The 72,089-nt window shown below is 36.8% G+C and overlaps 1 pseudogene; it reads left to right on the top strand.

The window, feature by feature from the left end:
- Window positions 1-1,245: 1,245 nt before the first annotated feature.
- LOC128598358 (U2 small nuclear ribonucleoprotein auxiliary factor 35 kDa subunit-related protein 2-like) lies at window positions 1,246-50,181 on the top strand (annotated as a pseudogene).
- The last annotated feature ends 21,908 nt before the right edge of the window (window positions 50,182-72,089 follow it).

Genomic DNA, 72,089 nt, shown 5'->3' on the forward strand with positions numbered 1-72,089 from the left:
CTGAAAAAGATGTTAAATGTGACGTTTCTCAAAGGAGGTCCAGAGAGCTTTGAATGTTCCATTAGGCAATAATGCAGACTTTAATTGTGTTCCACCCTTTTAGCCAAGGGAATGGGAATAATGAGACTTTTTGTGACTTTATCCAGTCCTGGACACCATGGCTTCAGCATAACCTAATACTGAAGCCCTTGGAGAGAAAAGATGCACCCTTGCATGAGATTGTGATCCTTGACATATTAGCCCTCATCAAATGCAAGCCTCAGACAGCTGATCATATTTCAGAAACATGACTTAAACAGGTAAGATGGAATTAGAACACCACCATGTCCAGATCCCAACTGACTCTGGGCTTTCCCTTTACATGAGTCCCATTCTTTCTAGTCAGTGTTCATGAATCCACCAACAAAAACAGTTTCTTGATTAAAGAGAAAACTTTTTTCTTAGATGTCAATGGCAAGAATCAACCAGTATATAAAAATTCAATGTACTCAGCCCTACTATGAAACTAAATTCTGGCTTTCATAGGAAAGCCATAACCCAGTTATAACCTAAGAATATGGGGAAGGGGAGAGAGGGAAAGGGGGAGAGAGGAGGTTGGGCAGAGGGAGGGTGATTGGTGGGATTACACCTGCGGTGCATCTTACAAGGGTACATGTGAAACTTAGTGAATGCAGAATATGATTGTCTTAACACAATAACTAAGAAAATGCCAGGAATGCTATGTTACCAGTGTGATGAAAATCGTCGAACTGTTTATAAAACCAGTGCATGGTGCCCCATGATCGCATTAATGTACACAGCTATGATCTAATACTAATAAAAAAAGATTAAAAAAATTAGAAATATTTACACTGCCTTTACTTAAAAGTTTTTATTGCACATTTTAGGAATAGAATGTCAAATTAAGGCCATATAGGAAATAGATGATTGGAATGTTCCGTATATTTTCAGTGTTTTATCATTTATCGAATTCATACAGTGAACATTTATCAAGGTCTAGTTCACACATTTAGGTTTAGCTTTATAACAACCCTATGAGAAAGAAGACAGCATTACCATCACTTTATTTTAAAAGGGAGCAGAAGTTGATGCTTAAGACATTTTTCCCTAGGTCCCATGGCCAGTGAATGGAAGAGATAGATAGGATTAGAACCCTATCTTCTGAAGCATGATTTACAGATCTTTACACAACTCTCACATACCAGCCAAAACTTTAGAGAGACCAGGATTTTTTTTTTTTTTTTAATGGCAGGATCATGCCAGGCAAACATTAAGAAATACAGCGCTCAGGCCGGCAAGATTGCAGCGCCCAAGGAGACAGTTTTTCCTGAGAAACCAGCAGCAAAATGTACAAGGCCGCGCTGAAGAAGGAGAAACGAAAGAGGCGTCGGCAGGAACTCGCTCGACTAAGAGACTCAGGGCTCTCGCAGAAGGAGGAGGAAGAGGATGCTTTTGCTGAAGAACAACAACTAGAAGAAGAGAAATGGTTGGCGAGAGAGGGGCAAGCGAAGATTGCACGAGGAGTGGCTGCAGAGGGAGCAGGAGGCGCAAGGAGAATTCAGAATAAAAAAAGAAAAGGAAGAGGCAGCTAGGAAACGGCAGGAAGAGCAAGAGAGAAAGTTAAAGGAAGAATGGGAAGAACAGCAGAGAAAAGGGAGAGAAGAGGCGCAGCAGAAACTGCAGGAGGAGAGAGAAAGCGAGCACGCTGGGCGGCAGACGCCGGGGCAGGCCGGAAGTGAGTTGCGAAGTGGCGCCGCCTGGCAAACCCAGAACCACGCGTGGGTTTAAACAGAGCGGAGGAGGGGCGAGCGGGTGGTCCCTTCCACCGTGAAACCGGAGCGTGCAGGTGTGGAGACTGGTGTTCACGTAAACATGATTTCCCGGCCTCGAGCCCCACCCTTCTCATTAAAAGCATGTTCACAACGTTTGGAATGGCGCAGCGCCAGAGGGACGACTACGAGGCCGGCCTGGAGGACAGCGACGAGGACACCCACCAGCGGTTCCTGGACTTCTACGACCACGTGCTGCCCGGGGGGAAAGTCGTTCGGTTCAAGGTCAGTGCAACTTGGAGGCTCACCTGCGGGGCCACGTGCGCGTCAGTACCAGTCAGAGGAGGAATGCCTGGCGGCCCTGTCTGAGTTCAGCGGACTGTGGGACCCGGCTGCGGCCTCGCTGCCAATTCTGCCCCGTCACCCGCTAGAAAAAGGCCATTTGTGGATTATTCGAAATACAACAGGGCCCAAGAGGAAGAGACTGCAACTTCCTCCATGTGTTCAGAAATCCCAACAATGAGTTCTGGGGAGCTGACAGAGACGTCTGCCTGTCTCCAGATAAGCTGGTTCCTCATTTGGTAAGAACGTGGGGAGGAGGGAGAGGGGAGCCCAGTCCAGACGAGTCCTGCGAGAGAAAGGGGGGGACCTGGGAGGAAAAGGAGGAGGTAGTCACAGGGGGAAAGAAATCTCACAAGCACACGTCAAAGGGTCGTGAAAGGCACAGTTCACAAAATAGAGGAAGGAAAAAGGACCACAGCTGGGGCCAGGGCAGCCAGGGCAGCCGGAGCAGGCGCAGGAGCAGGAGCCAGAGGAGCCGGAGCTCATGTAGGTCCAGGAGTCATGGTCCAAGGAGGTCAGGTACTAGAGACAGCACTACCCAGATTCCCAAACCCAGTAAATCTGTTTTGTTCCAAAAAAATAAAAGGGGGGGGGGCAGCGTCTGTGGCTCAAAGGAGTAGGGCGCTGGCCCCATTTGCTGGAGGTGGCGCGTTCAAACCCAGCCCTGGCCAAAAACTGCAAAATAATAATAATAATAATGATAAAATTAAGAAGGAGGAAAGGAAGGAGGGAGGAGCTCAGAACTGAGGCAAGGTCTAGTTATAAACTGGGTGATCATATTATTTGGAGACATAAGAAAGGTAGTATTAATAATCATGCCAAGATAAGAGACATTTACCAAGATTGTACCAGAGTGCAGGACACAAAGTCTCCCTAAGCCACATCCCTGTGAGTGAGGTGTCACAGGCCAGTCAGTATTGAGGACAGAATTCTCAAACTGGAGCTCAAAACTCTTTGTTAACAGCTCAAGTTGGTAGAGGTCAGTGAGGAATAAGTTATGAGGGGAGAAAAGGCCAGATATCAAGAAAGAATTGAACATTGTTATTGGAGATACCAAACAATGAGATGCAGAGTATAACAATAAAATTTATAAATTATAATAATGTGACTACCACTATTGAGTTTCTGCTAACGGTCTCAAAAATCCTGAATTTTCCCTGTCATCACCTTTCCCTTCCACATGAGGAAACTATTCAAATTTGTAAATGTTGAATTATTTACATTCTATGAGAGTAGATTTCAACCCCATTCAATCAGAATCTTATAAAATATCTTAGCCGTGGAGTAAAAGTACCAACACAAAACTCTTGAATTTGACTAGGCTCATGTCAATTTTTGCCATGTCAGTAGATTAAATTGAAGGAAATCCATCCGGCTTTTATTATAACTAATCATTGAGATTATTACTAGCTATTCCATATTTAACCATCTTTACTTTTCTTCTATATCAATGGTTCTCAAACCTTAATACTAAAATATTAACCTTCAGAATCTCAGGCACAACCCTCAAATATTCTGATTCCATAGACATGACAGGGACCCTGATAACCTTCTGAGACAGACTCTGCCTCATGTAATTATTAGCATCAATTTTTATTTACTCTGTTTCTTTTGTTAAAATTTTTTTATTTACAAAATTTATTCAGCAAATATTTAGTAAACATTTGCACCAATTGTAAAAAGAAAAAAAAAGAACATACAGAAAAAAAGAAATGTTGTTATTCATTGATAACCTCTATTAACTTCTTGATAAATGTGCTTCAAAATCTTTCGTTTGTAGATACATATGACTTTTTGAATATTCTACATTTCCAGTGTGTTTTATACGTCTTATCATTTGTATATTATTTTGGATGTTTTCCAGTTTTCTGTGTCAGCTCTTTATTTTTAAAAAACCTTCTCTTAGGCATCTCCAGTGGCTCACGGAGTAGGGTGTTGGCCTTATATACCATGAGTGGCAGGTTCAAACCTGGCCCCAGCCAAAAACTGCAAAAAATAAAATAAAAAAAAACTTCTCTTCTTGTTTTTTAAAATGGGATAATTTCTATTGATCTTTTTCAAGTTTATTTTGTTTATACTACTAGTGCTTAAATAGAAGGTATCTTATGCATTTCTTGGATTCAAGATTATATATTTATCTCTATAATTATTACCAAACAAACCACGGGATAAATTGTGTTGTTCAAGTCAGACAATTTAAACAGATTTCCTTACTGATATTTTTCTCTGATTGCTTTTGTAATCACTGAGAAATTTATACCAAATTATTCTTTTCAATCATGCATTTAGCAATTTCTCCTGGTATTTTTGTTCAGGAGAAATTCTAACTTGAGGCTACTATATTCAGGTGCTTACAAATTTTAAATTGGGATGTCTTACTGGTAAAACCAAAATTTGATCATTGGCCCTCTTTTATCTCTGCTAATGCTTTTTGTTTTTCATTCTGTTTTCTCTGATATTAACGGATAAATCAATTTTATTTTGGTTGAAGTTTTCACAGTATATTCGTTCCATTTCTTCAACATCAGCATTTCTTTATCTTTCTGTAATATGTGTGTCTCTGTCAAATAACACTATTAGCTTGAACCATGCAGAATTGAAATTCTTGTGGCCAGAAAATGATCAACTATTGACAGTTTCATATGGTTCAGCCTAATATTTGTTTAGGTGATACTTTTATCTCATTGAATCTCATGTTAATTCTGTGAATTAAACATGTATATGCTCATTTTACAAATGAGTTTATGTGTGTTGGAGCTGAAATTTTAATTATATTTATCGTATTCCAAAGTTTCTTCTCTCTAGTAGCATTTGGATATGCATACTTCATAAGACACTACATTTAAATCACATTTCCCCTTGAAGTATTTATAGTACTGCAACGTAGAGATTATGTCACTTATGACATGAAACACCAGGCACATTCTAACAGGTTGTTGAGGAAAGTTTAAAAAGAATTTACAAGAGCAATGTACAAGAGTGGACTGGGTGAAGAAAATCCAACAGGTGATGATTATTGATTCCAGGAGCTAGTCACAGTGGATATGGAGCTATTGTCATCTCTTATCTAAAGAGCAAAATATGGTGGTTTGATCTTGTCAGTCACCACCACAAGCCAAGTGAAGAAAATTCTTTTGAATTTGAAGTTATCTTCAAAAAAGTGGAAACTGCATCTGAGTTCCCCTTGGGCAAGAGGATTGGTGACCTGCCTTCTGTCCCAATTTTGGTTAAATAAAATACACCAAATTGGAGAAAGAGGGCAGTAAGAGAACTGTGCTGGAGCAGTCTTTACACTCAGCATTTGCCCAGATGGAAATTGCCACGATGATGCCCATGGTTGAGCTGGACATGCTTGATCTCTCATGAACAAGAGGACCACAGCAACAGAACATGTGGAATGTACCCTATAGTAGGAAATTAAGTATAACTCCCTGAAAATTCATACTTGCATCCCAGGAAAAACCAGCCTTGGAATGCAGATGTGAACATTTGCTCTGTCCCACATTTCTTTTCCCAGACAACAGTGTAAGAGAAAAGAAAATCCAGAAAGAAAAGGAACAGAATTAGAAAGGGAAAAGAAATGAAAATATTATCCACACACATACGTGGGCACTGCAAACTCCTTACTTAGACTTTAGGCAAGCACAAGATACAAAGAGAGGGCAGCGCCATAGGTCAGTAGGGCACCGGCCACATACACTGAGGTTGGCAGGTTCAAACTGATTAAACAACAACAACAACAACAACAACAAATAGCCAGGCATTGTAGTGGGCATCTGTAGTCCAACTACTTGGGAGACTGAGTCAAGAGAATCACATAAGCCCAAGAGTTGGAGGTTGCTGTGAGCTGTGACGACACAGCACTCTACCCAGGGCGACAGCTGGAGACCCTGTCTCAAAGAAAAAGAAAAAAAAAAAAAGAGATACAAAGAGAGGAAGCATGGCACATGTCTGAACTTCTGTCATTTTGAAATGGAATCTATTTTTTAATACCTCGAAGTTGAAGGAAAGTTATGGAAACAAAGATATTTTAGGAAGACTGGAAAGAGTGATTTAACAGAACATAGCTGAAGGTAGCAATTGAAGAAAGAAAAACATTTCCTGCTTACACCCCTCCAGGATGAACTATTTAATTAACCAGTTACCTATATAAACGTTGAGCACCATTATGTACATATATGACATTGGAACAACACGGAGATAACTGAAAATAACTTTCAGCCCTGTTAACCTTGCATCACCAATAAGCTTGGGTTAGAAAATTAATTATAAATCATCACTACAGTGAGAACCCATATTTTCCCATATATTGCAAAAATGTGTTTAAATAGAACTTACTATTCATCATCAAATACATATATAGTCATTTTTAATATAGAAATCTATTTTTATTTTACCTCCTTTGTAAATACCAAAGTCACAGAGCTGGGAATATAAATCTCAACTTCTTTCCAATTTCAATTTATGGCTTGTTTTCACATCTATATATATTTTGAGTGCACTTAAAAATAAGCATTTATTTTTCTGTTCTCCACATGATTAAATTCTTTTATCTTGTCCTTTTTTAGTCCTCTGGAAACTATGCAAAAGAACAGAAATATATCCACCAACTTCTGTATCAAGTCACTAAGAATAACCCAGCAAGCAAAGAACTCTTCTCTAAAGAAATAGCTCATCACCCCTGAAAGTAAAAGTATGTCTGTTTCTTCCCTTTACGGGTTGGATTGAACTGTTTTATCTTCATCACCTAATGATTATATATTCATTTCCTTTTTTTCCATAGAAGTTCAGCAGCAGTACTGTGAGAATCAAGTCTATGATTCTCAAGATAGAACTCCCCTATATATTTTTTCATCTTTCTGAAAGCATTAATAGTTGAATATCCACCTTCATATTTTTTTAGGGATAAATATTTTTCAAATTTTGTTTTTAAAAAATGAAAAAATAAATATTTCTATTTATTTTCTTCTTCTCACTCTTCTTCCCCCAGATGAATGAGTTTTCACCCTGCACTCTCATATTTCCAACTTTGTTTTTGGTCTCCTTGACTACAGTTGACCTAGTTGGGTACTGTTTTTTTGAAATCTTCCTTTTCCCCTTAAAACATAATATTCCTCCTTTCTAAGCTACAGTTTCTCTCATTGCCTCCCCTCCTTCTTGACCCATACTGTGAGCCCAACCAAAGCTTACTTTGATATTTTGTTTTCCCCTTTCTTTATATTCTCTGCATTCTATCCATTCTTCCAGTTTTAGCTATCACACTTAGGCTGGTAAGTCCCTAAATTTACAACTTTATTTCTTAACTTTTCATCCTTTCTCATCATTTATATCAGAGGGCATGTTTCTTTGGAGTCTGTGACATCCAAAATGTAAATAAGTCCTCAAGTCAGCCATGTGTCCCTTGTCCTTAATAAGCACCCTGGAACTGCCCATTATCAATCAGTCCCCACATGTTGACCCTGCCCTACCTCAGGCATTTGTATGTTCTTCATCTCCCTAAAATTCTGCTAAAATAGCTGTGCAGCCTCTAAGTCTTTAGCCTCAGAGCCATTTTATCTTGCACACACCTGCCAGGATTACTGTTTTTTTAAACACCCCTTTCAGCACAGCAGTGTCTTAGACTCACTTTCTCTTGCTCATGACTATCTCATCTGAATTTTAGAATCTGGCATCTAAGTCCCTTTATCAACAGGGTCCACAGTCCCCATATTTTCTAACCAAATATCTCATTACTCTTCAGCATGCCCTTGCTCTAGCTAAATCAGGTAACTCATCACTGCCCACATAGATCTTAATCATCTGCTTTATGTATTTTCCTGACAACCCCAAATTCCCTCTTTTGCCTTTTTTACTGGTTCATGTTTATTACCGACCATGCTTATTACTTCTATCATTGGCCATATAATAGGGGTGTCCACCCTGAGATGACAGAATTTCCTATACTTTCTATCTAGCTTATTTTTACAGTTTCCTTGAAGGTCTCAGTCACCAAAGATAGATTTTTATATTGCCAATACCATTATACTTACGTATCATTAGTCTTAAGTATGCTTTCAGCCTGAATGTAAACAGAGTGTGTATAACTTCAGATGAATGGAGGAACCCTTAAAATGCCTAATTTGTACATGAATTCAACATGCATTTATTGAGCATCTGCCACATGCTAGGAACTATGCCAGGAGCTAAGAATACAAAAAGATATTTAAAAACCCTCCCCAAATCAAAATAGACTTAATAGTTTAAAGACCCATATTAAAAATTATTTTCTCTCCTCTTTATTTTCCTGTGTTTCAATAATAAGGAAAACTTAAAAATAAAATAAAATAAATTAATATAAATTATTTTCTCATCAATAAGCAGACACAGTCATTTTTGAAGCTTAATTATTATTGGATTGTTTAAGTATAAACTGTTTATATCTAGGAGACATTATCCGACAGTTGAAAGAATTCATTCATTTAATGAACATTTACTAAGAACCTACTAGGTTCCAAATCCAGGAATGAATGAAGTCCACGATGAGGGAATTGGATTTTTTTTTTCTCACTATATCCTCTGTCAGAGGAAATACATTTTATGTTATGAAAAATGTTGACAAAGCATATAAGGACATTAAATGCTTGCTTTCAGAGGAACTAAAAATTACTCTGTGTAGTTAGTAATATTGTAATGAAAAAGACAAAAACTATCCTTATATTAATAGCAAGAATCTAAGTATCAATGGTTATCCTCAAACGCAGACCCAATCTCCACCCCCTGTAATATAGTTCTCTGGAAACACTTAAATGTGGTTTTCTTAACTTCTAAAAGAAAAAAAAAATGTAACTGCAAGCAAGAATACAGTATTTGTTTATGCAGATAAGCTGTTTACATAATTAAAATTTCAGCTAATTAACATGGAAAGAAATCCTCTAAGTACTAAAAGGGTTATTAAAAATAAACATATCACAATTTCTAAGCGCATCTTGTTACAAATTAATTACCCTGGTAAATTTATAAGGTCTTTTCTTCCTGGTTTCTTGGTCCAGATATATTGATATTTCTTATGTTATTCTATCATCTGCTTTGTCACATGGTCTTCTAGCAGCAACTAATGTGGAGAGCCAGGGACCTATGAATTGTACATCCCACCCCAAAGTCTTCACCCACCCCAAGTTCAATGATCTGCACAGCTCCAGCTGCAGCTAACTATTAGCATAGTGTCTTTTTTTTCTCATATGATATACGTAATGAATGGGTTCTTTTTTTTTCTTTTTGCAGTTTCTGGCCGGGGCTGGATTTGAACCCACCAGCTCCAGTATATGGGGCCAGTGTCCTACTCCTTTGAGTCACAGGCGCTGCCCAATGGTTCGTTTTTTTATCCTCAGCTACATATCAGGAAAACACTGATTATCAGCATTTGCCCAATGCACACTGTTAGAAAGTGATCTCATGTTGGAGAATCTCTTCTCGTTTATGACCTTGTCACTGAAATGGGTCTTTCTAAGGCAATCGCTGTGAAGTAAGGAGCAAACCACTACAGATGTTTCATAAACCATGTTCACAGAATATGTACTTCTAAAGTGTGGAGAGTTCAGCTGCCTGTTTGAAATTATGAACAAGACACAAAGTCATGGGTGGATCCAAATTTTGTTGGGTTTGAAGCTTACACAATTTTGGGAGATTCTTTACAAACATAAAAAGGCAAAGGCAAAATTAGCTACAAAAGTGGATATTTCTTTAGAACAAGAAAGAAAACAAGTCACCACAAAGTACTACAGATTTAGAACCTTTCTTTGGAGATGTCTTGGGCCATTTACCAGGAGTATCAACAGAAAACACTTCCTAAAGGCGTTCTGGCTTCTCCTCCACACAAAACTTGCAATAATTCCCAGAAATTCTCAGCACTCAGCAGGTGAAACACCCTGAAGCTTCAAGTTTTAAGCTGCATGGTGGATTTATTTCTGTATATAGGATAAAATAATCAAACAAAACCTAACACACGTTTAGAGACATCTTGTACCCATGTCTTGGCCTTCTTCTATTAAGCTTCTTGCCTTTTCTGGATTTCCTATGATAAGATCAGCATCCCATCACCCTTATCAAACAAGCCAATATTTAGGCTGCAGTGCATGGAGGCTAATGAGGTTATGTCTCTACAAAGCTGGCACCACTTTCTCTAACGCTTCACTGTGCAGAGGAAATGGCAAGACAGCTGTGTGGACCACGTTTTGGCCTCCCCTAGATTCCATCTATGCCTTCCTAATCAGCGTCCAAATGTTCCAATTCTCTGCCTTTTATTCTTCTTCTTTTTTTTTTTTGAGACCGAGTCTCACTATGTCATCCTCAGTAGAGTGCTGTGGTGTCGCAGCTCACAACAACTTCAAGAAAGGGATTAAGCAATTCTCTTGCCTCAGCATCCCAAGAATCTGGGACTACAGGCACCCACCACAACGCCAGGCTATTTTTTTGTTGCAGTTGTCATTGTTGTTTAGCTGCCCCAGGCTGGGTTCGAACCTGCCAGCCTTGCTGTACGTGGCTGGTGCTGTAACCACTGTGCTAGGGCTGCCTAGCTCAATTCTCTGCCTTTTTTATTGTCTTGAGGTTCTCCATGTTCACCATCAACACCACATACTGGGCCAAAGACCCACAGCACTAGGCAAACAGATCCTTCTGCTCCTGGGAGCCCCTGAGGTACAGCAGCTGAATGAGGCCAGCTGGACATATACAAGCCAAACAAAAAAGCATTTTGTAAAGATATTTCAGACAGGAAAGTAGAACAAAACAAATTTTTCTTGTGTCCTCTAACTAGAGAACCACAGGGCATCTTGTCAATTACCCGACTTTTACTTAACAGCACACTGCCTTTCTCTAGTATCTATAATTGTATAAAACTGTCTTAGACCAGGAGTTTATGTTCAGGTCATAAACAGAACATTTAAGCACACTTTCATTGGGAAATCTGTAACTGCAAGGACTGACAGATAGTTATTCTAGTCTCCTGTTAGGGATTATCCCATGAAGATAATGACTATAAATTTTCCTTTGATATGTCATGGCAGGCTTTAGGAACACTAACTAGAACAGATTCTGAAATTGAGAGTTTGGCTCCTCTGTGTCTGTTTCTAGCTCTGAGAAATGTATTGAAGTTCACATCAGACAACACTATCAAGTTCATTAAGGGACTTGTGGATATTTTACTTATGGCTTATTTAAAAGGTTGTTGAGCATTTTTTTCTCAAGTTAAATTACGGGTTGCCTCAATTTTATCACTTTTAAAGAAAATTTAAAGAAATAACCAGTGATCTTTGTTAAAAGTCAAACTGTAATGCTTGCAGCATTATTTAGGAAACTACGGAATGAGTAGAAAAAAAAAAAAAACAATGTTATTTTATCCAAATATATTGTTAACAGCTGAACTTTTTGTGAAATTGACCTCTTAAGAGGACAGTGTTCGCTTTGGTAGGTACATTCTTGTATATATTTTTTGCTGGACAATCTCTTCCCAGTGTGTGTTGGACAACAGGAATCTGTGCCTGATACTATACTTATTATTATTATTATGGTGCCACTTTGTGCATAAATCCCCTAAATACAAAACTGCATCATCCTTAGCAGTGCATGTAGGATATAAATATCTGAAAACTTCTGAACAAATATTATTACTGGATACCTTGTGATATTTTTTCCCAAGGTGAGCATTTGCACAGATACTAAAAGCACATTAATAAATCTTCCCTTTGAGAAAATATGCCAGTGTTTTTCCTTTTGAGAGCCATCCCGTAGATTAGCATCTTCAAAGTGTGATCCGAGGACTGACATGAAAGTCCTCCTCACTATTTTGAAAATGATTAAGTGAGTTATTAAGGCTTAATATTTGCCATTCATAAATCAAAATTTTCGTTAGAAAAGCTTTCTAAAAGCCTTTTAACGCAACATTCTGTTAAGAAGCACAACTCTGTGCTATGCTTGGCAACGTTGTACAAGTATTACTAGATGCATCCCTACAGATAATGGAGATTCTTAAAATTATCTAGTATAATATATACTATTATTAGTGTATGATCAGTATAGTTTTCAGTTAATTACAGCATTCACTTGCTGCTGTTCTTTTCTCTATAATTCTATAATTATTTTGCTTTTGCTTCATCATCAACTTATTATTATTTTCTCCCATAATTTGTATTAATGCAGGTTTTTCTAAGCATACAAAATGAGGCTCAACATCATCAGTAGTTAGCAGAGAAATCTGACAACATCAGTCGTTAGCAGAGAAATCTGAATTAAAATCAAAATAGGATGATATTTATTCCACTAATATGGCTAAAAATAAAAGGAAATAATGTGTTGGATTGGATGTAGAACACTTGGAAAATTTTTTTTAAATTTCAGCTTAATAAGGATACAAACAATTGGGTTACATTGTTAAAGTTCAAGTTGAGCCCTTCACTCAGGAGGAATGCCATATATCCCTACATTGCACCTGTTAGGTGAGATCCCACCAAACCTCCTGCCTCCTATTCCATCCTCCACCCACTTGAATTTAATTGTGTTTTGTATTAACCTTGGTGGAGTTGAAGAGCATTCCCTGTAGTAAAGTATCACAAGAATGCAAAAGCAAGTATCCAGTGCACTCAGTTCTAAATGAAACCAGTAGATGAACTACTGCATTCTCATACAAGAGAAAAACAGCGGGAAATTTTATCTGTTGCTGGTGAGAGTGTAAAATGGCACAACCACTTTGAAGAACTTTATGACAGCTTTTATATAGCTAAATGCATGCCAGCACTATGACTTAGCAACTGAACTACTTCAACAGAAGTGAGCATTTATGTTTACCAAAGGACACACACAAAAGTATTCATGGAAGCTGGGTTTATTCATAACGACCCAGAATTGGGAGCAATTTAAATGTCCTCCAACAAGAGAATGGATAGATATAATTGTGGTATATTTATATAGGAATGAACATTGGGATAAAAAACATACTAGGAATACCACACAGCCTTTACAAAGCAGTGAAAAATGAAAACTATAGTCAAACACAACAACATGGATAAATCTAACAGACTTGACCAGTAAACAAAGTCAAACACAAAATAATGTATGCCATATGATTTCATGTTGTAAAAAGTTTAAAATAGGAAAAATTAATCTATTTTGCTAGAGGACAGAATAGTAGTTACTTTGGTGGATATATGAACTGGTTGGGGGCCTTAGGAAACTGGGTACAGTGCATTGAAAATATTCTTTATTTTGATATGGATAGCGGATATACGCTGGGATGTGTCTGTATTTGTGTGTGTATATGTATACAAAAACTCATTGCATTTAATATTCATGCACTTAAGCGTATATAAGTTATACTTCACTTTAAAGAACATAAATACCAAAAAGATGGCTCCTGGGAAATTTTAAGAATCCATGTTTTATACCAAATGATTGCCAGAAAATGTCTTCTAGCTACTTGCTATTTAAAGTGTGTCCTAGACTAGCAGTATTGAAAACACTTGAGCTTTTGCTAGAAATTGGAGTCTTAATCCTCACTTCATGCACACTGAACAACAATCTGCATTTTAACAATTCCTAGGGGCTTCATGGGAACTTTAACTTAGTTCCTTCTAGTTAAGTTATCTGACTTCTGAGCAATTCCTACAAATCTTTTAGAACTCATTTCTCATTTCATTTTCTTTGGGAAGATTTCATCAGCTCTCAGACTTGATAGATTCATCATGTATACTGTGGACTCCTGTGAGTACCTACCACACTTCCCAAATTTTCATCACTGAGCTATTTTTCTCCATAGAGTATAAACTTATTGAAGGCAGAAACCCAAGTCTTAACTTGATTTCCGTTCACAGTACATAGCACACGATAAATGCTAAATCAATGATTGACTGAATAATGAAACATAAATAAAATAGTGACTGAAATTCTCAAAACTTACATGCAAGTAACACAATTAAATGAGCAGTAGCAACACTGTATTAGATAAGAATTTAAAATGTATTATTCAGGTAAATTTGGACTTACAATGTTCAAACTTCCACCTACCTCAAAATTTGGGAAACTGCCTAATTATAAATATATTCCCAAAGAGAAACACTTATAACATACCTTGCAATTATAAATGTGACCCCCCAAGAAGGAATATTTCTCATGTAGCTTTTATATTGTATCTAGATTTACAGGTTTCATACATTCTTACAAAATACTGTCAGGGCTTTATAATTTTAAAATGTGGTTTTGTGTTCAATTTTGGTAGTTTGAAGGTAAGAAGAAAATTTCCAGAAACCTAAAATTAAAAAGTTATTGTTCGACTTAAATATGGCACAAGTTACAGGGTCAAGAAGTTTGGTTTTTAAAACCAAACATTAATCAAATAATGTCTCGCTAAATTTATATATATATATATATTTACTTCCTACAGATACACGTATACACAAATGTGTATATATACACGCACATGTGTGCATGTGTATATGTGTGTATACAAAATCTGTGGCTATGATAAAGCTGAGTGTATTCTTACCATGTATAGAGAGAACAGAATCACAGGAGAGTTTTAGTAACATCTTAGGAGATAACAACATCAGGGTATTTGTTAGGAACTGGAATCTGGCTTAAGGTAGATATTTAGTACAGGAGCTTGATTGGAATTGGTATGAATCATTTTGATTTAGTATTGGTGGAGACAGCTAAATGAAGATTTTGAAGCATAAATTTCATAGAGTGGAAGGAAGTAAATAGTCATTTGATGCTATCTGTTGAACAGCTAATCAGTTTGATGTTCATTTAAATAGATTTTTCATTTTTTGTTGTTTTTGCGATGGTTATTGAAGTCTTCGTCATAAAAATCTTTCCCCACTCGAACATTGTGAAGAGATTTCCCCACACTTTCTTTAAGAATTTTCATTGTTTCATGTCTTAGATTTAAATCTTTTACCCATCTTGAGTCAATTTTTGTATGAGGTGAAAGGTGTGGTCCCAATTTCAGTCTTTTACATGTGATTAGCCAATTCTCCCAGCACTGTTTGTTGAATGGGAATTCTTTTTTTTTTTTTTAATTAATTAATTAATTAATTTTTTTTTATTGTTGGGGATTCGTTGAGGGTACAATAAGCCAGGTTACACTGATTGCAATTGTTAGGTAAAGTCCCTCTTGCAATCATGTCTTGCCCCCATAAAGTGTGACACACACCAAGGCCCCACCCCCCTCCCTCCTTCCCTCTTTCTGCTTCCCCCCCATAACCATAATTGTCATTAATTGTCCTCATATCAAAATTGAGTACATAGGATTCATGCTTCTCCATTCTTGTGATGCTTTACTAAGAATAATGTTTTCCACGTCCATCCAGGTTGCATGCTTTTGTTTGGTTTGTTAAAGATCAGATGTAGAGACTAGTTTCATTTCTTGGTTTTCTATTCTGTTCCATATGTCTATGTCTCTATTTTTGTGCCAATACCATGCTGTTTTGGCTACTATGGATGTGTAATATAGCCCTAAGTCTGGTATGGGGATGCCTCCAGCTTTGTTTTTAATTTTTAAGAATAGCCTTGGCTATACAGGTTTTTTCCCTGATTCCATACAAAACAAAGTGCTGTTTTTTCTAGTTCTTCAAAGTATGATGTTGTTATTTTAATGGGGATTGCATTTAATCTGTATATTGCTTTGGGTAGAATGTCTATCCTAACAATGCTGATTCTTCCCATCCAAGAGCACGGTATGTTCTTCCATTTGTTAATGTCTTGTGCTATTTCTTTTCTTAGGATTTTGTAATTCTAATCCAGAAACATAATTCCATAATTCAGAACCTTCATCTCTTTTGTTAGGTATATTACTAGTCTTTCATTTTCTTTGAAATTACGGTGATGGGAATTGTGTCCTTGACTTGCTTCTCAACTTGGCAGTTATTTGTGTATACAAAGGCTACTGCTTTGGAGACATTGATTTTATACCCTGAGATATTGCTGTGTTTCCTGAGAGTGATCAGGAGTTTTGTAGTGAGTCTCTGGGGTTTTCTAAGTATAAGATCAAGACTAAAGCAGCAGTTGCAAAAGTAACAAAAATTAACAAATAGGACTTATTAAGCTGAAAAGCTTATGCACAGCTAAGGACACAAGTAAAGCAAATTTAATTTAGAATTGGAAAAGATATTTGCATGGTATGAATTTGACAAAGGGTTGATAACTGGAATCTACAGAGAACTCAAATTAATCTACAAAAGAAGAACAAGCAACCTATCTATCACTGGGCAAGAGATATGAATAGAACCTTGTTGGAGGAACACAGACAAATGACTAACAAACATTTGAAAACATGCTTATCTTCCCTGATATTCAGAGACATGCAAATCAAAACCACTCTGAGGTATTACATAACCCCAGTAAGAATACCCACATCACAGAGTCTCAAAGCTGCAGATGCTGGTGTGGATGTGGAGAAAAGGGAACACTTTTACACTGCTGCTGGGACTGCAAACTAATACAATCTTTTTGGAAGGAAGTGTGGAGAATCTACAAAGAACTCAAACTAGATCTCCCATTTGATCCTGCAATCTCATTACTAGGTGTCAACCAGAAGAAACAAAATCATTTTATCACAAGGACATTTTCACTAGAATGTTTATTGCAACTCAATTTACATTTGCCAGAATGTGGAAAGAAGCTAAATGCCCACTAACCCAGGAATGGATAACAAACTGCAGTATATAAATACCATTAAATACTATTAAGCCCTAAAAAGATGGAGACTTTACATCTTTTGTATTAATCTGGATGAAGTTGGAACACATTCTTCTTAGTAAAGTATCACAAGATTGGAGAAGCAAGAATCCAATGTGCCCAATTCTAACATGAAGCCAGTAGATGATCTAATACATCCCCACATAAGAGAAAAACTCAAATCAATCCAAGGTGGGGGGCAGTGTGCTCCCACTTAATGGACACAATTTTAGGGTTATGGCACACCTCTTGGGAGTCAAACACAGTTATAAGAGGGACTTTACCTGACAAAGTAAATCTTTGACTTTACCTAAAGTTCAAAGATCTTTAACAGAAGTACCTCCTTCTGAAAACTGCTTCTAGAGCCATCCCAAGAATTCCTAGCTAGAAATCTCTGGTAAGGACCATCTTCTAGTAATTCAAGAATACTTTATAAGAGACATAAACCCGGGGATTAATACCACGGAGTTACACAACTGTTCTAGTAGTGAAAAGTATCCCACGAAGTTCTCCCCAGCACCAGGACTCAAATTTTAGCTTATTCCAGAGTTGTTCAGAAGAACATTGAGAAAAAGAGGCTCATACTTATTAATAACCAGGCTGCAGGTACATTGTGAATTACCTACAATATTTGTCCATGTCTATGGTTAGTAAATGGAGCTCAAAACTGCAGGTGATATTTCTGGATTTATGGATCAACTTGTTCCTAACTCATAGAAGAGGGGTCAATAAATCTCAGAAGAATTCACTCTTAAGGGTAATACCTTAGGCTTTAGAAGTTTGAGGGTTTCTAAGTGTTTTGCTAATTTGAGTTTTACAGTTCTGTTCATTTGTCTTCCCTTCCCGGAAATTGAAGGCAATGTTGGCAGTACAATTTTTGAGTAAGTGGCAGAGATTTTCAAAGCATTTTAATAACAGTCCCAGAAAAAAAAAATGGTATTCTTATCACTGAAGAGATAGATTGGAACTCCCTAGGAGTTCTCTATATTGGGAACACATAAGCCATTTTTAATTTGCTGTTAGTGCCTAGATCTCCAGGAAGAAAATACATCAAAAAATTCTGAGAACTATCATAAAGGCCAGGACATGTTACAACCAGAATGTATTAAGTGACCAATTATGATACTTTTATGAAATCTATTTGGAGATGTACAAGAGGGGTCATGAGGTTTCATCTTTGTCCATATCAACAAATTATGATAGTGACAGGTGAGATTTGACTCAGACACATCCTCAGCAATTTAGTTAAGTTGCCCCAACAGTGTTTATTAAACACAGTTGTCATGTTATTCTTGCTGTTGTGGATAACTTCCTGTTAAACTTTTGCCAAGTTTCCATTTGAGTTTCTCTGGTGCTATGAGGCAAATATCCTAAGATCTTCAAGCCAACCTCAGAAAAATGTACATCCATATTTCTCCCAGCACTCCTATTGTAGATCTGAGCCAATATATGTCTTTTTGTCAAAGCCTCTACAAAGATTTAGTCTCTTGTAGATCCGAGAATGCTAGAAGTTTCAGAATTCTGCTTCTCTGGTGTAATGATCAGCCAGGGCCTACTCTTTAGCCTCCATGTTACCCGATTTTGAAATAGCTCCTACTTTTAGAATTAGTTACCTTCGTAGAACACATTAGAACACTCAAAAGTTCTTTACTATGTTGACCTTTTTATTGGGGTTCCTTCTTGGATCAAAAACCTTCTTTGCCTACAAAGTATTACAAAGTTATGAAATCTATTGGTTTGCTGATTTCTATGAAGTTGAATCAGAACATGAGGGATTTGTCCAGATCTTTCATGTATAAACAGGTAGAAAAGATTATGATAATAGGTAGCCAAGGGTGGGAGATTATTAAAGAGTTAATCCTCACATAAATCTGCTCACATTTAGATACAGTAACTAAGGACCTAGCTAAGCTATAGAGTGGCACAGTGATTTCAGAAAAGTTGGAGATAACGTTGTCAGAAGTAGCAAACTCAGGGATCCTCTAAGTTGTTTCTTAGCTACTGATCTGGGAAACTTACAAACTGCTCATGGTCTATCCTGAGTAAGGGATTTACCTCCGTGAGTTGCCATGTCCTGGGACTGAATATTACTTTGACAAAAGTGGAATTCTTCTTTAGAAAGAAACTTTATGCCATTCTCAAGCTAACACAGAAAGTAGATACAATCTTAGAGCTCACCTTATCTATAGAATGAAACAAAAATCATTCATGTATGTATGAAGAGAGTAACCAGGAAATGTAATGTCTGTCATGTCCTGGCTGAGGACTTAAGAAAAGTTAGAAGGTGTTTCATTAAACCTCTGGAGAGTAATAGCCTAGCTAGCGTTCTGATTTTCTTAGGAAAAGGCAAACAAGTGTTGACTGTTTTCATCTCAAGAAAGAAAGTGAAAACACATTCACAACTGTCAAATATGTAGCCTCAGGAGGCAACGAAGACAAAACAGCATTGGGGGTTGTTACAAAGGGAAAACAGAGACTCTCTATTCTTTAATGAACCTGAGGTCTTCAATATCCCCTACTGACAGAGATTTTTGACTAAGAAGATGAATGTGGATATTGTAAGAACTGGTACAAAGTATGATGAGTCTTTTCTCTTTTAGACTTTTGACCTCTTTGAGATCTTTAATTTGGACTTGAACATACAAACGTGTACCCATAAGTCAATGTCTAAACTAGCTGTGACTTTGTTACTAATAAAGGAAACAGTCAAGTCCTCAGAGATTTCCAGGAAGAAAATGTAAGAAAAACATTTAATATGATAGTTTTATTTGCATGGTAAAATCGTCTCTATCTAGCAAGTGAGGATGTGTTGTGAAAGAACTGTCCAAGGTAACAGATATGAGCAGGGACTTGGGGAATGGCTGCAGGTTATTAGAGATACCATCCGCTGTGTAGTTTGTTGACTCTGACAGAGGGGCTGCACACCAGCAGTAGGGTTTAGAGTTGATATTTTAGTGCCCTGTATTAGTTCTCTATTGCTGTTGTTACCAATGCCACAGACTTAATGGCTTAAAACAGCACCTATTAATGCTCTAACAATTTTGTTTGTCTGAAACCCAAGCACAGTAACCCAGCTGATTATGTGCTTTCAGTCTTTTTTTTTTTTTTTTTTTGTAGAGACAGAGTCTCACTTTATGGCCCTCAGTAGAGTGCCGTGGCCTCACACAGCTCACAGCAACCTCCAACTCCTGGGCTTAAGCAATTCTCTTGCCTCAGCCTCCCGAGTAGCTGGGACTACAGGCGCCCGCCACAATGACCGGATATTTTTTGGTTGCAGTTTGGCCGGGGCCAGGTTTGAACCCGCCACCCTTGGTATATGGGGCTGGCGCCTTACTGACTGAGCCACAGGTGCCGCCCTGCTTTCAGTCTTACAAGGCAGAAATCAGGTGTTGATACGGCTGCATTTTTTTCTTTTTCTTTCTTTTCTTTTTTTTTTTTTTTGAAGGCTCAGGGGATACATTTGCTTCCAAGCTCATTCAAGTTGGTTTTAGAATTCAGTTTAACATTGTTGCAAGAGTGTGTTCCCTGTTTTTCTTGCTGGCTGTCAACTGGAGGTCATTCTCAAGCTTCCAGGAGCCACCAGCATTTCAGCATTTCTTGATTTCTCTCTTATTGCCCTTCCTCTTTCTTCAAAGCCAGAAAGGAAAACTGAGCCCTTCTTACCCTTAGAATTTCTGAACTCCTTTCTATTATCTCTCCTCTGCTTCCAGCCATACAGAGTTCTGCTTTTAAGAGTTTATGTAATTATATCAAGGCCACTCAGATAAGGCAGGATAATCTCCACATCCCAAGGTCCTGAAGGTCTTATAATCTGCAAAGTCCCTCTTTGCCATATGAGATAGCACATTTGTAGGTTTCATAGACCAAGGATGGACATCCCTGAGAAGTCATCATGCTACCTACCGTAGGCTTGTATTATGCGAAGAAATTTAAGGCTATCCTTTGATACATAAATAAATTTCTCCTTGTGAAAGTGAGGGTAAAGTTGGAAATTGAGTGACTGATTTCTACTCAGAGTCCCTTCATTAATCACTTGCTTCCTTTCCCCTTTAGTTTCTTAGCTAACGCCGGACAATTCTTTTTCCAATATTCGTTCTGTTTATCTGTTTAAACATCCTTGTCACAAAACTCCCTCCCACAATGTTTAATAACTGAGAGTGAAGCATCTATTTGTTTAATTATAAGGGCATTAATTTATTTTGAACTTATGACATTTTTAAAGATTTTTTTCAAAATATTCAGGCAAGTTTTTTCATTCATTTTTGCTCATTTATTATATACTTATTTCTATCTTAAGGCCATTTACAAAAAATGAAGAGAAAGCTTCAGTTTGAGTATCTACTCTTGAATTCTGAGTATGTAAGAGCCTATTTCTAAATTCTCCGAATTCATCCTTCTTTGCTTGTAGGACGGTATTAGAGTCCATTGATTTTCACTGGTAAGATTTTAGAGATAGCTTACAAAAGGTTTTGTCTACTATCTATAATTCCCTCTTCATCCCTCTGGTTTCCTATAAAAGTTGGGATCTTTTAAGGCCCCTGCCGGATCTTGCCATTCTGCTTTTCCATTCAACCATTTGCATCTGGTGTTTCCACTAATGTATGATTTAATCGGTATGTTTGTCTGTAAACTCTTCTATCCTTATATGGGTTTTGGAAAGTCTTTTACAATGACTGTCAGCTCACAGGAGGACCAAAGCTTAAAATCAACCTCAAGAAATTTTCCTATTTTGAGGGCCTTTAAATTCAATTACTTTTAAAAGTAAGGTGACTTCTGGCTGACCAGAAAGGAGAAAAGGCAGATTGGAGGGAGACAAAGGGTGAGAGGGAAATTGAAGAACAGAGAATGGAAGAAGAGAAGTAGCAGAATAAAGACTTTGCTGTATGTAGGTGATTCAGAGGGAACTAAGGTTTAAGCATTTTACAATTGTCTTTTGCTTGGCCAATTAATCGCATATGAATGAAATTTGGGGATCTAAATTTCTTTTGGATGGACTTTTATACCAATAAAAATGCAGACAATTTTTGAGATTTTGTTGATTTTTTTTGTTTTAAGATGCCTCTTAAATGGCCAAATTTGATGGTATTAAAATTTTCCTTTCCATGTACCTGCTGGCCATTTGCATGTCTTCATTGGAGAAATATCTACTCCGGGCCTTTGTCCATTTTTTAAATAGGGTTATGTGGGCATTTTTCTATTACATGGTAGTAATTCCTTATGTCTTTTGGATATTAGACCTTTTCAGACATTCTAGTGCCAAATATTTTCTCCCATTCTGTATGTTGCCTTTTCATTCTGTTGATTACCCTGAACAATATCATGAAGATTTTCCCCAATCTTTTGTGCAAGGAGTTTTATAGTTTCGAGTGTGACAGTGAAGTCTTTAATACATTTTAAGGTTAGCTTTGTATATGGTGGAAGATAAGAGTTCAATTTCATTCAATTCAATGTATATATCCAGTTTTCCCCCATGACATTTGTGGAAGAGACTGTTCTTTTCCCATTGTGTGTTCTTGGCACCCTTATCAAAGATCAGTGATATATGGGTTTATTTCTGGGCTGTATTCTGTTCCCTTGATGTATATGTCTGTTATCAATATTGTATTATACACTTAAAAGTTAAGTTAATCTCATGTTAAGTGTTGTTATAACAAAAAAATTCAACTTCGCAAGATTGCTATAAAATTCAAGCTGTAGTACAATAATATTTCTGCCATAAATATTATCTTGATTAAAAACTCCTCAAATCAGCTTTTGTAATTCTAAATTATCCTTTTAATTTATGAAGAAAATTATAGGAATTTGGGTGACAGCACAGATGCATGTGAGAAGCAGGGAGTAGGGGGAGTAGCGTGAGGTTTAGACAGAGGCGGACATGTAAGAGTGAGGCGATAGTTGGCTGTAAATACTGCTGTGTGTCTGGTGTCTGAGGGACGGATCATTTCCAATTAAAACCTAACACTTTAAAGGAAAGGAGGGAGAAATATGTACAAGAGCTCTCTTCCAGACCCACATAAAACAAGACTAAGGAAATTTCCCATGAGGTTTATTTTTTATTTATTTTTTTATTTATATTTATTTATTTTTATTAAACCATAGCTGTGTACATTAGTGTGATCGTGGGGCACCATACACTTGGTTCATAGATCGTTTGACACATTTTCATCACATTAGTTAACATAGCTTTTGTAGCATTTTCTTAGTTATTTTGCTAAGACCTTTACATTCCACATTTACGAGGATTCACATATCCCATGAGGTTTTAATAAATGACCTGATGATACCTGGAACACATTTTGTTAAAGGAAACCAAACAGCATACAAACCTTCTGAATTTCTTGCCCCTCAGAGCTACTTGAGGAATGGAAACATGGAACTTGCACCTGTACTCTCCCCCATGAGTGTTACATTTATAGACATACACAAAAAAATGGCAAGGACAGAAACAGATTCAGTAGTATTAGTAATAAGGCAAGTTTCCAGCAAGAATAGAAACTTTTAGAAAATGATTAGATAATCCAAGCATTCCTTGAAAGAACTTATCCCTAGAAGACCAAAAAAAGTTAAATTTTTTGGGGGGTTGGGGGAAGAAACAGAAGATCTCAATGCGAGACCCTTAAAATGAAAGCTTAAGGGACCTCAGAGGAGTACACTATTTTCAGACTAAAGGTCTTGAACTACATTAGCATGAGGTCTTCATCAGAATTCAGTGGGTCTTCCATATTGTCTATGACTAATTCATCATGAATATCACCAAAATAACCTATTGATAAGACAAAGATGGCTTTATTCCTCCCAAGGTCAGAAAAAACAGTACCTTGACAATGTTAATTCACCTTTTAAAAGGAGGGAAAAGTTGAGAGATTTATGAGATTTTGAGCTTGGTTTATGATGATTTTTCAATGCAGAGTATTTGATTGAGATTGTGTAAAGATCATGATATCATACATTAGAATTGGTGGCCACAGCAAAACCAGGTTTTTCTTTAAGCTGGGTTTCAAAGAGTCTAGAAAGTAAGTGGAACAGTCTAACATTCATGTAGAGACGTTAATCTGGGAAATTCTTGGAGCGAACAAAATTACTTGCAACTTATATCTTCCTAGGCAAGAGTTTTCTGAAATAATAAAAGCATATTATTAAAAATAGTAGAATAGTAAAATTATGTCAGTGAAGACCGCTGAACAGTAATGCTATCTTACAATTATAAAAAAAGATGTATTAAATCTACTCCCGGATAAACTACAAGGGAGTCGAAGATTTTAGTTCTTACTTTGTCCTTCTCCCACAGATGAATCTGTTTTCTACAGTTTCCAAGCTTATAAGAGAGTGAGAGTATTTGTCCATCAGTAACTAATGGGTGTTTATAGGAACCAAAAGAGATGATTATCTCCTGTCTAAAATTCTGCAATAGCCTCTTAACTGGACTCCCTCCTTCCATTCTTACTCTCCAAAATACTGTTCACATAGCATCCAGAGGGAAATTTCTTTGAAAATGCAAATCAAAATACTCCTGTGTTTTCCCATCCCTGTTACATTGAAAGTCAAGTCCTACAAAGCCATCTGGTGCCACCCTTCACACCAGGCCTGAAATACATGCTTTAATGGTCTTTGTTGCTTCTGTCCATCTGTACTAGCAATCTCCTACCCTCACTCTGTTCACCACCGGATGAGAAGTCTAGAGGTCAAGCCAATGTGCATACCTATAGCCAAAGCCCTTTTTCTCCAGGGACCCAGAATCTCATCCAGCTGTGTGGCCAGGTTTGAGGGCTGTACTTTCTTCTTCAACTTGATCCATCTCTCCAGGGTCAAGTCTCACTGCAGATGTGCATGCAGTAGACTCAAGAGATAGCCCCGAAGCAGGTGTTTGCAAGGATGAAAACAGAGCTAGGATATGGTAGTCTGGAATGTCCATACATATGTGTAATCTCTGAAATTACAGAGTAAAACTGAAGGTGGAAAGAAGAGGGAAGGCCAAAGACAGGGCCTGACTGAGATGCTAGAAGCCCAAATTACAACTTTCTCTCTAAATTGTACTATAACTTTTGCAAGTGTTGTAAGTTAGAATTATTTAATCATAGCTTCTTTGTCCTGTCTGTATCCTCCTTCCATATTTTGGCCATTTTCTTTCCCACTTTCATAAGAAAAACACCCTTAAACCAAGCCCAAACTTGCTTCAAGAGCACAGAAAGGTCCTTTATGTGCTCTAGTATATCAGGTATTGAGGTATGTGCCTTTAGGATTTATTTCCCAACTCCAGATAAGTTTAGACTTGTACTGAGGATTTCAAAGTAGAAATAACCCTTGTTTTCTTGCAACAATCGGCACACTTAGTGTATCTCAGATGAACTGTGACTCATCTGTCATTGAGAAACAGAAACAGTTGCTCAGGGATTTGGGGCAAATAATGAAAAGGACACATCCTTACCCTCATAAATTTCAGTTCCAAAGTACAGTCAATGTAAATGTAAGGTGTTTGCAGCAGCAAAGTTCACGTCTAATGCCAAAGAAGGTGACATCCCTGGGCCCGGCAAGTTTCAGAATGGATCTAATGTGTTAATATCTCAAAATGTTGGCAATTTCTGCCATACTCACTCAGTTCTAAATGTATAGTAGTTTTATAGTATAGTAGTTTTATTTTTATAAAATGAATAAATCATCATCTTGGCTAGGAATTATGAAATGTGGCATTTCTTTTTTCTTTCCTCTAGTCAGTATGTTCTGGAAGAGTAGGGACTTTGTCTTATTTACACTGTACCTGGTACACAGTAGGCACTTAACAGGTATTTCTTGTTTGAGGTAATGAAAAAGAAGAATGAACAAACATCTAGCTAGTAGATCTCATATGACAATAAAATATGACATAAATATATTTTCTGGAGTTTCTAATTGGTAGCCATGAGCTAAGAAAGAGCATCATGGTGTCTGCCCAGTTTCAAGGGACTTAAGCAATCCAGAAGTCTTCTTTAAATTCCATCATGGCTGTTCCTCTATGTTTAGAAGTCTCTGAAATGAGAGTCACAAACACAATATATCCATAAACTAACAGAGATCTTCTAAAGCTTTATCTATGAAAAGATAACAACTGGAGGCCAGGGCAGAAGGGAAAGTACAGTGCCTCCTTATTTCACATTGTAACTGATTTCTGAATAGCTAGTTTTGGATAACATCGAGCTATAAATATTTTGTAGAGCTGTTTTAAAATGAACATGTCTGTAATTCCTCTTGAAAACTTCATCACAGCTCCAGACAGCCTAAGCTTTTGATGTTTCCATTGCAAATCATTCCACTGGCCTTGGTCAACATTTCCCCAAACAGCAATTGTCTTTGGAACACTCATCCAAGCTCCTACTGGGGGAAGGGGAACAAAAGGAAGCTCTCCTAGAAAATGACCATGCACCTGAGTATATTTGGGGTTCTGAGATTAATCCTGTAGTTAAAAGAAGCTGCATGTTGTTAAGGTCAACATTTCCCACTCACACTTGGATATTTTCTTCTAAATCAAAGGATGAATGAAACTATCTTGAAACATTCTTATGGAAACACTAGCACAATTTGCTCCATGCTCATCTATATCTATGAACTTTATTCTGTTCAACTGGATGACAAATAGGTCGTGTTTTTTAAAATGCTTGCCCTAGGATTTTGGAACTATTTTGTTTATTCTCAATGTTTGTCACATATCCTGGCTCCTTAAGGGCCAATTGGGAATCCCAGAGTTCCCCAGCTATATTGTTAAACAACTGTGAAATACCTGGAGTCGCAGTGTGGGATTATAGCTTAACGTAATCTCAATTACTCTAAAACACCATCAGTTGAAGAATAAGAATTCATGGGCATTTCCAGGGAAACCCAGGAAAAGGAAATGAGATTTGCTTCTTCTTTGTCAAGATAGATGATATGAATATCTCATCAAAGTAAGAATGTTTGGAGATTTAAAGGAAATGTAGAGGAGACCTTGGCCTGTGTATGCAGATGGAACCAGTGAGCTGCCTTTATTCATTGCCTACTAGTGAATGCGTCTGTATTTCAGTCTTCTCAGGAAAATCACTACATAAACCAGTTTATGATTTTTTTGTCCGATGTTCATTGCAGCTGGTGATTACTGAAAACGATGATCTCAGAGACGGCTGTTCCTGCCAGAGAGCTTGCACACAGAGAGATGCCTTTGTGAAGCCGGCCATAGAAACCTGCATAAAATTGGCCTTCTTTCCTTAATAGAACCACAGGAACAAAGATGAGTTTGTTGCTGACTCAGAGCTGAAAGCTTTGTTTTGTAAAGCTCTCTGAATGTATTGCACTTTGCCAAAGGAGAAGGGCTCCTTCTAAAAAAAAAAGGAAGAACAGTAAGCGGAAATCAGACAACAAATCAAAGTGCACACCCTTCTTTGGGTAGATATTTGTGACTAAAGTGGCCTGAAACTTTTTTTTTTTTTTTTTGGGTGAATACTGGTCACATTTCACAAGCTGAATAAAAATGAAAGGAAAAGGAACTTTAATTAATGGGGTGCCTTTTGATTTGCAGAGCAAAACTGCCACAGCAGATGTACCAGCAAAGAGGATTAGATTGTCCCTTCTATGAGGCACAGAAATTTTCTTTTTTCCCCTGTAGTAACCCCATTGAAGAGAGGCTGTCTTTAGTGTCTAAGATTCAGCATTGCAAAGAAACTGTTGTACTTGGGCACAATAGGCCACTCTCACAAGACCAGACAGGAGATGTGAGGAGAGAACTAATATCCCTTTGAATCTGGGCAAGACAGTTTTAATTTTACTATTTTTAAAAGGCTAAATTAAAAGAGAAATTTGCGATACATTCAAAGTTGATAAAATATGCATTAAAGTGAACCTTAAAACATTCATGAATAGCTTTCATCATTTGGAAGAATCAAAATAAATCAAGAGAGAATCTTGGCTAATTTTTTTTTATTTGTATTAATAAGTCCCAGTGTGTGTGTGTGTGTGTGTGTGTGTGTGTGTGTGTGTGTTTGATTATTGCTGAAATTATCATCTAAAAAGATATTACTACTTCCATTTAAAAGGAATAATTACCAGAACAGAATGTTAACTTTAATAGCCATCCGAAAACCCAAAACAATGGGTGGATGGTGCAGACAATAAATATTGTATGAGGGAGTCTTGAGTGAGAGGAGGAACAAGATGCGGGTCCTTTGTGCTGTGGTTGCTGTCCTTCATGTGATTGTGGGAGGGAAGGAGAACTGAAGCAGTGTATTTGTTCGTAAGGTTGAGTTCCAGGTCATTTTGTATTTCTGCAGTTCTGGGGAAAAAAGCAAAAAGGGCAGAATGTTTCTCAGCTGGGGTCTGAGTCTACTGAAAATAGCTGTGGTTCTCCGTCTAACGCAGGTTGTGGAAAAGCATGAATGCTGGCACCACCACAAGCTCACTTATTCAAGGGAAGACTAGGCCAACCCACTGCGGAAGCGAAAGAAATAATCCTCTCCCCTCATCCTTCCCATAGCAGCTCCTTAGAGATGAGGTGCAAATCCGCCTCAGGGAGGGAAAAGCATTTATGCAAATCATTTTTCTCTGAGCTCAGCTAACTCTGGGGTCAGTCTATCTCTTTTGCTGCTATGAGGCTGTATCTTTTGACAACACAAAAATGCTGTTCTCACACACACACACACACACACACACACACACGAGCCTGTTATAACGAAACTGTGTTTGGGAGCAGTTATCACTCTGTAAGACAAAAAGTCATACTAATGTGAAAAATATCTTTCTTGTTATGGTAGTCTAAGTGGTTTTTCAAGTAACATATACTCTGAGGGGTACAAATACAGGTTGGTTGAATGGCTAATTAAAGGTGACCCTATCTGCATCCCTACTCTCCTGGACTTCTAAAAGATTGGCCAACCTTCTCATCCTGACAGGTGGAGAAAGTTCTCAGGGCCCATTGTCATGTCCTGGATGAAAGGCAGTACTTTGTTTTGTTTCTCTCTTCCTCATCCTGACCAGCACTGTCATCAGGACGGAGGCTGCCATCACAGGCCTGGTCTACCCACAGCTGTTAGACACATTTATATATAGGGCTCACACCATAAGAGGTAGCAGGGGAGCCCCACATATAACAGGCCAGACAAAGGCCCGGTAGGAGATCTTTCAAAGGTATTGTCAATAATGACTAATTTTTAGATGAAATTCAGATTCATGGACACTGACCAATCTCTATTTTCACAAAACCAGCCTAATCGATTTCTAATGGCCTGTAAAGTATCATTACCCCTTTGTTTCTAGAGCGACACAGAAACAACGGTGGACAAAGAACAAAGAAACTTGCAGAAGAAAGTTAGGCTAACGGTATGACATTCCTCTTCCTTTTATCCTTAGTAGAACCATAAAACATCTGTATATCTTCCTTTGCTTAATTTAACTACTTGATGTATACAATTAAAGCCTCATATTAAATACTACACTAAATCCTCTCTATTCCACGTTAAACCATCCTAGTTCCTCTGATCTTTTCTCAAAGTCCCATTTTCAAGCTCTCTGTATCTCCTTGTTCCTGAACCCTAGTTCCCCTTCAGTTCATTTTTTTTTCCCAAATCTTACCACCATGTCTAAGAGCATGTTTTATAAATGTACCTCTTTCTCCAAGACCTCTTTTCATATCTCCCTTTCTTTGGTGAGACAAATTAGTACGTACTGTGAAACTACTGAAGAAGATGCTGTTGGAGGAAATACCTTGAAAATAAAGATTCTATGTCTAGGAAGACTATAGTCCACTTTCAGGTACAGGTATGTATCCCAGGCGGAATGAAATAGTTGTTTTAACAAAGCATCAGGAAACACACTATGGAAGAACAAAGCGATTGAGTATTGTTATCAGACTAACAAACACTGGGAGAGGTCGGAGAACGTTGCCTATGGATAGGTGGCATTTGAGTGCAGGTTGAAAAAGGAGTAAGACTTTACCGAGGTCAGGAGTCATCCCTAAAGGAAGGAGGGTTGGGTGTGCTGGGTGAAGATCAGTGTTCTAGCCTCCTCATGTGCTATGCAACACCTTTTTGCAATCACAGTTTCTCAGAAGACTGACTGGTAGAGCTTAAACTTTGCCTTGCTCCAGGCAAATAGATCTTTCTCTTTCTCAGGCAAATAGGTCTTTCACTTTCTCAGCCCCCTGGCTGTGAAGTCAGTGAAATCTGTCTCAAGCTTACAGGCTGGACCTGTGCCTGATGCTCTTGACCTCTCCTCTGTTCTGTGTATGAAAGAAGGTTTGGTAGATGAACCTATTCAGAAATTTTGACAGAATGACATCAAAATGAACTGAATATTCAGAAAGATCAGATGGTCCAGCCATGAACAGGGTAGAGTTGTTGAAAAATTGGACACAGTGATTTAAATCGTACCTATCTGTTCTCTTCTTCTCAGGCATCCTATCCTTTGACCACATTTCCCAGAAGTATGGGAAAGTGTAGCTGAAACATACGTCCCACGATTCTGCCTTCTCTCATTTCCACACAGTTTCCTGGGCCTCCAAAGCCCTACTTCCCCCCCACCAACACTTCAACGGTAACTTTTTTAACCTGTTGAACTCTCTTATGAGCCAGCAGCAAATGACATGCTCTCTGTGGTGTCGATCTCAAACCACTGGATTCTCTAAGTGCTTCTGTAAGTTTTTTTTCTGCAAGCGTCTTTAAGCTCTAGTTCTGCTTTAAGAAAACTATAATTACTGGAAAGTACACATAGTGTCTTATAGCTATGGTTTATGAAAGAAAAAGACCTAAAACTCCAACCAGTAGATCTATACTCAAAGAAATGCATAGAACATCCAAAATTGATCAAAAACTGTGCATTTGTGTGGGTCAAGTTTAAGATATATTAATATATGTATGTGTACTTATGTATATACCACTCATAAGGTAGTCTCTTTAAATGAACTTTTTTGACAACTAATCTTCCATCAACTTTAATACAATAGATAAATGGATTTCTGTTTTATCTACATTATAGTACATATTATGATGAGTAGCCATTATTTATGAGTCTGACTCCCCATCTGAGGAGGAGACTGGGACTTATTCATTTGTATGCCTTGAATGCCAAGTAAATTACCTGAAACATTGTGTTCCATCAATTTTTTAAAATAAAATGTCAAATGTTGTCTTACTTGATTTTCATAATAACTGGTGAAGTAGATAATATTGATATTGTACTCACATAGATGAGAAAACCAAGACTCATAAAGGCTGAGAGATTTGTCCAAGGGTAAGAGCTTTAGATGAAAAGATCATGTCCTTCCAACCTGTCTAAACAGCCTATGGCACCAGGGAATTTGGTGAAGGACATTTGATTTGGTGCTTTTTCCAGAGGACACCAGATCTTTTTTTCTCACAGGAAATGAGATCTCATTCAATGGCCTATATAGAATTATTTTTTTCTTTTCTAATAACTTAGGGTAACTAAAATTGTTAGAATAAACCATGTCTGCCTCCCAGGTTGTCAGGTACTTTGGTGTTCATTCTCTCTCCAGATCCGAGACTGACCTAACATTCATCATATACACACATATCAACGTGAATAGTTTTAGAATTAGAAATGATAAAGCAAAATCCTGTAGGACTTCTTTGCAAAAGTTCCTGGGACTGCAGGGACATATGGGAAAGCAATATCTCTGGCTCTAATAGCAATTACGTAGAATTTTAGAAACTCTATCATAAAGAACTTTTTAAGCCTAACTTGGAAACTGAAAGATCTTTTATTCTGTTTATTATTTTTTTCTAATTATAATGAGAACTATTATTTTTCTGCACCTTTTAATTTCCAAGTACTTTACCTATGATGTCTTATTTAATTGTCATAATAAACTGCCACTTCTATTCACCTGTCAGATACCTATGTGATTAATTATTGATTAGGTAACTAACCCCTGCTAATGTGTCAGCTAGCTAATTTGTAACCCTAGTGTTTAGGAAAAAAATCCTTTATTTATTTAGAAGATGTGTATCTCTAGAAGGTATCTATGGCAGGAATTTCAGATCAAGTAAATAGGGATAAAATTTAGATTAAGACTAGTCTCTTGGGGGCCCTCAGATTGAACAAAGTAGCTAACCATCTTTCTCTCTATAAAATCTGCACAGCTGAAAATATGCTCCAAAAGTGGAGTGGTTGGGTAACCTTGGTAATGACATGCGAGCACCCTGCCCATAGACACTCTCTGACTCATCAGGAAGTGCCATTTAGACAATTTTAGTTTAGGAAAGCAGCCAGTCTCCAGCCCAGCTCCTGCGCACCCTTTTGTTTGTCAAGAGAGGTAGAAGTGGATTTAGAAACCTTTGCCTCTAAATATTATGTACCTGGATGTAACAGCTCTTTATAAATGGTGGTAGAAACCTCAATGAGCAGCTGCAGAGGTGACCCAGAAACTCAAGCAATCTCCCTTTTAAGTCTTTTTCTGACCTCATTTATAGCAAGAACAAGCAGGAGAATCATTTAAATAAGTATGTCTGCCACAAAGATGCAATAGAGAAATAGTCTTAGCCATATATTTGAGGAAGAAGCCCAGTTTATAGAAGATTTAAAAGCACTGGATCTTGAAGTCATATATCTTTGTCTGGTAGAATCAACACTTTTCAGGAGTCATTGTGAATTGTGTGGAGACACCAGAAATAGCAATGTAGAGCACCCAAAAAATTTTAAAAGAAACCACAAGCAGGATTAGGATTTGGAGTGAGGAAGTCAAGATATGATATTTAAAGAGGCCAGAAAAGTCCTCAAAGAGGTAACACATCAACACTGCCTGGAATAAGCTGACAGAATGGGTCTTCCTGGGCACACTCTCCCAGATTTGTGCATTTTCCACATCAGTAAGACTACAGTGAAAGGTCCTTAGTGGAAGCAGGGTAAAATGCATAAGTGGAGAAATAGGGGGGTCACACGGTAAGTCACAGTAAGCAAGAGGCATTGAGATGGGATGGCCTCTTTCTGTGTATTAGGACATGCTAGTTATAAGACTGCCCAAGTTATAAGACTGCCTCTTTCTGTGTATTAAGACATGCTAGGACTTGATCTGGTGGCACATCTGTATCATTCAAATCCTTGACACTCTGCTTTGCAAATTCTTTCCCTAAGAGCAGATCCCTAAGAACATTAGTCCTGTTCACCAGCGCCAGGCCTGGGAGCTCCTGGAAAAAGGGTAACACTTTTTCTCTTCAGGAGTGTAGGAGAGACAGCCAGGATCTGTTGTAGCTGCCTAAGGTTAGTTTCAATTGGACTCCTTCTAATGGAACCATCCAGAAGTTCATTAACACCCTTGATATTTTCCTATTTAGTGGTTCAGCAATTATTCATTTCATGCTAAGCCCTTGAATGAGTATCCTTCCAGTCAGAGTTACCACCCCTGCTCTGATGTCATGGGATTTATGTTCAGGGATACTCTCTCCAGGGTGACCTCTTGACTGAAAAGACATTATATGCCTCTCTATCAGTGAGTACTGTTTCACTGGCATCTAAGGTAAGAATCTTTTATTACACAGAGGAAACTGATATTAAGAATACATAGACTATTTTCTTGAAATTGTGATCTTTAGGAAAGCACCCCGGATTTAGGGAAGTGACCTGTGACTGGCTTTGTGAAGTTGATTCCAGACCCAGTCAAGTATTAAATTTCAAAGAAAGAACCTATATTTGCTTCTGCAGCTCTTCAGAATTCATTATGTCTGAAATACATTGGTTTGCTTCTTTGCAGTTTTCAGCTTACCAAAGCTAGGTGCAGAATTTCATCATCTTTTCATAAATGTACATCATTTCAAGGTATAAATTTTGAAGTTTGATGTGATCCTTCCCCTCATAGAGTGCACTCTTGTTCAGCTCATTCAGTAATATTTAGCTTATCTATGATTCATTTTAGGGTTTTCCATCACTAACAGTATGATGTCTCTTCTTTTTCCCCTGCTTCATTGAGGTGCAATTGACAAAAATTGTATATACTTGTGTACAAAATGATGATTTGATGTATGTATACATATAAAATGCTTACCAATATCAAGATAATTGACATATCATCACCTCAGATGGTTAACTTTTTGTGGTGAGAACATTTAAGATCTATGCTCAGCAATCTTCAAGTATATGTCGAATTATTAACTATAGTCACTATGCTATGCTATAGATATCCAGAACTAAATCATCCCATCCAACTGAAACTTCTGTCCTTTCACCTACATCTCCTGGTTTCTCCTTCCTCCACTCCAGCCCTGAAAACCACTATTTTACTCTTTGCTTCTATAGGTTCAACATTTTTGGATTCTGCACGTAAGTGAGATCATGCAGTGTTTGTCTTTTTGTGCCGGGATTACCTCTCTTAACCTAATGTCCTCAAGGTCATCCATATTGCTACAACTGATAAGAATTCCTTCTTTTTTAAGGCCCAAGAGTATCACTTTGTGTATGTATGCCACATTTTATTCATTCATTTATCTGTAAATGAACACTTAGGTTGATTCTATATCTTGGCTGTTGTGAAAAATGCTCCAGTGAATGTGGAAACACAGACATCTATTTGACATATTGATTTTATTTCTTTGGTTATACTCTGGTCGGAATATGTCAACCAGTATTCAAAGGTTGAAACTTTTCTTTTTTTTTATAGAGATGGGATCTAACTTTGTTGCTGAAGATGGAGTATAGGGCCCAAGCGATCATCTTGTCCCAGCCTCCTGAGTAGCTAGAACTACAGGCATGGGCCACCACACCTGGATAACTTAAAAAAACACAAACAAGAAAACTTTCTGTAAAGGCAGAGCCTTGCTATATTGCCCAGGGCTGGTCTCACATTCCTGGCTTCAAACACTTCTCCAGGAATCTGCCTTGTTTCTGACCTAAGAGGAAAAGCTTTTATAGCTTTTTAATGTAGCATATGATGTTAGCTACAGGCTTGTCATATATGACCTTTATTATATTGAGATATTTTTCTTCTATACATAATTTTTGAGAACTTTTTGTCATGAAAGAATGTTGAATTTTATGAAATACTATTTCTGCATCTCTTGAGATGATCATATAGTTTTTGTCCTTCATTCAGTTAACATGGTATATCACATTTATTCATTTGCATATGTGGTACCCAATCCTTGCATCCTGCAGACAAATCCTACTTTGTAATATCACATGATGCTTTCAATGTGCTGTTGATTGCAGTTTGCCAGCATTTTGCTGAAGATTTTTGCATTTACATTCATCAGGTATATTGGCCTATACTTTTCTTATAGTGCACTTGTCTGCTGTTGGTATAAAGGTAATGCTAAGTTTCATAGCATGAGTTTGGAAGTGTTCCATCCTCTTCCATTTTTGGAAGAGTTTGAAAAGTATAGCATTAATTCTTTGTTAAATGGTTAGTAGTTTTACTGGTGAAGCAAGATTATCTTGGGGTTTTATTTGTTGAAAGTTTTTTAAATACTGATTCAGTCTCCTTTCTCATTACTGGTCTGTTCAGACCCATGTTTGTTTATGATTCATTCTTGGTAAGTTGTATTTATCTAGGAATTTTTCCATTTCTTCTTAGTTATCTAATCTGTTGACATAACTATTCACTGACGTCTCTTGATTTTTTTGTATTTCTGTGGTACCAATTGTAATAGCTCTTCATTCATTTATTTGAGTCTCTCTTTTTTCTTAGTCTAGGTAAAAGTTTGTCAATTTTGTTATTTATTATTTTTCTTTATTAAATCATAACTGTGTACATTGATGCATTTATGGGATACAGTTTTCTGATTTGATATACAATGTGAAATGCTTACATCAAACTGATTAACACATCCATCACCTTGTTTACTTATTTGTTGTGGTAAGACAATTATACTCTTTTCTTAATAGTTTTGAAATGTACCATTGCATTATGCACATTAATTGAGGTTCCCCACAAAACCTTCCCTCCTCCCAGCCCCTCCCCTCCCCTCCCTCCTGCTCCTCTATTGTTTATAGACTATATGTGTCAGGAAAAGCCCTTTACTAGTCAGCCCATCTAGAGAAACTAAGTCTTCAAGGGTATTGCTGGAGACTGAATTTGTGGGGACTGGCCCAGGCTGTATGGAAGTGGGCCTGAACCTGGGACTAATGAGACCAACCTAGTCTTAGGGCTGGAACCTGGCTCTGAAGGGACTGGTCTGGAGATTGGACCTCAGATGCTGGCCTGATGCCTGAGGCAGTGAAAGCCAGTCTGGTATGTGTATTACTTGGGTGGGTCTGTTGTCTAGGTCTAGAGCAAAGTAGGGTGCCCACTTCATTCTACCTCTCTTAAACAAAGGGTACCCTCTCTACACTGCATTGCCAAGGCTTTGGGGGTGGGCGATGTGAGTAATGTGAAGCTTCCTACTTTCTTAGATGCTTTTTTTTTTTCAGTTTTTGGCTGGGGCTGGGTTTGAACATGCCACCTCGGGCATATGGGGCCGGCACCCTACCCCTTTGAGTCACAGGTGCCACCCGATGCTTCTTTTTCTATTTCTGTGCTATCGCCTGCAGTTATAATCTCTCATTTGGATTCCTTAGCTTTTTAAAGAGTATTTTTAAGGGTGAATAGTTGTTCAAATTGTTGTCTTGGCTAGAAAGTCCTATTCCACCATCATGTTCTTATTTCAGTGTTTGATTAAATAATGAAGAAAGTACTTCAAGCTTAATTAAAATATTAACAATAGTTAATACATAAAAATCATTTTATATGCCGAGTGCTCTATATGAATTATTTTATGTAATCCTCACAACAACTCTATTACTTATTAGGTACGATCACCATTACTTTTATTTTATAGATTAAAGAAAAAACAAAGGTCAGTAAAATTTTTATTCATTTGTATTTGCATAACTGGGAAGTGGTACCACTAATTTTTTAACTTAGGTTATTTAGCACCAGATTCAAAGATCTAACCATATTGTCATACAGCCTCCCAGATAGTCCCTTAATTAACTAATGAATCTCTGTAATTTTAACACAAATGTAATATGGAGTGGTAAGCCCTTTAGTTTCTTAATATTCTCATACTTTCTCCTTTGCCAGCATGTACTCTTGAGCTAAGTGGGTCTGACCCGTTAACCAGGCACGTTTGTCCATCATTTCTAATATTTGGACCTCTAACATTCTCACCTGATATTTTTCTAAAGCTTCTGACTTCACATTGTTTTACAGAAGAAACTCTTCATTCTCCATGTTGCTGATAAGGTCATTGTTTGAAGTTTTAAGTTCAAATTGTTGTGTTGGCTAGATCTTGTCTTTAAGATCTAGATCTGTGGTTGACTCAATTATCAGAGGTAGTTTCTATGGGATTTCCTACACTAGTGTTATTCAAGCGGTGATCTGTTGACCAGCTGCCTATTTGTGGACTCCTTGTTACCAGTATATGATGAGATAAGGAGTCTGCTTTAGAATGCAGATCAACTATATAACAAAGGGCACTGGTTCAGCTAACATGTTTTTCACATTAAGACTTTCTCAGTGAAGGAGGCAGTGAATTGATTGACATCATAATGTCAACTTTTTAGTTCATTGTGAAGTGGCACTTTAAGGAGCATGAGCTTACACTGTGACCTGTAGTTCGGTAAGTACTTTATTTAATTGCATTATATTTAACATACCACAGGTGAGATTATATCCAGCATAGGTATGTCTGCCTGGATTTATTCTCTCTTCTGTTCTTTACTAGTACATTCTCAAACATAGTCAAGTCCCTTAAGCAGGCCCAAACCTTCAGTTTGTCCATATAATACAGCATTTTATATAAGCAACTGAAAAATGACCAAGTACTAGTCCATAAATATTTTCATATACATATTTAAATTGGTAAAATCCAACAGAGATATAAAAGTAGTCTTATCATTTTCTTCCTTACCCAGTGGTAAGTTTAAACCTGAGGATCAAATATTATCTCTTTAGGTTTTAAGACTCTTCTTGAATTCATAGAATGATGAGGCAATTTTCTTTAATTGATCATGATGACAGTTATTCAATTACTCTCTATTTATGCTTATTCACCAAACACCACTGAATGACATATGACTGAAGAGCTACAAGATTCAGTAGTTATTTTATTAATCAGGAATTAGTTCAAGTATTTATTTTGGTTCTCTGATTCTGAGAGAGCAATTATCAGATTTATTCCAGGAAAGGAAAAGAATTATGAAGTGAATAGCATGTTTGCCTTCTAGTTGTTCTCTACCAATCCATGCAAAAAGATCACTTCAGACCCAGTGCTGACCTTATTCCATCAAAAGTACAGGGATATTCATGCACGGGGGAGAGTGAGGTGATAATGAGTAAGAGAAAAAGAATTAAAAAACAAACAATCCCCCAAAACATAGCATTATGTTTGAAGCCTGACCTGTCACAAGAAATGAAAATTCCCTAATAGTAGAAATGATATTATTTGAAGTTTTCAGTACAATAATTTCTCATATTTTTAAGGCTTTTGAAACTTCACATTGTGATAGGACTCTCGCTCTTTTTATTTCAAAATATTAGAGTGGTACAAATGTTTCTGGTTACATGGATTGCTTTTGAAATGCCATTACAAAGACAGCATTCACACTACTCATTAATGGGCTTTTACTCATCCACTCCTGTCCCCTACTCCACTTGATTTCCACTGACTTTTATTTCCCCTGAGCACATGTGTGCACATCTGTTTGTTCCAGTTTAATAGTGCAGCCTTTTGATTCAATCAAAATTTTACATAACAAATCCTTACATTAAAAGGAGTGCAGCAGAGAAAGATAAATTATCTTGCCATCTTTGGTGCTTAAAAAAGAATGATCTTGAAACCAGACACATTCTCCACCCCACTGTGTACTATTTGTATTTCACAAACACCTTGCCTTTTCAAAACAATGGTTCAATTCCTTGTTCAAGACAACTGTAATTAAATATTCAGCAATTGATTCGGTTCACTTTTTTTTAAAACAAGAGTTTGTTTAGTGAAAGCTTTAGCAGAACTCTTGTATACAAAACATGTAATGGTAAAGTCTTTCTAATTAAAGTAGAAACCAAAGTATAGAGGCCTTCTCTGCCATCAACCATCAGTTGTAGAGACCACCTAAGGCACCATCTCAGACCTCTAGAATTCCTCGCATGAGTGTATGATATTGACTGTCACAGTCACCAATTTCCGAAGTATCATTCATTTACAAACTATAGTTATCTAGAGGATTTTATTCCCATTTTGAAGTGTAGCTAGGAATATGCCATGAAACTGCTCACTTTTCTCCATGCTTCCAGCATTAGGATCCGATTACCAGAAGTGACTAAAAAGAATGATAAAATATGTATCAACAGTTAAAACATGAAACTACCTAAGACAAGTTCCCCAAGTCTTCCCAATGAGCACTGTCACTTCTCAATTCTGTAATATGCTCCTGCCAGAGTTCAAGTACTTTTTCGCTTAGTAGACAACCTCTGAAAGCAAAACTTAGCTTTTAGTAGTGCATCAGGTCAGGCAGTACCACTTACTTATCCTAGTACGTGTTCCTGAGCTTTGATCCAAAAATGTGTTCTAAGTTTATCCTACTTACCCAAGCAATTTTGCATAGGTTTATCTTCTTTGATAGAAACAAATAGTTTTTCTTAGAAGTTACAATGTTGAAGTTAGTTGTTTCTTTTTATGTACTTTTCTGAAGATATTGATGTTTCCCTGAGTCTTAAAAGCAATGGAAGATGTATAAGTCATCCTTCCCAAACATCTTCTCCACTACATAATAGACTCTATATTAGTCTGAAAAACTTCTGGTATTTGCCAGCTATCATTACATTACATTGATTGATATCCTTGACATTCTAAAGATTTTCCTCTCAAAACACACAAAACTCAGATTTATTTTTGACTCCTTTTGTGACTTATGCCACATATTTCCAAATGAAGTTGTTGTATAAGTATCTAATGTTTGATTTCTCTTTCATCTTTGGAGAAAGCAAAATGGTATGTGCCTGGATTGGATGAGTGGGTGGTAGAGGTGAAGGAATGACACAAATATTACTTCATTTGACACTTCTTTCTAGGGTCCTCAAGAAGTTGTACTGAGTTTTTTTTTTTTTTTAAATTATGATAAGCTACAAATGTCTAAGATTGAAATTATGGCTTGTGTTTGTTTGGAATTACTGAAAGCAGTTAGAACAATGCTCTTTTATAGTACTTTTGCAACTAAATCAAAATAAATTAAGCCACAGGGCATTCCTACATTGGTCTTACCTGTAAGAATCTTTTCATAATTCAGCAAGGCTAGCCTTGACATCTGGTTTAGTGTATGGGCTTATAATTGAAAGACAAAAATGACATAAAGAAAGCCACCACTCCCTATACACTTTTTCATTTCTTTGGTGGACTACTGCCCTTAGAACTTAGAAAGGGTAATTTGGAACCTTTAGATAGTAAATTTATGATGAAGCAAGGAAAAATATTGAAAATATAAGGATCTGAAGTGAGTTAACTGCCTATAAGGGTGTTCAATCTCCCAGTGGTCTTCTGGTCCCAAAATACTTTCTCACCTTTAACAGGATTATTTTTAGACTACATTTTATTGTACTATGTATAAATATGTCAAACAGAGATTGAAGTATACTTCCTTTAAAAATGCAAATACAATTTAAAGAGTACCACTAGCTAATATCAAGTTTACTTGATCTGTTAATAAGAGTGAGGAGGTAGGAAGTAGATAATTTTATAATGTTTTTATAATATATAAGGACATCAAATAAAACTTTTTATGAATATCTCTCTAAGTTTTTCTAGGTAAAAAAATTACAAAAGCCCAAAATGGTGGCATAGAAGCAAGCTGGCTTTACTCCCTTTCCCTCCAGCAAACCAAAAACATATGCAGAGCTTAGACTATCAGTAAACATATCTCAAAACTAAAATATAAAAAGGAGATAGTTCCTGAGGCCACAGAGATATAAAAAAAGAACATATTAGGAGAATCAGACTCCCATATTCAAAGCTCTTATCCTCCCAAACTGCCCGGGACCAAATACATACAAAAGTTCCCTAAATTAACGGCTTCTTCACTAGAAAAAATGAAACAAAGTGGATGACTAGATTCCTCATTACTTTGGGCTACCTAACAGGAGACATGTTCCAGCCTTAATCTGTAGGAAGCATCAGAGAAAAGTCTGAAGGGAAAAATATTTCTGAGAACAGCAAAAGACAAAAGAGGAAGGAGGATTACCAACTTTAGCTCTGGAAACTCTGTTACTCCTCCCAAGGAGACATTAAATCAGAGTGGCTATTCAGCAGCATCATGAGAGATGTAGGAGGTTTGTCCCACAGGTCCCCTGGGCATGAAACTAGCCAGCTTTACCATACAACTGAGATATCTCCTTTTGAGCGTCCCTATTGCAGGATGGGCAGAAGTATAATTTCTTACATAAACCTACGCAAATTTGGGATTCAGATGCCATCTAGTGCTGATAAAGAGGCAGCAACCTAGCAGTAAAAGAAAGAAAGAAATCAACAGGCAAATGTTTTAAAATCTTTAAGCAAACACATCCTATAAAAACCAAAACAAATCAGACATAGAAGACTGTAATAAATAACCAGTCCTTCAGTGCAAAGACATAATGTACATCCATAAGAAACAATAGCAAACAAAAAAATATGACTTCCTCAAAGGGACAATCAAGGAACCAGTGTCAAGGAACCAGTGACAGAATCTAATGAGATGGTGCTATGTAAACTCTCTGAAAAAGAATTCAAAAGAGCCATTTTATAGAAACGTACTCATCTTCAAGATAACATAGGCAAATAAGTCGGGAATTTATCAAAGAAATTTAACAAAGAGATTGACATAATTTCTTAAAATCCCAGAAATATCAGAGTGGAAATACATTTGCTAAACTGATAAATTCATTAGAGACTCTCAAGAGCAAAATGGACCAAGCAGAGGAAAGAATCAATGAGCTTGAAGACAGCTGTGTAATTTAAAATGCACAGAGGAGAAAAAAGAAACCATAATGAAAAGGAATGCAGATCATTTATAAGATATAGGAAATTACTTCTACAGAGCTAACCTAAGACTTACTGGTGTTTAAGAGGCAATTGAGCAAGAACAAGAGGTAGAAAGTACAGTCACAGGAATAGTAACAGAATACTTTCTAAAACTTGAGAAAGAGACACATATCCAGGTACAGGAAGGTCAGAGAACACAAAAGAGATTTTTTCCAAATAAGTCTACTCCAAAGCCCATCATAATCACACTTTCAAAGGTCAAGAAAAAAAGAGAGGATCCGAAAAGCAACAAGAGAATAGAAGAAAATAATCTATGAAGAAGCTCCAATTTGTCTGGATTTCTCACCATCCAGGCCAGGAGAGAGTGGGAAAACATTTTCAAAGTGCTAAAAGAAAAAACTACCATCTAAGGAGACCATATTTAGAAAACCTCTTAAAATATGAAGGACACATAAAATCTTTCACAGACAATCAAAAGCTGACAAAATCACCATGACCAGACCCATCTTACAAGAACTTCTAAAGGCATTTCTTCAATTTGAAAGAAAAAACAAGCAATTAAGAAAACAATTACGACAAAATTAAGTACATGGACAAACATGGAGTAGGCCAGTGTTGCAATAGTGCTGTACAATTTACTCAGAACTCTAACATCAGGCCCCAAGACAAATCAATCAAAAACAATAACAGCTAAAACAACCTGTTAAAAGATAGGCAATATAAAATACATAAATTAATATACTCTAAGTCAAATGTGGAAGGGATGGAGTTAAAATGTAAAGAGGTTTTGTAAAATGTTTTTCTTTGTTTTAATTCCTTTGTCATTTGAGATAAAATATCTCTTTAAAACTTTTTATATCGGGCTGCGCCTGTGGCTCAGTGAGTAGGGCGCCGGCCCCATATGCCGAGGGTGGCGGGTTCAAACCCAGCCCCGGCCAAACTGCAACAAAAAAATAGCCGGGCGTTGTGGCGGGCACCCGTAGTCTCAGCTGCTCGGGAGGCTGAGGCAAGAGAATCGCGTAAGCCCAGGAGTTAGAGGTTGCTGTGAGCCATGTGACGCCACGGCACTCTACCAAGGATGGTACAGTGAGACTCTGTCTCTACAAAAAAAAAGAAAAAAAAAAAAAAAACTTTTTATATCTATAAAATTTGTACAAGCCTTATAATAACCACAATGCAAAGCCTATAATATATTCACTAAAAATAAAAAGCAACAAATGAAAATATACTACCAGAGAAAAGTACTTAACCACAAAGGAAAACAGAAAGAAGGAAATAAAGGAAGACAGGAGTTAAAAAGCAATCTGGAAATAAGCAATAAAATTGCTGTAGTAAATTCTTATTTATCAATAATAACATTGAATGTAAATTTACTCATTTCTTCAATGAAAAGGCATATGGTGGTTGAATGGATAAAGGAAAAAAGATACCACTACATTTCCTACAAGATACCTGTTTCTCCTAGAAGGACACATGAATTCTGAAAGTCAATGAGACAGAAAAAATATTCCATGCAACTGGAAAAAACAGCATATGTCACTATACTTATGTCAGATAAAATGCAAATCAAAGACTGTAAAATTGACCAAGAAGGTCACTATATAATGATAAGGGAGCCAATTCAGCAAAAGAATATAACACTTATAAATATTTATACCCCCAACACCATACCTTCTAAGAATATAAAGCAAATAATTATAGATGTAAAGGGAGCATCAACACCCCATCCCAGTAGTGGACAGATTATCCAGACAGAAAATCAACAAGGAAATATTAGAGATAAACCACACACTAAGCCAAAGAAGCCTAACTGATAGTTATAGAACATTTTATCCAATTGCTGCAGAATACATATTTTTTTTTCATCATCACATGGACCATTCTTCAGAATAGACCATATCTTGGTCTTCAAAGCAAGTCTGAACAAATTCAAAAAAGAAAAAAATACATCAAATATCTTTTTCTGGCCACAGTGGAATAAAACTACAAGTCAAAACCAAGATGAACCTTGAAAACTACACAAACACATGGAAATTGAACTATATGCTTCTAAATGACAAAGGAAAGAAAACAACTAAGATTGAAAGTAAAAAAAAATTTTTGAAACAAATGAAAATAGAAATAAACATTCCATTATTTGTGAGATACGATAAAAGTAGTACAAAGAAGTACATTTATAGCAATAAACACCTATATCAAAAAGTAGAGAGACTTCAAAATCACAACCTAACGATGCATTCCAAGGAACAAAAAAAGCAGGAAAAAATCAAACTGTTGATTAGTAGAAAGAAAGAAATAACACAAGCCAAAGAAGAAATAAATGAAATTGACATATAAACAATAAAAGGAAAATTTGGTTTTTTGAAAAGGTAAAGAAAATCAACAAACCTTTAGCTAGACTAATTTAGCAACAAAAAGAAAGAAGAAACATAAAATTAGAAAAAAAAAGGAGTCATAACAAGTAAGAACAGAGAAATAAAAAGTAGTATTATGGAACATTATGAACAACTATTCGCAAAAAAATCAGAAAATCTAGAAGAATTGGACAAATTCCTGTAAACATACAACCTATCAAGACTGACCCATGAGGAAATAAAAAACCTCAACAAATCAATGAGTAATGAGACTGGAGCTATAAAAGAAAATCTCCCTTCAAAAAAGTCCAACACCTGGTGGTTTCACTGATGAATTCTACCAAACATTTAAATACACCACGTCTATTCGAACTGTTCAAAAAAATTAAAGAGGAAGGAACTACTTCCAATCACATTTTATGAGGCCAGCAAATCCCCGATATCGAAACCAGGCAAGAACATAACAATGACGAAAAAGAAACTATGTTCAATATGACTGATAAACACTAGCATAAAAATCCCCAACAAAACGCTAACAAACTGACTTCAACAACACATTAAAAAGTTATTCACTATGACCAAGTGGGATTCATCCTAGGGATGCAAAGATGCTTCAATATATACAAATAAATAAATGTGATATATTAAATTACCAGAGCAAATGACAAAAAAAAACCCACATGATTTTTTCAGTAGCTGTCAAAATTCAATATCCTTTTATGGTAAAACCTTCATCAAGATAGGTATAGAAAAAATACCTCAAAATAATATAGGTAAAATCTGACAAATCCACTGCTAACATTGTATTGAATGGGGAGATATTGAATGCCTCTCCCAGAACAAGACAAGGATGCACATTTTTGCCACTTTTAATCACCATAATGTTGGGATACTGGCCAAAGAAATTAGTCAAGAGAGGGAAATAAGGAGCATCCAAAGTGGAAAGGAAGAAGGCAAATTAACCTTATTCACAGATGATAATGACATTGTACTTTTAAAAAATTCTAAAGACTTTCCCAGAAAACTTTTAAATGAATTCAGTAAAGTTGCAGGATACAAATCAATATACAAAAATCAGTAGTGTTCATATATGCCAACAGTGAATAACCTGAAAATGAAATCAGGAAACAAAGGACATTTATAATAAATATAAAGTACCAAGGGGCAGTGCCTATGGCTCAAAGGAGTAGGGCGCTGGCCCCATCTGCCAGAGGTGGTGGGTTCAAACCCAGCCCAGGCCAAAAACTACAAAAAAAAAAAAAAAAAAAAAAAAAGAATATAAAGTACTGAGGAATCAATTTAACCAAAGAAATGAGAGATCTATATAAGTAAAACCATAAAATACTGATAAAAAGAAATGAAGATCACACCAAAAAGCAAAAGATATTTCATGCTCATGGTTTGGAAAAATAATATTTTTAAAATGATAATACCACTCAAAACAACTTACAAATTCAATGCATTGCCTGTTAAAATATCAACAACATTCTTCACAGAAATATAAAAATATCCTAAAATTGATATGAAACCACAAAGACCCTAAATAGCCAAAACAATTTGAGCAAAATATTAATAAAATAAAACTCAAGACATTATTCTACCTGACTTCAAAATATATTAAGAAGCTATAGTAACCGAATCATCATGGTTCTGGCATAAAGACATACGAATAGACCAATGGGGCAAAATTGCAAACCAAGATATAAATCAATGAATTTATAGCTAGCTCATTTTCACAAAAGTATGAAAAACATAAAATAGAAAAGCTTCTTTAATAAATGATGCTGAGTAAAGAGGATAACAACATAAAAAAAATGAACCTATAGCACTATCTCTCAGTATACACAAAAAAATGAAGTTAAAATAGATTTTAACTAAATCTAGGGTCTGAAATTATAAAACCACTAGAAGAAAACATCAGGGAAATGTTCTAGGAAATTAGTCTGGGCCAAACGTTTTTCAGTAAGACCTCAAAAGTATAGGCAACCAAAGCAAAAATAGACAAATAGGATTGTATCAAGTTAAAAAGCCTCTCTGTACAGCAAAGGAAACATTCAAAAAAGTAAAGAGACAACGGACTGAGTGGGAGAATACAAGGTAAGACAATTAAGTTCATGAACTCATCCTAGGAAAAGTGCTGCCTACCTCATTGCTGAATGTCTGTATGGGCATCTTCAAAGTACTCCCCTTGGGAAGCTATCCTCTGACACCAGTGCCTAATCAACCCTGCAAAGCACTTTTTCTAGCATGAGTTCACAAACTTAATTGTCAGACCTCATACAATGACAGCACTGATGGCCATTCCCGAAAAAGAGCTCCAAAATTGCTTTGAAAACAGGAAAAAAATTATCATCTTTTATTTATTTATTAAATCATAAAGAGGTAGATCATGTCTACATTAATGCATTTAATGATCATTTCAATAGACTCAGAAGAGGCCAAGCACGATGGCTCACACCTACCTGCAATCCTAGCACTCTGGGAGGCCAAAGAGGAAGATTACTTGAGCTCAGGAGTTGGAAAGCAGCCTGGCCTAGAGTGAATAAACCTTGTCTCTACTAAAAATAGAAAAATAGCCAGGAGAGGTGGTGTACTCCTGTTGTCCCAGCTAGTTGGGAGGCTGTAGTAGGAGGATCACTTGAGCCTGGGAATGTGAGTTTGCAGTGAACTATGCTCACACCCCTGTGCTCCGTCCCAAGCAGCAAGACTAGATTCTGTCTCAAAAAAAGAAAGAGAAAAGGAAGAAAAGAAAAAAGTAAAGTAAAGAAAAAGAAAAAAATAGTCTGGTATGGTGGCATTTGTCTGTAAGTTCCAACTACTTAGGAAGCTGAAGCAGGAGAATCACTTGAACCCATGCTTTTGAGGTTGCAGTGATCTATGATGATACCAGGACACTCTAGCCAAGGTGAAGGAGTGAGACTCTGTCTCAAAAACTCAAAAAAATAAAAATAGATTTAGAAGAAAATGCAATATCCGTTTCTGATTTTACAAACAAAACGAAACAAAACAAACTCTTACTAAAATAGCAATAGAAGTGAACTTTACAACCGGTTATACAGGTATGGTAGTTGAGACCAACTTCTAAGTTTAATCCTTGGATAAATTATGATATCAGTGCAATTACTTTAAAAAATGGGGACAGTATTGTTGAAAATTTATAACCTGGCATTCAGTGACAAATACTTATTCAACATCAGGGTTCTTTGGGAATAAACTGGCAGCTGTCCCAGTCAGCCTGGGTTTCTCTATGAAACTCGGTGACATGAAAGTGAAAATAATTAGCATCAACTCTGTCCTGACCTCAAGAGACCATGGAGCATTTGCAGAGCCTATTGGAATGTTTTAACTTTTAAAAATCCTATTAAGGGCTGCCTTGTGTCTCTCTATCCCAGAATAAACCCAGGGTTCCAAAATGTGTTAAAAAATCCATGAGAAAAGAGAATATGGACTTTTCCAGGCTACACCAAACTCATTTGGGCTGAGAGCTACAGAAACCATAGATCCAGAGATAAGAGGATTCTATTACAGGGTTTTCACCCCATTACCCAAATCAATTCTTCATACTCACTGTTACCTGAAGCAAAGCTGGTTTCTCCTCAAGGCATGTTCTTTCTGAAGAATCTAGCCAGCTCTTGTAGTTCAGAAACCTACTGGGAGGGAATCAAACTAGTTAACATTCATTAGAGCCTTCATAGTCCTTCCAACTCCACATATAAGTCTCTTCCTGCTCTGGCTCTAAAATTCCACACTGTCTAACCTCATCACTCCTCCTCAGGAATCTCTTCTCCTCTCCCCACTGCCAACTTTGACAGTGAGAAGTCGGTATTGAATGCATCATTTATAACTGTAATAGATGAAGGTAGATTTCAGAAGTCTACAGACACAGGGGATGAGGAGAATGCAGGACATTAAAGTCCTTACAAAAGAGCATCTTCATTTTCTGACTGAAGGTCAGGCTTACTGACAGTCATCAACTGTGAGCAATTGATTCAACACTGTCCACAGAAGGAATTTAAGACGTTTTATTGCCAAAACGAAAATAGACCTCTGAATGGAGGCTCCCTGGCTTCCCACTTTTCCTCTCTCTTCCTCCTTCTCTAATCAAGTTCCTTCTGTATGAGAGAGATTACGCTACATTCTAGGGGGTTGCAATGACAAATGAGGCAGACAGATGTGACTTCACATGCAGGCAGTCAACACTCACTGGTTCAATGAGTGACAGAAAGACTAGCAGTAGCTTAGGAACGGGAACAAGGGGCAGGGAAGGCAGCTGGAAAGGATTGCTAAGGGGCATGAGGAAAGTTCCAGGGGTGATGAAAAATACGTTCATTATCTTGGTTATTGCCATGTTTTCAAGGGTATATACCTATATCAAAACGTATCAAAATGTGTAGTTTAAATGTGCACAGTTTATTGTATATAAGTAAAGCTGTTAAAATAGTGCACTCCAGGAGGCCAGATGAGAGAATCACTTGAGGTCAGGGGTTTGAGACCAGCCTGAGCACATGTAAGACCCTGTCTCTACTAAAAATAAAATAAAATAAGATTTAGCCAGGTGTTTAGCCAGGTGTGGTGGTGTGTCCCTGTAGTCCTGTCTACTTGGGAGGCTAAGGCAGGAAGACCACCTGAGACCAGGAATTTGAGGCTACAGTAAGCTATGACACCACAACTGCACTTTAGCCCAGGTGACACAGCAAGTCTCTGTCTCAAAAAACAAACAAACAAACAAAAAATATATAAATATTTTATACACACACATACAGAGTGCCAAAATAAATACATATTTTAAGAAAGGAAAAAAACTCTATTAAAAGTGTAATGCTCAATATATACCGAAAAGAAAAGGTAAATACAAGTCACGTTTGACTACCTCTTGAGGTTGCAGAAGTCAAACATGACTTGCATATTACACTTTTAACAGAATAATATACTTGTCTGTTTTAAATTGCTCACAAACTTTGTGTATACCCTGCATATATAGTGTATAATGTGGATACACAGGAGAGAATTTTTTTTTTCCTGCTGAGAGTGAGATAACCTGGAGAAGCCTCATAAACAGATATTACTAAACCCTACCCCAGCCCTCTGTATCAGAAGGTCCTAATGGGAACCAGATAACACATTCATATCATGTAATATGGAAGATAGTAAGAAAAGAACTCTGCATACAGATCTGAGAACGATGGGACACAACATGAGGAACAGTGCAAGACCTCATGACTAATAAACAGTACAGCCCCAGACTACAAGGGCAAAGGAAAACTGGGTGAACCTGCAGGGACCTTTCAGGGCAGAAGTAGACCAAGGAAATCCCTAGCTGCCCCCTCTCCCTTCCTCACACCCCATCCTGCTGTTCCCCACTAGTCAACTCCAACTAAAAGCGGAAGAACCTGCTCCACAGCCTCAGAACAGCATGGAAAATGAATCTGGAAAGAAAAATAGATGATACTCAGCATTGTTCCCATTATAGTCTACTTTTCCCTTTTCTGGTCTAAGAGCAAAGAATAAAAAATTAAAGCTAACCCGAAGACGTGTTTTTCCTCCATATATCAGTAATCATTTAAGACTTTACTTCACACTGTAAGGCTTTGCTTTCCCACAGATTGGGTAATCTCAGTTCCTACATTTGGAAAGATGTAATGAAAGGCGTGAGTTTGACAAGCGATGCCTGAAGCCAGGAGTTGACAAACTGTGGTTTGTGGGCCACATCTTCTTGCCAACTGTTTTTATAGCACCCGCAAGGTAAGAATGGTTTGTACACTTTTAAATGGTTGAAGAAATGTCAAAAGCAGAACAATATTTTGTGAGGTGACAATTACATGAAGTTCAAATTTGGGTATTCACACATTCATTTTCCTGGAACTAGGCCTGCCATCCATTTAGATGTAATATATGGCTGCTTTCACACTACAGTGGCGAAGTTGACTAGTTGTCCACAAAACCCAACTTCTTTACTCTCTGCCCTTTATAGAAAAAGTTGGCTGGCTCCTGCCCGATGCTGAAGAAGCTGGAGAGCTGGAGGAAGATTGCCCCAAAGCCAGGCTCCGGCTCCAGCACTCCTTTGATGTGTCACCCTGACGTGTAATTCCATTTCTAGGAGCCTCAGTTTCCTCAAGACCAAAAGTGGGTAATAATTGATGTCTACAATATAGAGTCACGTTGAGAATTCAATCACAGAACAAAAGCAAAGAACCAAAGACAGGCACTCACACACACAGAAAATTATTGATGTCTAAATGAAAAGTAGGTAAAACTGCCATGCAGCATGGGGTAGTACAAGTTCTTCCCGTCTTTCTCTTTGTTTACCCTTTTCACTCAACCATTTACTAAACACGTGTTTATCTTCTCATTGTTTCAACTGGTGTCAGAGAAGATTTACTTCTTACTTCTTACCTAACGCTCATCTCCTGGCTACAGATGTCGGACCTTATCCCTTTCCAAGCTGCTTAGACGATAGTTCTTAATCTTTGGGATGCTTGCAATGCATCCGAGTGTTAAAGTAGAGATACACAGACCCACGGAGGAACTGGCATTTTAAAAACTTTTACCACCAAACTCTTTACATGTGAAAACTGTAATACGTCTGAAGCTGTTTGAGGAACTAATTGCATGGTTTCTGTATTTGCCATTTTATATATCACCTCTTATTTTCCATCTATTTCTTTCCTCTTTATTGCCTTTGTTAACTCCATGTTATCTTTTCTTCATTAAACAGAATCACCTTTCCTTGGTTTACTGCCACAGAATGTCTCATTTTCGGCAGACTCATCCAGCCCTAGAAAGAACCCTTTTTAGGGGACTTCACAGTGGGAGGCTAACAGGTTAATGTGCTTTAACCACAGGCCCAGAGGTTAGTCAGTGTTTGCAGACATGGTTTCCAGCTCTGGGCTTTGATACAGTTCAAGAAGCAAAACCCACTTTCCCTCCAGGAACTAGAAGAGAGAAGAGCGAGATAGATAGAATGCAAACAGAAAAAGAAGAAAAAAAAATCTTTATTACTAATAAGATTGACTGAAAATGTAGCTATGTCAGCACCCAAGTAGATGTGCAATACTGACATGCTGAGTTAGAAAGATTTACACACCTAGTAACAGGCATTGCTGAAAAACATCAGAAACGGGAAAGAACTTCCTGACAGCTGTGAGTCCTTTCACAAAAAGGAATATTCTTTATCCAATTTTATTGTGGAAATAGCAATAGTGTGGAGAGAAATCTATAATGTATGAAACTTGGTAATAGTGAGGCATGGGAGGAAAATTCTGCCTGAGTTTGGGAAACAATATTGCAAATTCTTAGAGAATAAGCATGTTATATAAAGATGTTGAAGGGATGTGCCTTCTGACAGTAGGGGCGATCTAAAATGGCCTGGGTAGGGGCATGAATCCTAACAAGTAATCATTTTAAAATGCTCTAAATTTGTAAGGATGAAGGCAATGGAAGAAATCTTCTAAAAGGGAATAGACAAACCATGGAACGTGGACCATATGACTAAGAGTAAGCCAAAAGATTAGTATGAATTTGTATGAGTAACATCCGGAGGATTAAGGTCCTCGCTGAGTGAGATAAGGCTTAAAAATGCCAGACAACAGAAGTAACTTTAAAGATGTGTCCCAAATAAAAAGAAAGCGAAATAGTCACAGGAAAGATGATGTCACGTTCACAAATGACAGAGAAAGGCAACTGACACAACATTACTCTGAGGAAAGTCATTCTATCTCTCCAGGAGACGGTTTTCTGCTTCCTCAATGAATGAAAAGTTTTTATCCAACTTCATCTTGTTTCTGGTATTCAAAAAGGAGAATAATCTTCAACCTAGGAAGGACAGTACATATCCCCAAAAGCTTTAGTTATAATCATAGCATAGTGAGAGAAAAGTAGATTGGATGAATAAACGGAACAGTAACCATAAGAATGCTAAAAAATGATGTATGCCATAGTAACTTAATATCTGCTGACAGGTTAACAAGGAAATGTCACTAGCATATTTCCCTTCAGTTCAGGGAAATATGTGATTAATCATCCTACAATGATATAATCCTATAAAAACAATATTTGGACAATGAGGAAGAATATGATCGTGGAATTAAAGTTGAATGTTACTAACAGTATGCTCTTTTGTCATTCTAATATTGTAAGCATTACTAAATTTATGTGGGCCTGTTTTATAATTATTTTTAAAAATGAAGTAGTTGGACATTTAGTCTGAGCTTTTTTTCCTACTCTAAAATTTAAATATTCTACAGTTCTAATAATTTTATATCAGCATATAAGGAGACTTGAGTAGACTGCAACAAGACCTAGTTCTGGTTTTGCACACATAAGAGAGTTGGGTAGGGATATTGAAGACCTAGTTATGGAATTTACAGATAACACAGAAATGGATTGGATGACAAAAATGGTTTGCTGAAGAATCAAGAGCTTAAAAACGTCTCAAGGGTTTAAAGTCTACAGTTACTTTAGTACTAGAATGAAGATTTAATAGGCCTAGTTTGGCAACAGTTTATGTATGGGGAAAAAGCAATGCTAATGTCAAATTTAGTACAAGCCAATAGTGTCATATGAATGGGGGGGGGCAAGAGAAAGAGAGCAATGTGCACACACTGTATTGTCATTATGCATCAAGAGCCTTAAGAAAATCATACCTTTCAATCACAAACTGGCGCTTTTAATAGTTCATTCTAAGGAGTCAATGAAAATAGGTTCCTAAGTATTGGCTATAAAACATTATTGCTAAAATATTTATCATCACTTAAAATTGAAAAAATAAATATTCAACAATAAGTTGAGCATATGTTTGAATAAATTGTGACAACTCTTAACAGATTTCAATAAAAACAAAAAATTATATATATATGCATATATATATTCATGTGGAAAGATGGTCATGATACATTGCTGAAAGGAAAAACCCACAGGCTTATAATACAGAGTGTATCTATGCCTGTGGCTCAGTGAGTAGGGCGCCGGCCCCATATGCTGAGGGTGGCAGGTTCAAACCCAGCCCCGGCCAAACTGCAACAAAAAAATAGCCGGGCGTTGTGGCAGGCGCCTGTAGTCCCAGCTGCTCGGGAGGCTGAGGCAAGAGAATCGCGTAAGCCCAAGAGTTAAGAGGTTGCTGTGAGCCGTGTGACGCCACGGCACTCTACCCGAGGGCGGTACAGTGAGACTCTGTCTCTACAAAAAAAAAAAAAAAAATATGAACTCTTTCTTTGAAAAACAAAAGCATGAATGTAACAAGTTGTCTCAGAATTCCATGTGTATACATATGGGACATTTTTTCAGGTATGCTCTGACTTTATCCTACTCATTTGTGTTTTTACTTCTATATCACAAGATAGTACCATGTGGCTGTAGATAGCTGTTGTGTCTGAGCAATACAGCATTCATTTCCCATTTTTAAAAAAAGTTATCTAATTCCTTTTAGGACCAACTCCATTTTCATTACTAAGAGTTGGCATGTGACCCCAGCCCAAGTCAGTGAGTACATTTTATTCCTCGGTCAAAATGATTGGTTCAGGAATTGTCATTGTACTGATTTGAACCTAATAGTAACTTTCTGAGTCTAGAAGAGAGATGTTATTTCTCCCCAAATTCGAAACTAAAAAGAAGGAGGCTCAATACGTAAATACATACATACATAGATAATAAAAATGAAAGGCAGCCAACTTAACCCATACAGCAGCTATCTTTCTTTGGTATGATGGGGTATGAAACATGAAACTAACAGAGAAGGAGAGCTCAGACTGACAGAGCAAATCCACGTCCCAAAACCACTATTTGAGCCTCTAAATACAGCCCTATCTTTTTCTTTTCTTTAGCTCTGGGGTGGTTTGACTGTGTCCCCCAAAGTTCATGTGTTGGGAAACGTCAACCCCAGTATAACAATATTAAGAAATGAGACCTTTGGCTCGGCACCTGTGGCTCAAGCAGCTAAGGCACCAGCCACATACACCTAAGCTGGCAGGTTCGAATCCAGCCCCGGCCTGCCAAACAATGACGGCTGCAACCAAAAAATAGCCGGGCTTTGTGGCGGGCTCCTGTAGTCCCAGCTACTTGGGAGGCGGGGGAGGCAGGAGAATTGCTTGAGCCCAGGAATTGGAGGTTGCTGTGAGCTATGGTGCCACGGCACTGTATCCAGGGCGACAGCTTGAGGCTCTGTCTCAACAAAAAAAGAAAAGAAATGAGACCTTTAAGTATTGATTGGATCACGAGGACTTTGCCATTATGAATGAATTAATGTCATTAATGCAGTTAGTTATCTCAGGGATGTTTCCTGATAAAAGAATGAATCTGGCCCCCTTTACATTCCTCTCATTTGTTCTCTTCCCCTCCTCCCTTCTGCCATGGACGGCACAGCAGGAAAACCATCACCAGATGTGGAACACTCAATCTTGGACTTTCCAGCCTCAGACTGTGAGAAATAAATCTCTATTCTTTATAAGTTACTCTGTCTCAGGTATTTTGTAATATTAGACAGAATTCCTGTCTGTCTTTGCCCTTCTAAAGGGGACTTTCAGATTCTTATGATGCTCCTAAGTTCTAACGATAGGGTGGAGTGGACTGAGGATAATCTAGAGGTTCCTAAGGAAATGAGTACGAAGGATGCTGAGGTGCTCTCTGACCAGCTCCAGCCACCAGATAAGTCAGAGTCATCTGAGACTCCAACAAGGTACATACTCCTATTCCCCTTCAGGGAGTGAGACAGAAATCTCAAGGTGGCCTCCAAAGCCAATGCCTTTAGTAGCTGTCCTGAGAGTCGAGGAAATGGAAAGACCTGAGGCAAGAAAGTGATCAGAGGAAAAGGCAAGGTCAGTCTCTTCTAGAAGGGTGGTTTTGGTTTCAAATTGATATTAATTAGAACTGATAAATGAAGTCACGGATCAGTCACTGAAGACCCCTTTGCAATGGCCATGAGTTCAGCTCTTTTCCTCCCCACAAATTTTTTTCATGGCTTAAGCATCACCAGACGATTCTGATAGCTACACAGGTAGCATATGCTGTGGAGAGAAAAGGCACCAGGGAAGTGGCAGTGGTGCCACCCTGATGTAGATAGAACACTTGCCAAGAGGCCCACGGCAAGGGCTGCAGGGAAATGACACCAGGGCAGGAGCGAGCAGCCCTAATGAGCTCTGAGCAGCAGGTTGGTGGAGACAGAGGCAGCAGCCTCCATCTGGGAGGAGGCTCTTACCTTAACTGACCAAAGGTAGCAGAAGAGCACAGCGGCAGCTGATGGTTGAGAAAGGGCAAAGGGAGGCACCACTCACAAATGTAGAAATCTCAGGAAAGAGAAGAAGAGAACCCCAAAGCTGAGGTCCTGCAGCTTCTGGGCACGGAAGCTAATAAATACACGTGTCTGAATTAATTGGCAGTGATAATTCTGTATCTAAAAATTGCAATTTGGCCAACGTGGAATTCTGTATCATATTTTTTTCTTCTATTACTTTTCTTCTCCCTCCCCCCCTTTTTTGCTTCTATTTCCTATTGTTTTCTGCAATAAACATAAACTTCCTGTGTAACTAAAAAGTTGTATTTTTTTTTCATCAAATGGTCCCCCAAAAGACTTTTGCTTGCACTGGTTCTGTCAACTACTGAGTTCTACCACTGGAAATAATAGCCACATCCCAACTATCACAGAGCTGCTTACCTCAGCAGACAAATCTTACATCAACTTTAAGGGCGACGTGGATAGATCAGAGGGTGGAAAGGTTCGATGGCACCTTTTTGTAAAGGAGTAGTTGAAAGAACTGAAATGTCTAGCCTGGAGAAAAGATCTTTGAGTGCAAAGAAGAGGAGCTGATCCTAGTACATGATAGAAGTTTACTCCATGTTTCTGAATAATCAACAAATGAAACAAATAATACTTTTCCAACTAGATTATAAACTTGTTTTAATAAATGGAAATTATGAATTATACTTCTTCCTTTCCCTTCACAGTTTATTACTATGCTTTGCATACAGTAAAGGTTCTATCTGTTTAGTGGTTAATTATATTTCCTTCTCAGCCCTACTATTGTTCTCTATTAACAACTAAAAGCAGAGACCAGGTTCCCAAGTGAGCAACCCTCTCTCATCTATCTGCTCTTCTGATTCACCCTTTACCTCCTGACTGCTCTGACTGAGGAACTTTTTCACCTTATTTCCAATGACTTTCATATGAAGTGACATATGTATATATGAAAGTGGACATACAAGGTATTATATGTTAATAATAATTGTTTTATTATTCAAAATATCCTTCCAATGGGCGGTGCCTGTGGCTCAAGGAGTAGGGCGCCGGTCCCATATGCCGGAGGTGGCAGGTTCAAACCTAGCCCTGGCCAAAAACCACGAAAAAAAAAAATATCCTTCCAAAATGGAGCTGTGTTTAGTCTGGCCTAAAATTATTTGTTTGTTCAATGGGAACTATTTTTCGCATTACAGGCAAAGACAATTATATTGGAGGTACAAAATAGGAAACTAAATTTCCACACCTAAGCAAAACTATTGCCTTTTTTTCCATGTTGTGTTATTCTAGCATAATTAAGTATTTTTTGCTTATACCAGTCCCATGGAGCCATCAGTTGTGACCAGTAATTTCCAACAGAACGAGAGGAGCCAAACCACGAAGAGGCAAGTGATTCATCACTAAGCCTGATGCCAGCTGTAAGGGAAAAAGCCCTTCTGACTCGGAGGCACAATAGCACATTCTTCCCAGAGGAGCTAGGCTTGAAATTTCTGAATGGACTACTGGTCTCAGCTGGCAGCCTTCTACACATGCACAGACGAAAAACTCTTCAAATTTATACTTTTCCCATAATTGAGATCAATCCTAGTCTTTCCATATTCATCAAAAACAATATGAGATCCTCCTTTTTGCTACTTTGCTTTGATGTTTTATACTCCAAAAGCATAATGTTCCTTCCTGCTCTCTTAAATAAGAGCATTCTTTTCCTCAAATATAAGGTATGATATATACATTGGCACCTCTTCCAAGAATAATTAATTATAGACAGTAAATAGTCACATAAATGGAAGCAAGAGAGCCACCATCACAACCACTTTTATCATGTGACATGTGTATGAAAGAAGGACCCCTAGGAAGAAAGCAATGTTCCCAGGTAAAGACTGCCCCACTGGGAATGAAATTGGGAGGGGTATTAATGGGATTACTCCTGCGGTGCATCTTACAAGGATATATGTGAATCTCAGTAAATGTGGAATGTAAAGGTCTTAGCAAAATAACTAAGAAAATGCCAGGAAAGCTATGTTTCAAAACTAGTGTGATGAAAATGTGTCAAACGGTCTATGAACCAAGTGTGTGGTGCCCCATGATCATACTAATGTACACAGCTATGATTTAGTAAAAAAAAAAACAAAAACTAATAGAATTACCCGCACAAAGGTTACTAGGGAAAACTTGTTACCCTATGGCCTTGAATTAAAAGGAAAATGCAGTGAACTAGTAAGAGCCATGGTTGCCATGTCCTATAATTAAATGTTGTTTACACGTCCTTGAAGACCATGAAAGGACATATAGGAAGTTTTCCACAATGAGCCATGGATGTCCTCTATAAGGAGTCAAAGGGTCATGGAAAAATAAAATATGCTCTTCCATGTATTTTCTCCTTTTTCCTGGGAGTGAGGAGAAGGATTTCTGTGGCAACCATGGTGGAGACGTTGTTGAAGAACAGTTCCTTTACAGTTACCTCTGTAAAGCTGCCAAAGTCAGGGCCCTGGTGGGTTATCTGCCAAGGAAGTGCCAGTTGTGGAATCTATACTGTGGCAGGCATGGAGGCAGGCTTCGATCTCCCACCCTCCTTCTGAATCACCGTTCTTTGCTCCTTTGTACCTGAGATGTCACTTTTCCCACTCTGTGCCCTCCTTTCTCATTGGTGGGATCCTTTCCTTACATGTGAGCTGAATGTTCCCTTGTTTGCCAGGAAGCCAGGCTTGCTGAATGCTGATTTCATGGAAGTCACACAAGAGAAGGAAACAGTAATTTTCCAAATAGTCTATATAAAAGGTAACTTGCAAGAAATAAAGTGCTCAACTTGGCCCTGATGCATTTATGATTTTGCAAAGAGAGGATTTTTTTATCTATATGCAATATATACATATGTATATATACATATATATTTGTGTGTATGAATATGGTACATATATGTATGTATTATATATCATATATGTATGTATTATATAATCTATAAAAGTATATATACACAGATTTTTTTTCTTTAATGTATACACAAACACACATATATGTATATTTCTTTGTTTCCCTTTGGTTGGGTGTTTTAAGTACCTCTGGTTTTTGTTATTTTGTTTTTTTATCCAATGGCTTATTTTTTTTTCTCTTTTTAAAAGAACCACAAGAAAAGTGCCGCTGAAAGTGAGCTGTTCAATTTCTTTAATCTCTTCTCCAGTGTATTCAGGCAACTAGAGATGAGTATCCACTCGCTAGGGTCTGATATGGTATGAAGATGTACAAGGTATTTTATTTCTTTTGTCTTGACAAATATAGGTAAAAGGCATTATTCAAATAAGCATGTAAGTACTCATTCAAAATATTTACTTAATACACAAGATGTTCCCATATCATTTAGACATTGAGTTACCTTTGGGAGTCCTCAAAAGTAAAAAATATTATATATATTATATTTATGATCCTTTAACATTCATTCAAGATATTTCTGTGTTAAAATTTACAGGACTAAAGAGATTAGATAATAGCTTTTAGAAAGTGTGTCTTTTTTACCCTAAACAGTTCTCTAAGGCAAACTGTCACTTGCCCGTAGATGAACTATCATTAATATGTGTGGGACTTGATAAACCCAGCACCAGCACCACTTAATAGTAAAATTTATTTTTTTAGGCAGTGGAAATGACTTTAGGGTTCATTACTGCTAAAATACATCATTCTTAGGTACAATTCTTCAAAACTCTGGAAAGCACAGAAATGGCTCATAAAGAAAAACCTCCCTTTTTAGGCTTGGTGCCCGTAGCACAGGGGCGCCAGCCACATACACGGAGGCTGACAGGTTCGAACCTGCCAGGCCTGCTAAACAACAATGACAACCACAACAATAACAAAACAAACTTGTCTAGGCATTGTGGAGGGCATCAGTGGTCCCAGCTACTTGGGAGGCTGAGGCAGGAGAATCGCTTAAGCCCAAGAGTTTGAGGTTGTTGTGAGCTGTGATCCAATGGCACTCTACTGAGGGCAACATAGTAAGACTCTGTCTCAAAAAAAAAAAAAAAAAAAACCTCATTTTTTATATCTTAATATTAATCATTTATATTATGCAAACATATTAACTTTGTCAATTTTTCTCTTATGTCACACATATTAATGATGAAGATATAAAATAAAACCACCAAAATTGTTTTATTTGATATATTAAATAACTCCATGTATTTGATGCTTACTCAGAAAATCACAGAGGCAACTAATTTCGCAAGAGATAGAAACATCTTTATTGAAAAATTCAATAATCAGCTGATAAAAAAATTGCAAATCATGACCAGGATAACTATTGAAAAATGAAATATTTACATTGCTAACTTGATTACCTTATAGATATTTTTCCTCAATAATTACACATTTATTTTCTTATTGCTTTCGGTAATGAAGCCAGTAGAAGTCCTCAAAATTAAATCTGATAGGAAGTCAGATAACTCATAATCTGTAATAGGAAGTAAAGACTCCATGTAAGTACATCTGTTCAGTTCAGCTCAGATGTACAAACAGCTAAGAGCTGTTTGACAGTGTGTTAGCATTCTTGGCAGAAATCCACAGATTGAATGGAGATGAATTCTTAATGACTTCCTAACATTTAGTTGGGGGACTCTTTCCAGAATGAGACTGAGATACAAAAATTACAATTAGAGAAGGAGGGAATTGGTTATTTTAGACTTTTCTCTGTCCGGATGGAAATATAGAAAATGCATTCTCAGAAGACACAAGATTCTGCCATTAGCGAAGGAGTTGTTAATAGAAAATTTTCAATATAAATTTAAAATGCTAAGGTTTTTATTGAACAAAGGGCATTCATGTTGAGCATCCTCTGAGAATCTTTCTTTCATTTATTTATTTATTGTATTCATTTATTTATTTAGACAGAGTCTCACTCTGTCACCCTGGATAGAGTGCTGTGGCATCATCTTAGCTCACAGCAACCTCAAACTCTTGAGCTCACCCCTGCTCTTGCCTCAGCCTCCCCAGTAGATGGGACGATAGGTGCCTGCCACCACATCTGGCTAGTTTTTCTTTTCTTTTCTTTTTTTTTTTTTTTTTTTTTGAGAGATGGGGGTCTCACTCTTGTTCAGGCTGGTTTCAAAATCCTGAGCTCAAGCAATCCAACTGCCTCAGCCTCCCAAAGTGCTAGGAGCACAGGGGTGAGCCAGCACATCTGGCTTTCTTTCACATGTTTAAATATAGCTGTTTCTCTAAATCTTCTCAGGTTTAAAATATAGATTTTCTTTTCTGAAAAATTTTAAATAGAAATCACTTTGATGTTTGATGACATTTAGTCTTATGCTATGAATCTCTAGGTGGTCACATTTTCACATGTAGAAAAGTGAAGTATCATGTGTTAGATTAAATATCACTTGCTCAGTATTTATATTTTGGAAAGTTGTTTTAAAATAAAAATTAGCACCAATCACGAATTCTAGAATGATGATATTTTTCTCCAGGTAACCAAATTTTTGCTTAAATTACATTAGTCACATTCTCCCCAAGTCTTGACACTGGTGAATTCTCTGCTTGCTTCTTCTAGATCCAGCTACAGCTAACTTGTCTTTATCTATTGCCCAATATGGAAATCATCAGCCAAGGGAGACTGCTGAGCACCTGAATGTCTCTACTCTGAACTGACTTGTGATATAACTACAAAATTCATACCAATTTTGAGGATGCAATCGAAAAAAGAATGAAACATTTCAGTGAGTTTTATGATGACATGTTGAAACAATATTTTAGATATGCTGTGTTAAAATATATACTTTTAGAATTAATTGAATAGTCTATTAAGTTAATATATGCTAATTTTTAATTATATATATAATATATAACATATATTTATATATATTTTTACTTTTAAAAAATGTGATTACCAGAAAATTTGGAATTATATATGTACTTCACATTACGTATCTATTAGACAGTGCTATCTTCCCTACAGAGCTAGCAGTCAGTATAGCTGCAAATCCTAAGCAAATCATAGGATTTTTCCAGTCCATTTTTTTGTTTGTTTGTTTTATGCGGTCTAAAGAAGATTTCTCACCTGGGGAACTATGAGGTTTGTCAATTAAGTTTTCAAACTCAGCGCGGCACCTGTGGCTCAGTGAGTAGGGCGCTGACCCCATATGCCGAGGGTGGTGGGTTCAAACCCAGCCTCGGCCAAACTGAAACAAAAAAATAGCTGGGCATTGTTGCGGGCGCCTGTAGTCCCAGCTGCTTGGGAGGCTGAGGCAAGAGAATTGCGTAAGCCCAAGAGTTAGAGGTTGCTGTGAGCCGTGTTGTGAGCCGTGTGACACGTGTGACACCACAGCACTCTACCGAGGGCGGTACAGTGAGACTCTGTCTCTACAAAAAAAAAAAAGTTTTCAAACTCATCCTGGTAAAAGTGCTACATATCTCATTGATGAATATTACTATGGTCACCTTTCAAGTACTCCCCTTGGGAAGCTATGCACCAAGGCCAGTCCCCAGTCCACCTTTCAAACCAATTTTGGAACTCCTTTTCTGGAATGACTCTCAGAGCTGTTGTCACATGGCACACAAAAACACACAATAACAATAACGAACACCACTCAGCAAGACACTGTTGTGCCTAGATCTTGAAATCCCCCACAAAGACCACCAAGGAGCCAAGTCCAAGGCAAAAGCAAAGGAGCCGTTTATTCACAGACTTGAGTCTGGGCTTCTTGTTCCTGGTGCAGCAGGAGGGCAGAGAAGCCCCAACAGCAAAGGGAAGAGCAGTTTTAAGGATACAGAAAAGAAAAGGGGGGGGGCAATAGGGGCTTAGGGACCTAAACAAAGTTTGAGTTGGGCTGATTGCTTAGGGGAAAGATTTACTGCTACTGGGGCCGAGGGTGGGGGCCCTTATCACTAGGGGCAGATACACTGGAGCCGGGGGTGGGGGAGGAAGCAGGTTGCCTATCACCTTTGGTATGCAAGCAGGTTGCCTATCACCTTTGATATGCAGCTGTAAATTGAAGGCTGTGGGGCAAAGTGAGGTCAGTGAAGGCTGTGAAACAAAATGGAGTTAGTTTTAACAAAATGAAGTTAACTTGGTACGTTCAACACTGCCGCTCATAATAGCATGCACGCAGCTGTGAGACGCTGATAGGCCAGGATTAGGAAACCTCGTTTGTACAATGCTGCCGGCATAAGCATGTGTGGTGGCAAGTTTGCCAAGTTAATTGTCAGACCCTGTCATATATTAGGATCATGTTAGGCGGCAGTCATTGGCATTCAAAAGATGGCCTTCAACACCTGCAGTACTGCTCAGATCACTGAGGAGGAAGGGCACTCTGTGACTGAGCTGGGGACAAAAGCACTGACTTACATAGAGCCCAGGTCTGAGTGGTGAGCTGGGACAACAAGCGCACCACATGGAAGGACCAGAGTTCATTGTATGGAAACATTCTTTTAAAGTGTAAAATGTAAAACCACAAATTATCTGAATAGCAACCCCATAATTTCTTACTTTTATAGAGAGCTCTGTCCATTTCTAGCTTCTATTCTTAAAATTGTGGACATGCCAGTCTTTTCTATTGTTTTGCTATTTACATCACTGACTATTTGGTTTGTGAAGTACATTTCACAAGTCATTTTTTCTTTCTAGTTGAAACATCTCTGTATTTCCTTATATCTTTTATTGACTCTGGGATAAAATTGGGAATCCCTTTCTCTGTGACTCATAGCATTTATACCCCTCATTGTCCCTATATGACAATTATCATCAATTCATAAAAATATTACCCCAAGGAAAAAATTCTCTTTTCATAAGGACTGATTTTGATTATTATTACATTTTCTTTCTACATAAGTACAATGTAGCCAATTAAAAGTTTATGTCCAAATTCATAAGAAAATATGTAGTATCCTTAAGCCAATAGCTATCTAGACTTATTTAATCCACATCACAAGTTTGTAGGGAAGTATTGTTATCCTCATTTTACAGATGAGAAAACTGAAGCCCAGAGATGGTAAGGAATTAGCTCTTATTCACATAGCCTATCTGATTCCAAAGTAGTTCCTTTTACTTATGTAACTGCTTTGCCTTTCGGTGCATGAATTATGAGCACAAAAGCCAGATGGCACATGGGTTCTAAATTTGCAAAACATTTCATCTGTCTAGTGAAAAGTGTGAACAAGAAGAGAAGGCCGTAATTAGTCACTCTCTAATATAAAAATGTTGGGTTGCGCGAGAGGTGCCCTTTCCACGCAGCATAGAATAAGAACCTTGACAAATATGTGGCTAGAATAAACATGGGGATTAACAGAATAACAAATATATGAACTAAGAGATTATAACGCAGTTTAAAACATGGAGCTACAGATAACTTACCAATTTAAAAATAACTCTTCCTTTTCTTTCATCAAAAGCTTTAGAAAGTACTTATTTCAGCTAATATACTTCTAAAATATTTATGTCTAACCCACAAAGATTAATATGTAAATTTCATACAACCTTACCTTTAAATCCTGTTATGCCTTTTTGGTTGTTTGAAAATTGCTATTAAAATAGACTTAGAATGCTTGAATTTTTTCTTTCAGCCATGAAGTACATCTGTTGTAAGTGTATAAAGTCAGGGCAATTAACAGAAAGCCCTAGGATAGAATTTTATTGGAACCAGTAGGAACTGTTTTGATGGCTCTCTGAATAATTTCTCTTTTGAACAAATATACCTGCCTTAATATAAATTAACAGCTGGTCAGTGCATGACATATTAAAATCATAGCATGTTCCACCCACGAACTAACAGATTGGATTTTAGGTACTAACAAAAAGGCAGTCTTAGGTACTAACAAAAAGGCAATCTAATTAAATAATTCTTTTTAAATCTCAGATCAATATGAAGGTACAAATGTTTAGGTCACATTGTTTTCAATACTAAGGTAAAGTTCAAGTTGTAGTTGAGACTTTCACCCAGGGGGCGTGCTGAACATCCTCACATTGTAACGAATTGATTGTTTAATGTCAGAATAAAACTAGCATCTTCTGTAAAGATTGTATTAAATTTGTTTTTAAAATAAATAAAATTAAAATAGATATATAAATATATAGTCTAATGTATATTCATATACACATATTAATATAAGTTGAAGAGTAAGTTTTTTTGGATTCTAAATTATTGCAATAGTTTAAGTATCTTGTGTCTATTCTCCATTTATTCAATCAGCTGCCTTTAAATTATATTCGCCTTTAATATACAAGCTGTGCCTTCTTTTATATATATAAAAGATACTATAATCTATATACGTATATATTTTAAACTACCTTTCCTCTATAAAAATTAATATAAGATCAATATAAAAATACTTCATAGGAATGCTTCAATGAATACATTTATGAATAAATGATGTAAACAAATGACATAGAGGCTCGGTGCTGTAGCTCAGCAGCTAGGGTGCCAGCCACCTACACCAGAGCTGACAGGTTTGAACCCAGCCTGGGCCTGCCAATCAAGAATGAAAACTACAACCAGAAAATAGCCAGGCGTTGTGGCAGGCACCTGTAGTCCCAGCTACTTGGAAGGCTGAGGCAAGAGACTGGCTTAAGCCCAAGAGTTTGAGGTTGCTGTGAGCTGTGACGCCATGGCACTGTACCAAAGGTGACATAGTGAGGCTCTTAACAAACAAACAAACAGACAAACAAACAAATGACATAAGCAATAATGAAAACTAATGTAACCCCAACATGTGGAATAAAACTTTAAATTATGTTAAATATATTTGGACTATGGAATATCGTTTCAAAGACTACAATATATGAAATTATAATTATAATCAGTTTTAAATGTGTTTTATTTTGTACTGTTGATTCACTGTTAAGGCCTGAAAATTTCAATTTGTATAATCTAGCATAATAAAGTGATATGTCAAGCTATTAATACATTACAATTTTGCGTACTTTTCCATATTCTGAGTTATTTTATTAGTTTTTCTTATTTTAGAACCCAACCTTAGTCCAAAAGTGGCACAAAATGCCCTAGCTTTCCATCTCTGTAGGGTGGAGGTAAAGAAGAAAACTTGTTATTCAATATTGCTCATCATTTAGTCCACTATGCTTTACTCTTTTTCAGATAATAGTGGATTCATGAAAGTAGATTTTCTTTGAGAGTTTAACACTAGCATTCTTTTATCTCATCATGAAGATTAAAGTGATTAGATGAAGGAATGATTAAAAATTCTCCTTCTAAAGTAACTAACCGTAGAAAGTATGTTAGGGCAATCTGTTTGTCAAGTTTGCTTTTCAGACCTCTTAAGTTAATGTTTATGTGACTTCTCATACCATGTTTGGGAGTAACCAAGAAGAGAAATAGCAGCCACTTCAAAGTTTACAGATAGGAAAGACAAACTACTGATAGTAAAGGTCTGTATTTTGTTTGTTTTTCTTTTTTTTGTTGTTTTTCCTGTTCTTAGTACTGGACCATTGGCTACTTTTTATCTTTGGGATTTGTGGGTGGGTGTGGAGAGTGGTGTGATGAGTTGCTCTGATGGACAAATGGGTGCTCTGTTCACTGTGAGTGAGCATGACCAGATCAGGACTGGAATGGGAACACTTTTTACCTTGGAGACATCAGCTCCTGAAAAATCTTTTACCCAGGTAAAATTCTACAAGTTCAAAACGAATACGGAACCTACAATTTCCATTCAGATCAAATTAGAAGCCCGAGAATACCTTGGATAAATTCATTTTTGCAAAATTCAAAAGGCCACAGAACTTTAAATGCTTCTCTTTCTCTATAAATTGGTCATAACTTTCACCCATTTGTTTTAGCATTTAATTTGTCCACTGTGGTAGGTCCATAGATTGCGATACAAATAAACAATAAAAAGGAACAAAGTGTCAATACGCACCAATGTGGATGAGTTGCAAATGCATTAGGCTCAGTGAAAGAAGTGGGCTCAAGGGACCACATGCTGTATGAGTTCTTTTACATGCAATTTCCATAGAGACAAAACAATATCCAGAATGGGGATCAATGATTGCTGAGGGCTGGTATAGAGGAAAGGAACCGTGGCAAAGTAGTTGGTTCAACATATGTAAATCCATAATCCATATACCTTATAAAATAAAATCTTTTGGAAAAGTCTATAAATTGGAATGATCTAAGTCTTAGGTAGAAATCATGGAAGTCACCTGAAAAATTAGTTGCTTGAGAGTTTTCAGGGGTAGAATTTTTTTAATCTAATACATTTCTTGAGAGACTCAATTCATAAAAGTAGGTATCATGTTTTGGGTTTTGTTCCATATTTCGTGTTTCTTGTGTTGGTTTTAGAATTTTTTTTTTTTAGAAATTAATGTTTTTCCCTGGGTTTTCAAGTGTATTCATAAAATTGGTCATGATTTTCTCTTTCAATTAAAATAAAAAAACTAAAAATTCCCTCTTTCATCCTTGAAAATCCTAGATTATTTGTTAATGCCTTCTCTATTTTTTTCTTTCAAATTAATCTTTCCAAAGGATACTCTAATTTTGTTAATCATTTCTAAGAGAAAAAGTTTGTTTCAGGGGAGCTACTATAATCCTTGTAACTTTGTTTTCTATTTCATTAGTTTCTTTCATCTGAAACTTTACTTGGATTTATACTGATGTGCTGTTTCTAACTTCATAAACTTCATATATGTTTAACTCACTAGTTGTAGCTTTCTCCTTAAGTTAATTAAGCCTCTAAATGACCTTTAAATGCCACTTGATTTGCATCCTAGAAGTTTGACATTTAGCATTTTCATTACTATTTAGTGTTGTATTTATTAATTTTCTTCATGATTTCTTTTTTGACTTGTGTGCATTTAGTTGTGTATATTTTAAAATTCCAATGTTTGGGATTTTTTGTTATGTTTTTGTTATTGATTTTTAATTTTAATTTTATTTATTCATGATTTGAATAAGTAATACATTCATCTACACAAAACTTAAAAAACAAAAGAATATAGGCATGTCTAGTGAAAATCTTTCACCCATCTCAGTTACTCAACTCTACTTCCCACAGGTAAGTACCTTAAACATCTGTTTCCTTCCAGAGATAGTCTATGAATATTATAGAACAACTACATTTATTTATTCACTTCATCATCTCCTTTAAAAAATTATAGCTGCTTTGCATGGTGTTCTGCACTTTGCTTGAAATTGTATGACTCAAAATTATTATTTATGTAATCCCTTTTTTATGGATGAGCATTAGGGTTACTTTTAAACTTTGGCATTGCAAACCATTCTGCAACGTGTGATTTTGCATATAAATTCTCACTTATTCTTCATAGCTGCAGGATAAATATCCAAGTGGAATTACTTGCCAAAGAGTAGGTGTGTTTCCAAGTTTGTGAGTTATCAACTTTTTCTCCTGTTACCAGATATAGGAGTGGCTGTTTTCCACAAATTGAAGGTACTTTCAAATCTGCTGACCCTTGCCAATCAGTTAAGAAAATAATGGTATTTCAGTGTAGTTTTAATTTGTATTAATCTTATTTTACATAAAGTTGAGAACTTTTTTTGTTTAAAAGCCATTTGTAATTGGTGTTCTGTAATCCGGCTGCTTCATGTTCATTATTCTATCAAGTCTTTGGTCTTATGATAAGATAGACTTTCCTTGTGTCAGGGAGGAAAGGGGGCTAAAAGACTTTTGTCTGTGATGTGAATTACAAATACTGTTTTCCATTTTGTCTTATTTGTCTTTTACTTTGCTAATGGTGCCGTTACCAGAAAGAAGAAAATGCTGTTTTCCTTCTGTGGTTTCTTTGTTTTTATGTTGTATTTAGGAAAGACCATCCTCAATCAGTGATCCTATCTAAAAATTTCTCCCAGAGTCTTTAGCATATGTTAATCATTTGTTTTGTTTTGTTTTTTAATATTTAAATATTTATTTCACTTGCAATTTACCCTAGTACATATACAAGGTGTTGATTCCAGCCTACTCTTTTCTTCAGGTGGTTGAGCACTTGTCGCAACACCATTTGAACAATGGTTCACCACCATTTTTAATCCACCATTTTAGGTACCATATTTATTATATATAAACTTCCCATATGAAATTGAGTCCTTTATTGTGTGGTTCCTGGATTAGCCTTGTCTCTGATTCTTGGAAGAAAATAAAATCAAATTAAGATCATAAAAAGCAGCTGTTTTTCTCTGGGGCACTTCCCTTGCTGCAGTAGGGATTTAGTGTATGCTTGTCCCTCACCATTTTCTGAAGCTGTGAGGTCTTCTTTGCTTTCTACCTTTGGTTTTATTCTGCTCCTTTGCCAGCACTATTACCACTTTTGAAGTTTAGGGGGTTTGTTTGCTATTTTATAAAACAATGGTATTTCTTATTTTTATTCTTATTTTCTGTATTGCTTTTGAATGGTTTGTAGGCAAAGAAAAAGGGAAATACCTGAATTTACATGACTATTTTAGAAAGTATATTTAATTTTCTGTGTCTTCATGTCTTACATGTATCTCCTATAGGCAGTTTATAAACCAACAACTTCTTGTAACTAGATGAGTAAAGGGGTTAATTTGCTGACATTTTTGGGGAATACAGATATATTTAACCTAATTTCTTTCCTGTTTTCTTGCTTTCTACTGTCACTTTTTAATTGCAACTTTTCCTACTCTGTTGACTTGGGTGATATGTATTTTATTTATATTATTCATGGGTATTAAAAATAGCATACATATTTAATCTGAGAAGATTAATCAGTGCCTGCCTTCTTTTTAACACACAATATGTAGGACTTTATCTCCTACAACAAAATTCCTGTCTAATGGATGGAACACTTCCTTCCATTAAAAAGTTTCAAGTTGTTTACTAACACCATAAAATAGAAATTATGGTTCATAACTTGATGCTAATCCACATTGTTTCATTTGCATATTAGACTCTCTTTAGTCTAAGATGGATTATTTTTCTTCTATGTGGGTAATATTTCTTTGTAAGAATGTGTGCTTGCATTAAAATGATTTTGTTTGCTTAAAAATATCTTTCTCAGTCTTGAGAGTTTGCGGAATAAATAATTCCAGATTGATAGTTCTTTTCTTTAAGCACTATTAAAGTAATATTTTAACATATTTTTGCTTTTGACAGACCTCCAGTGAATCTAACAGTGAATTATAGGTAAGATGTTTTACCTCTCTAGTTGTTTTTAATATCTTCTCTTTATTTTGGAATTTTACAGTTTGATAAATGTATCTAGAATTGGATTTATTTTTATTCGTCCTTATGAGACTTGGGATAATTTCTAAATCTGCCAAAGCATTTCTCTCCTAATTCTTAGAAATTCTCAGCCACTCTTCAAGCATTATTTCTTCCCGTTCTTGCATTTCTGTTCTTCTGGAACTCTGAATAGTCGTATACTCCCCTTTATCGTGAAGGTATATATGTATGTTCTAACTAATCTTTTCTATTTTCCTTTTTCTGTGTGTATCTTTGCTGAATTTAAATAGTCTCTTTAAATTTGTCCCACAGCATCAGTTTTTTTTTTTGTTGTTGTTGTTTGTTTTCTAAATTTCTGAATGTTCTGGCTCATTCTTTAGATTTGCTTTGTTATTTTAAATCTTACTATTTGCTTATTTTCTAGTTTATATTCTTTCCCTTTTCATTTATAAATCATTTAATAATCCATTTCTGATTATTATTATAATATCTGCACTATTGAGGGTCTAAATTTGCTGTATGTTTCTTCTGACTCTTGTTCACAGTAGCTTATCGCCTTCTGTGTTTTGAAATATTGCATTTTTAGACCATTTTTAATTCTGGGCTGCATCTAAGAAAATTGTGTTGTATTGTAGATGAGAGTGCATTGTTTCAGTGAAAAATTGTTAGCCTATCTTTCTCTTATTTTTCCACCCTTTTGTCTCTGTGTTTTTCTTTCAGTAATTTCCTTAAATCTATTTCCCAATTCATTAAGTCCTTTTTTTTTAGATGTTTCATCTGCTCTCTAAACAAACTATTGAGCTTATTATAAAGTAAATGACTATTAATTTTCATTTATAGAAATTTGTTGATTATGTTTCGAATGCTTCTGTTGTGTTTTCACACTGCCTATTTTGTTTTGGTTATTTTTCAATTCCTTTTCTGTATTTTAAAAAAAATATTGGTCCATGTTTTATATGAAAATCCAGACTACAGGAGTTTCTTTTAAAATGTTGTCTTTTTCAGTGAAGTAACTTGTACTGTGTAATTATTTAAGAAATCATGTGAAAGTAGAATTAAGTAACAATTGAAGGATTGCCTCTCATTACTGTATTATTTCTACATTTAGAGTTTTAACAAGAATTATAGCAGAAAGTTGAATTACTTTATAATAGCACCTCATTCTTTCTTCAGCTAGAAAACAAACACCTGAAATCTGTTGCCTGTATTTCTTCACCAATTTTTGATTGTAGGCCACAGGATATTCAAGCTTTTGTTGATCAAGCTGGATGTTGTGTGGTAGTACCACAATCTTGCCCGAATAAAGCTTTATCACTGCCCCATTGTCTCTGATATCACTTACTGTGCCATTGTAAACTCCTTCATATTCTAATTGTCGTTCGTGATTATCTTTATAGAAATTAGAAATGAAGTCTTTTGCCTCATGCACGACATTATATATTTAAGTAAACACAGAAATGTTTCTTTACCCAGCTGATGAATATTTACTCCTCTTTTTATCTGAATTTTAAAAAATTACATCTACCTGGTCCAAGAAACTTGGATTATTTTTTTTAATAATGGAAACTGAACAATTTCAACAATGAGTCAGTTTTATTTTCTAGAAGCTAGAGGCTTTTAAGTCGTTTTTCATTACCTATTATAGCTTCTCTGTCACTACACAGGCTTATGGAATGGCCTCTATTAAATTTTTATTGGCGTTCCTGGTAGTTTAATATTGGGCTATATTACAGCTACTCCCTTATTGATGTCAGCTATTTGAAACTCCATGCCACCATTTTAATCTCTAATTTTCATGAAATCTTCCAACAAATGACCATCTTTTACTTTACCCCCTTCAGGATTATTTTTGATGTTTAATGACATTGCCGTCCTGCAGGAGCATGTGAAGTCGGATCCCCTTTGTTCACTGACTCCAGTGTCAGTGCTGTAGACTGGCATTGTCCAATAATATGCTCATCAGTTATGTGTGTATTTAAATTCAAATGTAAAAATTAATTAATTATTATGCAAAATTAATTTCTTAGATATGTTGGTGGCATTTTAAGAGCTCAAGAGCCCTGTGGGGCTGCTGGCTTCCATATAAGACAATGCAGATATAGCACAAATTCATCACCGCAGAGAGTTCTGTCAGATAGTGCTGCTTTAGATAATGACCTATTTGGTTCAAGGGCCTCGGCTGTAACTCTCAGAGTGAACATAAAATGCTTGTGAACAACAACACTATATGAAGCTTATCCGTCAGAACAGCGAGTCCAGATTCTGGTCTATTTACACAAATGAATTAGTTGATTTCATCAGTTGTGTAAATAGGAAACACAGAGTGCAAAATAGAATTTGTATCTTATCTCCTTTATAACTATCGTATTAAAATCAAGCTTCATGATGAATTCTAATGAATCAAGTGTGACCAAACATACAAAGTGCCTGCAACTGACCTTTTTAAAATAGTGCTGATCCTTGAAGAGTTTGAAATATATCAACCTTACAATCCGTTCCTAAGTTAAGTCATATTGAAACAACCATGTTTTTGTTTGATTTTTAAACAGTACTTTAAAAACTCTCTTTTAAAAAGGTATTAAAGAATTATATTCATATGGGATAATGTCTAAAAATTTTTCCTTTAGTTATTCCACAG

The sequence above is a fragment of the Nycticebus coucang genome, chromosome 11 (genome assembly GCF_027406575.1).
Source record: "Nycticebus coucang isolate mNycCou1 chromosome 11, mNycCou1.pri, whole genome shotgun sequence".
NCBI lineage: Eukaryota > Metazoa > Chordata > Mammalia > Primates > Lorisidae > Nycticebus > Nycticebus coucang.